Genomic DNA, 72,089 nt, shown 5'->3' with positions numbered 1-72,089 from the left:
TTTCTCAAGATGCCCAATTACGAAAGCAACTCGCGATTCCTCATCAGGGAACTCATCAAACTGCACATTAATGGCATATTGCATCTCTGTCCTAAAGGCATGGTAATCCTTGGGGTCCCCCCCAAACTTCTGCACCAATCCTGGTACCTTTCTGGGGAATTGAGTGGCTCTCCCCTTCTTGTCTGCATCCTGAGCCCTTCTCTCCTCAAGCCTCGCCGTCTGCAGCGCAAGTTGGACTTCCAACGCTCGGTATCTTTCTTCCAAGCTTGGACCAGCTCCAACCCCTGCTCCTCCGGTTCCGGCTGGGTCGCTCATGATGCTTTCTCCTGCACAGGCAGCGTACAGAGACTGTCAGACTGCTGTAATGGGATGATTAGCTGCTTGTGCGTAAAATCGTGCTCCCTCAGAGTTTGTGCGGCTCCACAAACCTCTGTGTGTGACAGAGCTCCTCAAACATGTCTGCTCTTAGTCACTCGTAGAGTCTGACAGTGGCTGTCTGCGGAAGCGCTTCCAGCAAAGAAGCTCCTTAACGGAAACGCGTCTCCTGGACTCACGGCGTGACAGTTTCCGGCGAGGTGTGGGTCTCCCTATGGGAGACTCAGATACCTCCCCACTGTTCTCGCTGGAAGCGTCTCTGAGCCCTCCCTCCTGCTCGCATTCCCTCAGAGATCCACTCCTCCCCCTGCTGGTTCCTGCTTCAGCTGTTGAGTCTCTTTCTTCCTCCCTGAGCCCCTTCACCACCTGATGCTCCGATGGCAGTTCCCTGACAGTTCCCTTCTGCAGATCCTCGTGGTTTCTCTCCAAGAATTTCCCTTTGTCTTGAATTGTTTTTATTTTCACCTTCTTTCCCTTGTAGTTAAAGGACAGTCCTTGTGGAAACTCCCACCTGAAGAGTATGTTGTTCTTTTTCAGCAGGTAGACCAGATCTTTATAGAAGGTTCTCACCTCCAAAATATATTTAGGGATGTCCTTAAAAATCTGTATATGAGAATTTCCAATTTCCAAGGCCTTTTGGTAATGTAGTTTCAGTATTTTGTCTCTTTCTTCCTTGGATCTGAAAGTAATCAGGCAATCCCTCAGAGTCTTTCTGTTTTGTCTCCTGCCCAGTCTAAATGCTGTTATTATCTTAAATTCTTCTTCCTCCAATTCTTCCTGCCAAAAGTCAGAAAACTCTTGTGTAAGGAACTCCACAAGGCTGTCTCCTTCACTTTCAGGAATTAGTCTTAATTTCAAATTTCTCTCCTTTCTCTGTAATTCCATCAAAGACAAGGCCGCATCATGTTCATACACTTTTTTAGAAAACGGTTCTAATTTTTCCTGTGTCTCCTCAGCAATCTTTCTGGCATCCTCTGCGATTTTACGTGTTGCTGAGTTTTCTTCAATCAGTTTATTTATAGATTCTGTGTTGGATATCACACTTTTCGTATTCAAATCCAGCCTTGCTGTTAATTCTGTTAGTTTTTGTGAATTTTCTGTACTCTGCGGTGTCAAAGCTTCCAGGGATTGATTTATCTTGAGTAACGCCTGTGTCATTGACTCCATGGAGACAGCCGTCACTTTTTCCTGCCCAGCTGCACCTGTCGGTGTTAAACTTGATATTGAGCCTCTTTTCTTCTGTTGCTGTTGCTGCTGTTTTGCTTTAGCTCTCGTAGTTATCTCCTCTGCTGGGCCACTCATGTCCCAAGGACGTTCTCACAGGAACAATTTCCAAATGGAAAATCCCACTGTCTTAATCTGTTATTCTGCAACTGTTACTTCTCAGCCCTCTAGAGGGGGCAAAACATAATGTCCAAGTGAAGGAAACAAAGAATATAGAACAAAGAAACCAGGAAACTTCAATATAAATGCTGCAACACTTTTTCTATGTAGTTTCTCTGTCAACACAGTCCAGTCTGGTATATTGTAGCAGCAAAACCCCAAAACTTTGTATCAGTTAAGTCCTCAACTATGTAGCCTTGTAACAAGTTTCTAAAATCTTTTCACTGTCCTGGTATCTTATTTTGACAGTCTGTCTCAGGGGATTGAGGCAGCGGAAAGTTTTTCTCTTTCAAAAATCATGCAGGTTAATGAGGTTACTTTCCCTCCCCTCTGCCCCTGCCTGCTAGAGAGGAGATTTATATCCAAATGCCAGACTTAAATAGTCCTATTGTTATTTCCCTTCAGATGCAGCTCTTTGTTTTTCGTTGCTTCATCTGTCATGCAGTCGGGGGAAGGCAGACTTCCTTGATTTTAACCTCCCCCGTTTCCGGCCAAATTTCCAATTTAAATTTAAAAGTTCCCGATAGTCATTCAATCCGAATTCAATTTGCAGGAAGGAATCGGCGCTCTCCGTCAATGGCGACGCGGCTTCACTCTGCGGGCTGGGTAGCGACTCTCAGCACCGCGCTCTCCCGATGCCGTTCCGGAGCCTTTAAAAAGGCAGTAAAGGGGGGCGCTTCTGGTGCCCACCGAGTCTCCTTGTTCACAGGCATCCGCGCCTGTGATTTTAGGGGTCCCCCACTTGCCGTAGCGGGTCAGACCCGAACTCGTGGAGCAGTCCTCCTCCGGAGCTCGGAAAGAGGACCGCCATTAACGCTGGCGCCGACCGGAAGTAAAGGCTTTCTGGGAAATGATCTATAATGAGTTAAAAAAAGGTATTTAAGTATACCTTCCTTAAGAAACCAGAGGCCTTCCTTTTGGGCATTGTCGGCCAAGGGGTGTTAAAGAAAGATAGAACCTTTTTTATGTATGCAACAACAGCAGCAAGAATACTCATTGCAAAGCACTGGAAGACCCAAGATTTACCCACACTGGAAGAATGGCAGACGCAACTGATAGACTACATGGAACTGGCTGAAATGACTGGCAGAATCCGGGACCTGGGAGAAGAGACGGTGGAAGAGGATTGGAAAAAATTTAAAGACTATTTACAAAAACACTACAAACTGTATGAATGTTAGGAGAATGCACGATTGAAAGTAACACGGCAGTAGAAACTTTGTTGTAAAATATATGAGAATAAGTGAGGTTTAAGGAAATGATGAAATTTGAAGCAATATTATGTTTAAATCAAGCAGTTTAATTTACGATAAAGTTATTTAAAAGTTGGGACATAATATCCGAGATTTACAAAATAAGAATTGAAATAAGGTAATAAATTGCTGTCTATAACTATGTGACTGAGAACGCAGGGAAGGGTGATGCGAGGAAGTCCAAAGATTATGAAAATATGACTTATGAACAACTGTGTTTTATATGTATTCTTCTTTTATTCTTTGTTTATTTCTTAACTTTGCTTTGACTTTTTCTGTCTGTATGGTGATGGTATTTTATATGTTTGGTGGTTTGTTCGTTATTTAAAAAATTGCAATAAATATTTTATTTTTTTTTTAAAAAGAATTCCTTAACGGACAACCTTCGCCTCGCCTCTCTGCGCGGAAGCCTTCTGCGCAGAGTGGGCGTGCCGAGTGGTGGTCCTCCACCCTCCACACTGACTTCACTGGAAGAGTCTCGGAGCCTCACGTCCGAGCTGCTCTCTGCCTCTCCCTTCTTCCTGGTGTCACCTGGACTTCCTTCCCCAGATGACGTTCTCTCTCTTCCCTTACTTGTCCCCTCTCCTGCAGAGTCCGGGAGCCTCGCCTCTCCCCTCTGCTCCGATGTCAGTTCCCTGACAGTATGTCCACATTGTTTTTTGTTGGAGAACCATGTGGCAAAATTCCAAGAAGTGCAAATTTCAAAAGAAAGCTGCGTTTCAGTGTGCCTCTTGTTTAAGGAAGGGTGAATTGGGTCAGTTTCATGTTAAGGGAACTGAATTTCCTCTCCATCCCTCTGTTCATATTGAGAAACATTCTCTTTTGCTTTGAGGTTCATTTTTTTATGCTTTCTGGACTTTTTGTTTCATTTTAACTGGGATGTGGTCATTGTTGCCCAGGCAGCCTGTGCAAACACCCCTCTCTGAGCTCCTGGGAATGGGGGAAGGTTAGAATACAAATGCTGCAAATAAAACGAAAAAATGGAACCAAAAAAATCAATGAATACTATATCATATGAAGGCAAAGGAATGGGGAACATGGTCTTAGCATGGGCATAGCGAGGACTTTTGTTAGCGGGGCAGAAATGACATGATTGGTCAGTTAAGTATTTCTATTGTTTTATTTGATAGGGAGCAGCTGCCCTCTGTCCCCGCCCCCCTTAGCTATGCCCATGGGTCTTATGAAACAAAATGTGGTATTTTGGGCTTGTGGCTCTCCCCCCCCCCCCCCGGGCTGGTAACTTGCAAGGAAGGAGGACTTGTATTAGCAGCACACAAAGAGAGAGAGAGAGGGAGAGAGGGGGAGGGAGAGAGAGGGAGGGAGGGAGGGAGAGGGAGAGTATTCTGCCAGAACCATGGTAATATGGAAATAAACAAGTCTGGTTCCACACTTGCATCAGCATCGCCTGGGCAACCTGGGAGCGAATTGCGACATGAGACATTGTTTATGTTCCAAAAAGGAGGGGGTAGAGGAGGAATTGGAAAGCTGAGTAACATCCCCACTCCTTATTGAAATCTACATCCAGATTTCCATTCCATCCAGAGAAGCAGCATCAGCGGTATGGGTGACTGACACAACCAATTGCTACTTTGATTGGTAACTGAAATCCTAAGACCTTTGTTTGCTGTGTATTAGCATGATTAGGGTTAGGGAGCATAGCAATGCAAAGGCCAGTTGCCACCTCTCTTAGAAACTCCAGAGAATTAGAAAGACACAGAAGAAATTGTTTGTATTCTCCAAATGCTGCCCCACAGACCATGCCACTACAAGGAGATGACAAAAGGCATTGTTTTTGTGCCCTGTATTTAAGTTTTATTCCCCACCCCCTCCAAAGTGCTCAGGGTGAGGGATCAGGCCTGGTCTCATGCTCTGGAGGTGGTGCTCCCTTCATTCTGCTCCTCTGTCCTGAAGGGCTCTGGGATTAGGGTGGACACAGTTGTGGTTTTCCGGGGGGAAGGGTCAGACTTATGCTTGGAATGTCTGGAATCAGTATTTTGGAACCTGGAAAAGGGCAGGCGACAGCTTACTCATGCCAAATATAAGCAGGATATAAATGTAAGAAAACAACTAGCTAAATAAATACTCCCCCTTCAATGCCATCTAGGTCTTCAGCTGGTGGGTCAGGACTTCCACCAATACTTCCACCATGCAAATATATGGTCAATGATGAAGAAATGGGTCCCCAAATGCATGTTACTGAAAAGGATGGAGATCCCTATCTAGCCTTTCGTCCATCATTGAATCACAGAACCGTAGAGTTGGGAAGGCCCATGAGTGTCATCTAGTCCAACCCCCTGCCATGCAAGAATCTTTTACCCAACATGGTGCTCGAACCCATGACCCTGAGATTAAGAGTCCCATGCTGCACCAACTGAGTTATCCTAGGTTCAACAAGTCTTGTGGCAGCAAATTCCACACATCAATGGTGAGTGTGCTTTGCTGCGAACAAATAAGAACGTAAGAACATAAGAATCTGTTGGATCTGGCCAAAGGGCATCTAGTTCAGCATTCTGTTCTCACAGTGACCAACCAGATGCCTGTGGGAAACCTGCAAGCAGGATCCAAGCACTCTCCTCCCATGTTTCCAGCAGCTGGTATTCAGAAGCAGGACATAGTCATAGAATCATAGAATCATAGAGTTGGAAGAGACCACAAGGGCCATCGAGTCCAACCCCCTGCCAAGCAGGAAACACCATCAGAGCACTCCTGACATATGGTTGTCAAGCCTCTGCTTAAAGACCTCCAAAGAAGGAGACTCCACCACACTCCTTGGCAGCAAATTCCACTGTTGTCCTGACTAGTTGTCATTGATAGCTTTATCCTCCTCTGTGAATTTATCCAGTCCTCTTTAAAAGCCATCCATGTTGGTGGTCAGCACTGCCTCCTGTGGGAGGGAGTTCCATAGTTAAACTAAGCACTGTTTATTGGGGCTTTGCTTAATGCTATCAACACACATGAAACTATTTCCCCAACTCCTGCCTGCTGGTTCCCTTGCATGTTTCTTTTGGTGTGTTTTCTACATGGCTATTTTGCTATTAATCATTTCTATTGTTTTCCTTCTGCTGTTTGGGATCGTGGTACTGTTGCTTGAGCTGCTTGCAATTATATTTTATGGTTGCAATTTCATTCCATGTTGTTCATTTTAAATTGTTCTGAGCTGCCTTGGGGACCTTGTTGTTGAAAGGCAGGCTGGAGGGGGGGGCAGTAAAATCAGGGGTCGATAAGCTTTTTTTTTTAGTGCAAGGGCCATATTTGATAACCATCTGAGGGCCATGTACCAGTGTTGAATGGGGTTAGATACAAAAACTGGGTGGAGCAACAGGAGGGACTCTTTGTGCATTAGGCTATAATCCAGCTCCACATACCCTCCAAGTTTCTATACCTACCCCTGCCCCCATCTTCATTCAGGAAAGCAAGAGGCTTTGATCTCACATTCCAGCCAGGCAAAAGCACTTGAAGAGGGCACAAAGCAGGGGCAGGGAGGCTTGTGACCTGGAGAGAGTGCTAATGGTCAGAGAGAGAGAGGTCTGGTTGGTGGCATGTGGCTCCTGGGCTGAGCCTCCCATTCCTGGTTTAAATAAACAAAGGCACACAGACCTCTGGATTCACCCTCATTCCCTTAGCCCTTACAGTGCAGGGGCTGCAAAGGGGCTCTTCTCTGTCTGTTGTTGGACTAAAACTCCCATCATCCCATGGTGACTGGGGCTGATGGGAGTTGGAGTCCAACAAGCTCTTGGGATGTTGGCTACCCTGGCCTAGGTACATGCCGTTAAATCACATAAACAAGCAGCAATCTCCATTCTTTTAGCACTTATGGTCCTTATGTGGCCAAAACAGCACCATCTGTGCAAGACGGAGGGCTCAGCAAGCCTGGAGAAAACGGCAAGGTTTGAAGATAGGATAGGAGGGCAGGGCATCAGTTGAAGAAGGAGCAAAAAGGGTTTTCTTGTGTCTGTGTGTTTCTTTGTGGCTGATTAGCTGTTTTCCCTGTGTAAAGGTCAGAGGGGGCAGGGTTTCTGTTGAGGCAGGGGATTAGCTGTGGGAGGAGCTTATCAGAGTTTGCAGGGCATCAGTTGAAGAAGGAGCAAAAAGGGTTTTCTTGTGTCTGTGTGTTTCTTTGTGGCTGATTAGCTGTTTTCCCTGTGTAAAGGTCAGAGGGGGCAGGGTTTCTGTTGAGGCAGGGGATTAGCTGTGGGAGGAGCTTATCAGAGTTTGCAGGGCATCAGTTGAAGAAGGAGCAAAAAGGGTTTTCTTGTGTCTGTGTGTTTCTTTGTGGCTGATTAGCTGTTTTCCCTGTGTAAAGGTCAGAGGGGGCAGGGTTTCTGTTGAGGCAGGGGATTAGCTGTGGGAGGAGCTTATCAGAGTTTGCAGGGCATCAGTTGAAGAAGGAGCAAAAAGGGTTTTCTTGTGTCTGTGTGTTTCTTTGTGGCTGATTAGCTGTTTTCCCTGTGTAAAGGTCAGAGGGGGCAGGGTTTCTGTTGAGGCAGGGGATTAGCTGTGGGAGGAGCTTATCAGAGTTTGCAGGGCATCAGTTGAAGAAGGAGCAAAAAGGGTTTTCTTGTGTCTGTGTGTTTCTTTGTGGCTGATTAGCTGTTTTCCCTGTGTAAAGGTCAGTGGGGGCAGGGTTTCTGTTGAGGCAGGGGATTAGCTGTGGGAGGAGCTTATCAGAGTTTGCAGGGCATCAGTTGAAGAAGGAGCAAAAAGGGTTTTCTTGTGTCTGTGTGTTTCTTTGTGGCTGATTAGCTGTTTTCCCTGTGTAACGGCGCGCGCAGTTAGATCCATCTTTTAGATTTAGGGGAGCTAGTCTCAAACGTTTGTTGGGGGAGATCTAGGGTTTTTTTGTGTGGGGGAAGTTATTTGTCCTGTCTTCAAGCTTTTTATGATGGAGGACTTCTGTAGCCAACCCCAACGACACGATCTCAAGATGGAAGGGGAGGGAACAGCTGCAGTCGCCTGCGATTCCTGCGCAATGTTTGCCATCTTGCCAAAGGTTGCAGGCAGCTTTACCTGCAGCAATTGTATGTTGATTGCCCTCTTAAAAGACAAAGTCCAGCAACTGGAGGAACGTGTAGCTACGCTCCAAAGAATTAGAGAGCTGGAGCTCTTCTTGGAAGCAACAGAGCACACCGTCTCCACCAAGGAGGAGACAGGGGACTCCCCTGAGAAGGAGTCTAGTTCACCAACACAGGAGCCAGACATATGGAGAAACGTGACTCAAAGAAGTAGGAGGCCCAGGCTTCACTCTGATTGCTTAGAAATACACAATCGCTTTGAGGTCCTCTCCCCTAGTATGGAAGACGAAGAGCAGACTCCATTTGAGGATCTCTCCCTCATTACAGTCGATCAGGTATATGAAGACGAGCAGCAAAGTCAGTCCTCAGGGAATGTGCATGCGACCTTGGAACGGACAGCTCACGGAAGAACCCCGACCAAACCCAAGAGGCGGCGTGTAGTGGTGATAGGGGATTCCCTACTGAGGGGAACAGAAGCAGTGATCTGTGGGCCTGACAAGATGTCTCGGGAAGTGTGCTGTCTCCCCGGGGCTAAGATCCAAGATGTAACTGAACGACTGCAAGGAATCATAAAACCCACTGACAAATACCCCTTCCTCTTGGTTCATGTGGGAACCAATGACACTGCAAGCAATAGCCTCCAGAAGATCAAAAGAGACTACGAGGCTCTCGGCAGGAAATTGAAGCAACTAAATGCACAAATTGTCATCTCATCTGTCCTCCCAGTTGAACGACGTGGCCCAGGGAGAGAGGGGAAAATAGTGGAAGTGAACAGCTGGCTTCGCAAATGGTGTAAACAGGAACGGTTTGGATTCTTAGATCACGGACTGCAGTTTCTTGAAGATGGACTTCTGGCAAGTGATGGGCTGCACCTCACAACGGTTGGGAGAAATGTTTTTGCCAAAAATCTCAGAAACCTCATCAGGAGGGCTTTAAACTGACTAATATGGGGGAGGGAGACAGTGCTCCTGAAGGTAGGAGTCTATCAATTAATGAAGATGATCATCCAAATGTCATAGACCAAATGGAGCAAACAGCACGCGGACCTAGTGGTGGGAGGAAAAAATCCTTAAATAGGAGACACGGGGGAATGATTAATGGACTTCAATGTCTGTACACTAATGCGCAAAGCATGGGAAATAAACAAGATGAGCTTGAGCTCTTGGTACAGCAAACTAAATATGACATAATAGGCATCACTGAAACCTGGTGGGATAAGTCCCACGATTGGAATGTAATAATGGGGGGATACAATCTATTTCGGAGAAACAGACCAGACAAGAAAGGAGGAGGAGTGGCGTTATATGTCAGGGATGTGTATACCTGTGAAGAGATCCAAGATTTAGATCCTCAAAGCCAAAGTGAGAGCATTTGGGTCAAAATTAAGGGAGAGAAGAATAACAGAGACCTCATTGTGGGAGTTTACTATAGATCCCCAAGCCAAACGGAGGACATAGATGATGCCTTCCTGGAACAGATGGCCAAGCATGCAAAAGGAAGGGAGATAGTAGTAATGGGGGACTTCAATTACCCGGATATTTGTTGGACGTCAAACTCAGCCAAGAGCATAAGGTCAAACAGATTCCTCACTGGCCTTGCAGACAACTTCATTGTCCAGAAAGTGGGAGAAGCAACAAGAGGAACAGCCATTTTAGATCTGGTCCTAACCAATGTTGATGACCTGGTTAGTGGGGTAGAAGTGGAAGGATCATTAGGCGCGAGTGATCATGCTCTTCTGAAGTTTACTATACAGCGGAAAGGAGCAGCCAAGCATACTAGGACTCAATTTCTTGACTTTAAGAAAGCCGACTTCATAAAACTTAGGGAAGTGCTGGGTGAGATCCCATGGACAACAATACTAAAAGGAAAGGGAGTTCATGATGGCTGGGAGTTTGTTAAGAGGGAGATACTAAAAGCACAACGTCAGGCAATACCAATGAGACGGAAACATGGAAGGTGCCTAAAGAAGCCAGGGTGGCTATCTAAAGAACTTTTAACTGAATTAAGATTAAAAAAGGATGTGTACAAAAAATGGAAAAGGGGGGAAAGCACCAAAGAGGAATTCAAACAAATAGCCAGCACATGTAGACACAAAGTCAGAAAAGCTAAAGCACAGAATGAACTCAGGCTTGCTAGAGAGGTTAAAAGCAACAAAAAAGGCTTTTATGGGTATGTTCGTAGCAAACAGGCGAAGTCCCGGCAGACTGGAGGAGGGCAAATGTTGTCCCTATTTTCAAAAAGGGGAAAAGAGAGGACCCAAATAATTACCGCCCAGTCAGTCTGACATCAATACCAGGGAAGATTCTGGAGCAGATCATTAAGCAAACAGTCTGTGAGCACCTAGAAAGGAATGCTGTGATCACCAATAGTCAGCATGGATTTCTGAAAAATAAGTCATGTCAGACTAACCTGATCTCGTTTTTTGACAGAATTACAAGCCTGGTAGATGAAGGGAACGCAGTGGATGTAGCCTAACTTGATTTCAGCAAGGCATTTGACAAGGTGCCCCATGATATTCTTGTAAAGAAGCTGGTAAAATGCGGTCTTGACTATGCTACCACTCAGTGGATTTGTAACTGGCTGACTGACCGAACCCAAAGGGTGCTCATCAATGGTTCCTCTTCATCCTGGAGAAGAGTGACTAGTGGGGTGCCACAGGGTTCTGTCTTGGGCCCGGTCTTATTCAACATCTTTATCAACGACTTGGATGATGGACTCAAGGGCATCCTGATCAAATTTGCAGATGACACCAAACTGGGAGGGGTGGCTAACACCCCAGAGGACAGGATCACACTTCAAAACGACCTTGACAGATTAGAGAACTGGGCAAAAATAAACAAGATGAATTTTAACAGGGAGAAATGTAAAGTATTGCACTTGGGCAAAAAAAATGAGAGGCACAAATACAAGATGGGTGACACCTGGCTTGAGAGCAGTACATGTGAAAAGGATCTAGGAGTCTTGGTTGACCACAAACTTGACATGAGCCAACAGTGTGACGCGGCAGCTAAAAAAGCCAATGCAATTCTGGGCTGCATCAATAGGAGTATAGCATCTAGATCAAGGGAAGTAATAGTGCCACTGTATTCTGCTCTGGTCAGACCTCACCTGGAGTACTGTGTCCAGTTCTGGGCACCACAATTCAAGAAGGACACTGACAAACTGGAACGTGTCCAGAGGAGGGCAACCAAAATGGTCAAAGGCCTGGAAACGATGCCTTATGAGGAACGGCTAAGGGAGCTGGGCATGTTTAGCCTGGAGAAGAGGAGGTTAAGGGGTGATATGATAGCCATGTTCAAATATATAAAAGGATGTCACATAGAGGAGGGAGAAAGGTTGTTTTCTGCTGCTCCGGAGAAGCGGACACGGAGCAATGGATCCAAACTACAAGAAAGAAGATTCCACCTAAACATTAGGAAGAACTTCCTGACAGTAAGAGCTGTTTGACAGTGGAATTTGCTGCCAAGGAGTGTGGTGGAGTCTCCTTCTTTGGAGGTCTTTAAGCAGAGGCTTGACAACCATATGTCAGGAGTGCTCTGATAGTGTTTCCTGCTTGGCAGGGAGTTGGACTCGATGGCCCTTGTGGTCTCTTCCAACTCTATGATTCTATGATTCTATGATTCTATGATTCTAGGATAGGATAGGATAGGATAGGATAGGATAGGATAGGATAGGATAGGATCCCTCAGAGGAGAACACTCCCCCCTCCCCAAATAGCCCAATGTGAACTTAGCATACTTATTGGAAATTGAATACTGTTTGGGGTGGGGTAGAACGGAGTAGCTGGAACCCTGAGCTGCAACACTCCATGGTGCAACATTTTATTGCAGGTTGGACTTGCATTCATTCATTTACTTTCATTCCCCAGAGCACTGGTGACACATACGACTCCCCACTGCAGTGGGCACACTCCAATGCCGACTTCCAGAGCCAAAGGTGCAGCTCAGCCTGTTAGTTGTCTTTCTGGTATCTCTAAGCATCCAGCCAGAGTGCCGGCCATCAAGAAGCAGTATGCGTCCATCAGTGCCAAGTATAAAGGTGAGCTGTGGGAATAGATGGGGCAAGAGAGAGAAGGAGATCAGGAATATATCTTTGCCAGTCTGGATGTGTTCAACAGCATTGTTGAAAGACCCTCTGGCATCTGGTTAGCCCCTGTGAGAACAGGATGCTGGACTCGGTGGCTGGCTGGCTTGATCCATCAGGGTTCAAAGAAATTTCAAAGAAATTTTATTGCGGCCGTAGGCCCATACAGATAAAAACAAGACATAAATAACAGTTTTTGCACGTGGGAAAAAACAGCCACTAAAACACCACTATAACAATAAAATACTGTAGTATGGAATGGAAGGAAGGAATGACATGCTGCACCTTAATTAACTTGTAGTGCTCCTTGGCAGCGCTTTTGGGTAAGGACAGCGACCAGGAACCTAGCCACTTTCAGTGTCGTATGGATGTCCTTATCCTGCAAGATTTGGGCAAGGTGGAATTTTGGTGGGGTACCCTCTAGCTTCTGTATGATTAATCCCAACAAATTTGCCCGTGGCACATTGAACAAGGGGCAAGTGAACATAATGTGCTGAAGCGACTCCGGCGTCTCCTTATCACATTCGCACATGGCGGAGGCTTGGCCCTTTGAGAATCTATGTCTCAGGACATTAGAGGGGAAAACGTTAAACCTCGCCTTGGTGAAGGCCAGCCTATGGGCAACAGACGAAAGGGAGGAGAGGTATGATGGAACGCAGTAAGTTAAAGTGATACCAATGTTCTGGGGCGAACAAACACCTCCCCCCAGCGTATAATTTCGCTGTAAATCGATGTCGTCCAGTCTTTGGCGGATCAGTCTTTGAGCAGTGATTTGATCTAGTTTTAGGGAATCTAGGGGAGAGATTCCATAACTCAGGAGTTTGGCATGAATTCTACTAGTCCAAAGGCTGGAGAATTCATCTCGCCATAGGCATTGGACAAGGTAATGGTCTGGTAATCTGTGCCACAATGATAACCAATAATTGAAGACTTGCTTCCACAGGCAAGTTTCTAAGGATGCGATCTTCAATTCTAATCGGATGGCTGCATTGCTTACGCACAGGGGGAGCATTAGGAGCCGACGTAGGAATTGGTTTTGCAAAGTCTCAAGAGGAGCAAGATCTGTCATCACGGCCCAGAGCGGGGCAGCATAAGCAAGCACGGGAACCACTTTTGCCTTGAACACCTTTAGGGCCGAGGGAACATTGCAAAGCTCCATCCGAAAAGAAAAATCGGAGGAGCGCATATGACAGAGTTTTGGCCTTGTTGAGTAGGTGTTGAATTTGTGCTTTCCACCCCAAATTGTGTTGAAAAATAACTCCTAGGTATTGAAATTTTAGGACTTGCTCTATTTTTGCTCCACCAAGCTTCCATTTGTATAATCTCCGACTTCTGGCGAAAATCAGAATCTTAGATTTAGCATGGTTGATGGTTAATTGGTTGAGTTGACAGTACGTGGCAAAGATCTTCAGAGCTCTGGTTAGTCCAACACGTGTATAAGATAGAATTACCGCGTCGTCCGCGTATAAAAGGAGTGGACAGCGGTAATCCGCTAGTCTAGGCGCGTGTGTACTTGGAGATGAGTTGACTAGGGGTGCTCGCATGTCGCTGATGAATAGGTTGAATAGGCAGGGAGCTAATATACATCCTTGGCGCACTCCCTTGTTTATTGGAATCGAATTTGTGAGGTCGCCCGCAGGAGTAAGTCTCACTCTGGCAAGGGTACCTTCGTGGAGCTGGCTTATAAGCCATAAGAGTCTTCTATCGATGCCCTGTTTTGCAAGTTTCTCCCAAAGAATATTTCTAGGAACGCTGTCAAAGGCTGCCTTTAGATCTAAGAAGGCAGCACAAAGGTAGCCCCGGGGGGGGGGGACGAGTACTTCCGTGCCAGATGGTAAAGAACTATCGCATGATCAGTTGTTGAACGTTTAATTCTGAACCCTGCTTGTTCGTGACCAATCTGATTAGTCTCGTCTGCCCATCGCAATAGTTTAGTCAGCAAAAAGCTGGCATAAATTTTCCCTATGATCGAAAGGAGGCTGATGTTACGGTAGTTTTCCGGCTCCATTGGAGAACATTTTTTATGAATTGGTACTATAATGGCCTCCTTCCATATTTTGGGGATGAGACCAGAAGCGTTGATTGCGTCGAAGGTTTTGGCCAAGATGTCAGCCCACCATTTTGGGTGTAGTTTGATGGCTTCAGCAGGGATCAGGTCGGGCCCTGGGGCTTTGCCCGGTTTCAGCTGGGCTATTAGCTTGGCTATTTCGTCCGGATCGGTGGGAGGCCAAATAGGTAGGTGGGAAAACAGATGCATCAGATGGTCGGAGGGAGCATCTGCCTGTGAGAAACATTTCTTCAGGAACAATTCCCATGTCGGTGCTGGGATGACTGCCCTTGGGAATTTCCTCGCCCTTCTGTTAATCAAAGACCAGAATTCCCTGGATCTATGTGGTTTTGAAGCAGTAATCAAGGCCTGCCAGTGATTGTGTTGCCACTCGCGTTTGGCAGTTTTCTGCGTGCGTTTGTAAACTTGCTTGGCTTGTGCATAACTAGCTGGCAGAGTAGATGCATCGGAGGTCTTGTACACATTATATATAGCACGGAGGCGCTGTCTTGCTTGTTTACACTGAGAATTATACCAGGGGGCACCGTAAGTATACTCGTTTCGATTTAATATTTTGGGTGGTAGCCTGAAGAAGGACGTAAGATCAGTCGTATGGTGGTGGAAGCGTTTCAACACTATGCTATACTCGTCTGAGGCAGAGTCTATGTTGGAATGGGGCCCGAGGATTTCTTTTTGAAAGAATTCCTGATACCTTTGAGCCTGGGTCTCCGACCATTTGATTCCTCTTACTTGGAGAGATTCGTTGGTTACCATCTGGGTCGCATGTCTATGGGCCTCTGACTGCCAGTTCAGGGAGAGCTTGGCTACAAGGGGAAGATGGTCACTAGATTGTACATTCTCGATCTTAAAGGTGGAGATACACTTAAGTATATCACTGGAAACCAGCAGGTAATCGAGAACGCTGTTTGATTTAACGCTCAGATGAGTGAAATCCCCTGGAATATCAGGGAGGCATGTTCCATTTAGGGGGACCAGATTTAAACGGATGGCCATTTGATAGAGGAGTACTCCAGCCTCGTTAACTCGTTGGTCTTTAGAAGTTCTCCTCATGATATGTTCCAGCTCATAATTATCAAGGTTTGGGGTAACCCACCATTTGGCTTTGGTTAGCGAGTCCCAATTTGCTGCTGTGCGGGCATTAAAATCGCCACCTATTATGGCCGGGGTGTTAGGAAACTTAACATAGCATGAGAGCAAATGCTCTTCTAGCGAGCCCCATTTAGAGCCCAGTTCGGAGGAAGAGCCCCCAGGTGGCAAGTAAGCATTTGTAACTAGAAGTGAGATCTTTTCCCCCGCAATCAGTCCAGTAAGGGCGTAAGGAGGCAAGGCCTGTACTAGAGTAAGTTTAGAATGTAGGTTGAGGGAGATGCCTATTATTAGGCCCCCTTTAGGGCGGCCTCCTTTCAGGGAGGGGCAGGCAGGGAGTTCTAGAAGCTCAAAGCCATTTAGGGAAATTTTCTCTACTTCCCACGATTCTTGGAGCAAGATGATATGAAACAGGTTAATATACTCCAGAAATTCTGGGTCAAGTTTTTTCCCCCTCCAGCCCGCAATGTTCCAGCTGAGGACTGATAGGGGGGAGTTCCTGTTGTGCCCAATTCGCTGTCATTTCAGGGAGAGATGTGAGTCCTTTGGAGGCAGGGCAGACCCCGCAAAAAAGTCAGTTATTTTACTTTGCATGGCAGGCACCTGCTGAAGGTACCTAGTCTTGAAGTTGGTAGTGAAGTATTCTGACTGAGGCGACAAAACGGGTCTCCCGCTGGGTAACCCAAGGGTGGACACTTCAGTGGGAAACTCCACAGGATTTGCTGAGACTGCCCGACCGCGAGGGCTGAAGGTCGCCAATGAAACCATTTGATTTATATGTCCGGCCGGGTCTTCAATCAAATCCGGGCCATTTTTTGATGTAGGTGGAGCACTCCCATGACCTGATGCTGGTGAAGGTACAGGGGATGCTTGGCGTACTGGTACCGTTTGTATGTCGGGTCTATGCCGCTCAGGGGAATAAGAGGACTCCAGTTCCGGCATTGATGGATTAGATGGTAAGGAATTGTTTTGGTGGAAGGAACTCTGAGATACACTCCTCAGCGGGGGACTCTTGGAGGGCGAGTCAAAATTTATCAAGAGTTGAGGTGAGAGGCCAACTTGTGGGGCAAGACCTGGGTCTGCCAGGCGTCGGTGGGTTTTGCCCACAAATGGGGGAGACATGGGTTTAGGAGCAGGACTAAGGTGAGGAAGACTTCCTGCTTCCTTAAAACACGACTCCGAAAAGCTGGCAGGGTAGTCCTGAAAAGTGGGCAGAACTTTTCCGTTCTTCTGGACATGTATGAGCTGATGATTAAGTACTTCTAGTCTATCAATTATTTCTTGTTATTCTCTCGTTGGAAGGTCGCCAAAGGTGGCTAAAAGCTCTCTTTCCTCCGGCGGGGTCAGAGAATTACTTGCGCCAGTGGGTTTCTTTAGAGCTCGTGGGGGCGTAGGGTAAATCCAGTTTCGGTGCGGGTGGATATCCTCCGGGAGAGGAGGCTCAATGTCCTGAGGTACTCCCGACCTCTCCGACAGAGTCCGCTCCGTGCCGTGACCGGCAAGTAGAAGGGGGTGGATCATGCTATCCATAAAAACTCTTGTTGGGATGATATCATACCTAGCCAAGAGTGATTTCTGCCTGATGATAGCTGAAGGGATCCTTGGAGAGTAAAACGCAAGCATCACTTTCTGTTGCCTGAGGTGCTGGTTCAAGGGTAATACTGCAATGAGATCACATTGTGAGATTTCTATGTTTAGGAGATTGCTTAGATGCTTTTTAACCCCACTCAGAGTAAGCCACCTTGGTGACCCTGCCCCGATGTTTAGGCAGATTTTCTTAGGTTGTAGGGACAACGCTTGGTGTTTCAGTGCAGGATTTGGTTTATATTTAGGGATCACACTTCTTTTTTTGGTTGAAGGTATGGACCTCTGGCACTTCAATTCCCCTGTGTCTACAGTTGGTTTAAACTTTGACCAGGAGTTATCAATTTTCTGTTCGAGGTTACATAGCTGGGAGGATAGCACATCAATCTTCTTGAATATGCAATTAAGGGTTCTGACCACAAGATGGAGATGTTCATGTTGTTCTTGTCTTGCGCAGTCCTCAGCTCCGGCGTCCTGCACCACCCTCAGTGGGACACACCCTCTTCCTCCAAGCTTGCCGTCCGCAGATTTAATCTGAGGTAAAAATAATTCCTCTGGTGTTGACATTGTTTCTGGAGACGTTAGAGGGTAGAAACGGTTCTGAGTTTTCACCCTATAGCAGAATTCAATGGGGTCACTCCGTTTGCCAGGCACGGGGGGGTCGGTTTTTAATTGTTTGGCTCTTGGGGAGGGCAGAGCCTCGTCACAATCCCTTAGGCGTTTGCCTTGGCCCATCGTTATAAGTCTTTTAAAATAGCGGTGCTTAAAAGGTAGTAAAAAGTGGTAGAAAGGTAGTAAAAAGTGGTAGAAATAAAAACAACAACTGAATGTGAGCTGGCGGAGAGCCAGTAAGTCGAAGGCTGCTTCCAAGGCTGCCGGAGAATACAATTATCTGCTCATTAAAGCTGATTTACGATGCAGGCTTTACAGTTATCAACAATGTGAACTCCTGGCATGGGCTCCAACACCCTGATACAATCTTCAGCAAAAACTTGCAAGGCTGGGAGCCACAACACAGATTTTAAAGAGGATTCGAGATGAACTCCGGCAAATGCGTCTTACCTCATCGCCATCTTGACGCCGCCTCCCATCAGGGTTCCTTTTTTGTTCTTGTGGAAACCAAAGAAGGAAACTGATCTACATTTCTCAGTCACCATCAGAACTTTCTTCCAAGAGTACTGCTAGCATGCGAGACAGTGTATATTTCCTTGTTAATAAATAATAATAAATAACACCTGGAGATCAAACACATCCATTCTTAAGGAAATTAGCCCTGAGTGCTCACTGGAAGGACAGATTGTGAAGCTGAGGCTCCAATACTTTGGCCACCTCATGAGAAGACTCCCTGGAAAAGACCCTGATGTTGGGAAAGATGGAGGGCACAAGGAGAAGGGGACGACGGAGGATGAGATGGTTGGACAGTGTTCTCGAAGCTACAAACATGAGTCTGATCAAACTGCGGGAGGCAGTGGAAGACAGGAGTGCCCAGCATGCTCTGGTCCATGGGGTCACGAAGAGTCGGACACGACTAAACTACTAAACAACAACAACAACACCTAGAGAGCTGTAGCTCCAAAACCCAATATATTATTCAATATATTATTCAACACAATATATTATTCCATTTTGCCCTTTTACCCAGTGTGGCAGCTCATAATCTGCAAATGCTAATGGTTCCGGGTTGTCTTCCCATTATTTTATTCCTCCCCCCCTTGTGGTTCTCTTGCAGGGCCAGGACCTGGGAAGTATGGTAGGTAGCCTCTCACTGGCATTAAGGACCATGACTTCACCAAGTATGCTGAGCCAGCCTACACAATGCGTGTGAAATCCAGTGAAAGATGTAAGATGCTGACAAGTTAGGTTCTGTGTTATTTGGGTTTTCCCAACAGCATTAACTGACCCACAGGGTGAAGCTGGCTAAACAACTGTTAAATTTGCTGGCAAAACATTTGAACAGAGATTGACAACCTGTGTTTTTGGGACTCTCTAATTATCGGGGCCACAGTTGATGGGACCTGGGTGATCCATGATCAAGAGCTGGTTGGCTTTCCAAAGTTTCCATTCCAACTGGATCAATGGCACTGCATGTAGGGGGCTAATGTAGTTGTTTCTTGACTACAACTCCCATCAGCCCCAGTCAGCATGGTCAAGAATGATAGGAGTTGTAGTCCAGCAAGGGCTGGAGGGTCTTATACTGCTGATTATTATGGTTGCACAAAAATCAGGGTTCTCAGTTGTACAGCTGTGGACCTTAGTGGGAAGAGGATGATCTACACTTAAGCCATGTTGAAGGATAACAGGAATGGAGGTGCAGGGGGGCGGAGCTTAACATATTCACTGCTATCTAGCTAGTGGGTGCCTTTAATTGATATCGGATAGGAAGTCAGTCATTGCAACCAAGCTAAATAGCTCAGAATCCACACCATGCCTCATGCAGACAATTCTTCTTTCCTTTGCAAGTGATCTCGATCACGGAGAGTCCTGGGCCCTGCTACTATGTGGACCCAAGCATTTCCCGTCTAGGGATATGGAGACCAGTTTCATTCCGCATGGTGCAAGAGAGAAAGCGGGCATGTAAGTTGAAAGATGAGAGATACTATGATGGTCAAGATGGGGCTGGAGTGGCATCTGTGCAATTTTGTGATGAAAATGTTTCTTTCTCACCTTGTGCAAAGAAGGCTTGTTGGTCAATCCCTGAACATGAAAGAGAGGGAATGAAAAAGAATGAGTGTGAGTGAATGAGCAGGTGTGTTATGCATGAAAATGGATGTGTGGGAGCATTATGTGTGGAGCTGTGGTCTTAAACCACTGAGTCTCTTGGGCTTGCTGAGCAGAAGGTTGGTGGTTCGAATCCCTGAGACAGGGTGAGCTCCTGTTGCTCTGTTCCAGCTTCTGCCAATCTCGCAGCTTGAAAGCATACCTGTGCAAGTGGATAAATAGGTACTGCTCCAGGGGGAAGGTAAACGGCGTTTCCATGCACTCTGGCTTCTATCACAGTGTCCCGGTGCACCAGAATGCTGGCCACATGACCCAGAAAGCTGTCTACTCCTTCAGCCTGAAGTGAGATGAGCGCCACACCGCATAGACGCCTTTGACTATGTATGTAAGGTCCTTTACCTTACATTTACCTTTTACCTGCATGCTTGTGGATTTGTGTATGAATGACAGAGAGCAGGGGTAGACTTTGGTAATACGGTTTTCTAAGTGAGGACAAAATTTGGCACTTCCCCCAATATATTTTATTTCCACAGTAATTCCTTTTGGTACAGTTGCTTTTTAATGGGGTTTCTCAGTAGGTACCCACATGAATATAAGTATTAATTATTACTATTATTATTACTATTATTATTGCTACTACCAATATTATTATTACTATTATTATTATTTTATGCCCCCTTGGCTCAGCACCCTGAGCAGGGGAACAGCCTGCACTGCCCTAGATCTGGCACTACAGAGAGAAGCATATGAAAAAGAGACAGGTGGCCTCACCCTCTTTTTTTATCAGCCACACTCACTGTTTGTCCCAGCCCCACTGGTTTGCAGGCCCTGGAAGGTTGACTGCATGGGAGTGTTGTCCATAGGCTGTAAAAGTTTATTCACTCTTTGATTAAAAAAATATTTCTGAGTAGGGGGTTTTCAAGAACCAGACAGGAAAACCAGCTATGTACAGAGACCTTACCTAAGTGGGCTGTTTGATGTGGGAGATTGTCTGGGGTGATATCAAAGTGTAGTTTAAAAGTGTCTGTGACGCCCATCCATCCCTCCATTCATTCCATGTGTGTGTGTGATCCCTATTGCTTTCCAGCTATTGGCCTTGACCGAGTGGGGCTGCTCTGGATAAAGGGGCATTCAAGGAACTGGGGGAAATATAGTTTTCCTGATTGGTGTTCCACCAAGTCAACTGGGTTGAAAAACACTTTTTACCATTAGGGTGTCTAAGTGTCCTACTTTACAGAGGGCAGTCCTCTAGGCAAAGGGTTCTTCCATGTGCTATATATATCAATAGTAACACCTTGAACCTGGCCTGGTAGCAAATCAGCAGCCAGTGCAGATCTTTGAGCACAGGTGTTATATGCTGACAAGGTCTCACTCCTGCCAGCAATCATGTTGCAGCATTCTGGTCAATCACGCTGGAAGTCTCATCTTCCTGATGCCAAGGGACCATAAGATGTTGAGCATGTGGCTGATGAACGGACAGAAAGGAGAGCCACCAAAAACAGCATAAGGGAAAACAAGAGGGTCATGTTGCTTTAGAGTCATAATCTAGGAAGTAGTCTGGAGGGTACCTATGGAATTAACAGTAAATGACAGTGAATTGCAAGGGAAGATGTCATGGAAGAGATTAATAGCAGTGCACTCTTAACTCCACAGGTGATGAACTTAGTTGGAAAGGCTGCTAGAAGAGGAGATTGGAGGACAATGCCATGATTTTTAAAAGTGGGGGGGATTTTCAGTCAAGGCAAGGAGGATAGTGCCTCTTCCTCCAACATCCTCAAAATCACAACAGTTTACAAATGATTCAGCTTAAGAACAAATAGAATTCTCAAATTTAGAGAGAGAAAGAGAGAGAGAATATGCAAGGCTTGTCATCTACAAGGAGGAGCAGAGTATTGTAGCAAATACATGGGGAATGCTTTTCCCTTTCGTTTGAGAAACATCAATGGAAGCTTGGGATCTACTAATAGATCAATAAGTGGGTTTTTTTTACTCCTAACATTAGCAAGTAAAACAGCAACTTAAAAAACAAACAAACCCTGCATGGCAGATTGCTCCTTCTCTTTAAGCCTCAATGTTTCTCACCTGTCAGATTTTACATCCATCATTCCTGCCTCCTCCTGTGCTCCTGTAGGATATGATGTATCTGTTACAATATAGAAGCAATGCGGCCGCGAGCTGGTAGCTTGAAAGCAAAACATAATGGGAATGTTGGGACTGTTCCGTGGGAAACAGAGGGACAGTCAATTAACAGTGCAGAGAGCACCGGAATTAGCTGAGAGCGTAATATGAGCTGTACAGGAAGTACAGGTGGAGTTTGTCTCTCGGCTGTTGGAGTTTGAAGAGAGCAGTCGTGTTTTTCTGTAACGCTGCAAAGACAGAAATAAAGGCATGTAAATACGTTTCTGTCTATCTCTTTCCCCTGCCTGGGGGGGGCAGGAAAGAGGGGGGGTGTTCTTCTCACGCTGAGAAGGATCGCCTATCACGACCTAGCCTGTATCCTGCTGGGGAATGCAGACAGGGAGGTCATCAGGAGATCAAGCCGGGTGCCTAGAGAGTTGCCAGTTTCTCCTAATAAAGGCTTGATTCCCAACATCTGGTAGCAGAGGATGGTTTTGATCCATGAAAGCAACAAGAGAGGTTGATGGAGCGTACTTCATCCTCTGCAAGGAGATAAGGAAGATATGGTAGCGTGCGGATGGAAGCACCGGAGGAGGTGTTTTTGCTGAGCAACGGAACCCCTAAGGTATGCTAATTTTATGGCTGTGAGAGTGAACGCGAATTGAGACATTCTTCGGTTCACTGAGTGTCTGCTTTTGGATGAAACCAGCACTGAAAGAGAGCCACATATTTCGCATACCTGAGTCTTGATAAGCCTGGAATGTCCAGTTGCTAAGCAACGAAACGTCAGTAAAGTGGAAAGTTACCGGCCAACAACGGAAGAGGGGCTGGGACTGTGAGAGGCTGGTAAACAGCGTTTGTTTTGTCTAATATCTCACTGCTCTTGAAAGGACTTTCAAAACAGCCTGTGTTTAACTGCCAAGTGAGGCAGTAAACAGCCAATAGACTCTTGGAATTTTACAGGCTCGAGAGTGAGAGCTGAGGCTTGGATTCAAAATGGATGCCAAGAAGGGAGGAGGCTTACCTTACCCACCTCCACTGACTAATGACAATTATTCCTCATGGTCTGTAAAGATGAAAGCCCTGCTTCAGAATCAGAGGATTTTTGGGGTGATTGAAAACCCCATCCCTGCTGCACCAACGCCAGGTTGGAATTCACAGAATGTGAGAGCCAGGACGGCCATAATTCTGTGTATCTCAGATGATCAACTCGTGCATATTCAGAATTTGCAATGCGCGCGTGAGATTTGGCAAACACTGCTGTCAGGGGTTCAGGAGCAGAGGCACAGGAAAGGGAGGAAACAGAGAGCGAGGGGGAGGAATCCGGAGGTAATATGAGCGATGACAGCGGCCCGAGATCTCTGAGTCTTTCCAGTGAATCGGAAGATTCACAGAAAGGGGCGCCAGTGGTCAGAGCAAGGGGGGCGCCTAGGGGGACACCCCAGGTAGAAGGGACCAGAGGGGACTCAGAGAGCAGCAGTTGGAAATCGGGACCAGCTTCCCCACCAGAGCGCAGTAGGGGGGAGGGGTCCCAGGTATCGGGATCTGGCGGCTCGCCGCAAGCGGGAGGGCAGGAGTTAGGATTGGCCACACCTCCATCGGGGAGCAAGGAAACGGTCAAGAGGAAGGTTGAAGGCTGCGCGCGCGCGCCAAGTTCAAATGCACAGGAAGCCCGCCGCAAGGAGGGAGAAGAGTCGGGGGGGTCAGCGTCAGAAGAGTCCAGGAAGGAAGAGACCACGGGGGGTAGAGGGACCCAGAGGAGAAAGGAAAGACGGAAGAGGTGGAGTAAGGCTAGAGTATTAAGTTGGTGTACAGGAGGCGGAGACTCAGACGGAGCTTCGCCGGTCTAGCTTCTAAGACGTAGAGCTGCGCGCTGCGGCTTGAAAATGGAAACTGTAGCTCAATAAAGAAGTTTGTACAATACTGCCGGCTAGCGTGGTCCTCTGTGAGCTGGGACCTGGAAGCGGCTCTGACAGCTGCGTAGAATACATCAAAGAGATGCTGGTTCTTCAGCGTTGCTGCATTTTGAAAAGCTGACCAATCTAAGGCTAGTGCCAGATGGAGATGTACAAGCGCATCTGACAGAGATGAAATTCTTACGCCAGCAGATGGCGGAATGCAATTTCCCTCTACAGGAAGAGATATTCTGCTTCATGATTATTAACAGCCTTAATCGGACTTACGCTGCTGCATCGTGAGTGTCGGAGAAGGCCTCTCCCTCCTCAGGCTCACTCCATCCGGCCTAGGGGGCGGGGCCCAGGCTCACCTTCGCCACAGCTTTAAGAGGCCTCATTGGGGTCTGGGACATCGCTGCTGCTGCATCGGAGTGTTGGAGAAGGCCTCTCCCTCCTCAGGCTCACTCCATCCGGCCTAGGGGGCAGGGCCCAGGCTCACCTTCGCCACAGCTTTAAGAGGCCTCATTGAGGCCTGGGACATCGCTGCTGCTGCATTGTGAGTGTCGGAGAAGGCCTCTCCCTCCTCAGGCTCACTCCATCCGGCCTAGGGGGCGGGGCCCAGGCTCACCTTCGCCACAGCTTTAAGAGGCCTCATTGGGGTCTGGGACATCGCTGCTGCTGCATCGGAGTGTCGGAGAAGGCCTCTCCCTCCTCAGGCTCACTCCATCCGGCCTAGGGGGCGGGGCCCAGGCTCACCTTCGCCACAGCTTTAAGAGGCCTCATTGAGGCCTGGGACATCGCTGCTGCTGCATCGGAGTGTCGGAGAAGGCCTCTCCCTCCTCAGGCTCACTCCATCCGGCCTAGGGGGCGGGGCCCAGGCTCACCTTCGCCACAGCCTTAAGAGGCCTCATTGGGGTCTGGGACATCGCTGCTGCTGCATCGGAGTGTCGGAGAAGGCCTCTCCCTCCTCAGGCTCACTCCATCCAGCCTAGGGGGCGGGGCCCAGGCTCACCTTCGCCACAGCCTTAAGAGGCCTCATTGGGGTCTGGGACATCGCTGCTGCTGCATCGGAGTGTCGGAGAAGGCCTCTCCCTCCTCAGGCTCACTCCATCCGGCCTAGGGGGCGGGGCCCAGGCTCACCTTCGCCACAGCCTTAAGAGGCCTCATTGGGGTCTGGGACATCGCTGCTGCTGCATCGGAGTGTCGGAGAAGGCCTCTCCCTCCTCAGGCTCACTCCATCCGGCCTAGGGGGCGGGGCCCAGGCTCACCTTCGCCACAGCTTTAAGAGGCCTCATTGGGGTCTGGGACATCGCTGCTGCTGCATCGGAGTGTCGGAGAAGGCCTCTCCTGAGGTATCTAATCATAGCCTGCATTTTTATCAAGGCTTATAGTTTGAGTAGGGTCTGTATTTTAAAATGAGCTTAAAGATTTTCAAATGTTTTATGCCAGGCAGAAGTACTTTGACAAGATGTTTATCCTCCTGGACAAGGGGCCCCCCTGATTTATAGCAGAAAACAATTCTCAAAGTCGTAAAAAGGGAATTACAGGCTGAGACCAAGGCTACACTGACCCTACATAATTAATAGTAGGTAAACAGTAAAATAAAACCATGTGCCTTAAACTTGAGCCATATCTTCTTAAGGTTAAAGGCCAAGAGTAAATGGAAAAGAAAACAACTGGCTGAGAAGGGAAGTGTAAATAGAAGAAGAGGCTTTTATTTTGAGGCTGTAAACTGGTCCATCCTTTCCTTTGAGAAGGTTTATTCTTCTAAAAAGCTATCTATGGTAATGTATGAAATATACTGGCTTAAATATAATTATGCAAAGGATCTAGAAAGAAAGAAATGTTAAATTCTTATTTCATAGAGTCATATTGCTGTAGGAGACCAGAGGGGCAGATGAACCCAGCCCCCTGCCAGACAGGAGACGTCATCAAGCACTCCTGATATATGGTTGTCAGGCCTTTGTTTAAAGACCTCCAAAAAGGAGATATTTCATTGATGATGCATGAGAATGTGAACCCAAGATCCCTGACATCTGTCTAAGATAAAAATTTAAAACTATTAACCATCTGTTTTGGAGGGCCATAGGGCAAGGAGGGCAAGAGGTGAGCTGGTAATTAAGGTTTCTTGTTGAGACAAATGTAAGATATATGACTACTTATTTGTCATTTATAGATAGAAGAATATATAGCTTTTTGTATCCCATAAAAGGCAATAGGAAATGGGTGTATCTTTTAGGATTGGTTATAGCAATCAGCCAATAGGAAATTCAACCAGGCTGATTGGACAGAGGCAGCCAAAGGAGGAGCAAGGGGGCTGGACTGAGGGAATATAAGTGCTGGCCATAATGACAGGAGACCAGGCCAGAGCTTGGTAACCATATACCACTGTGCCTCTCATTTATTTGTCTGACAAATAAATTATTATTTTAATTTCTCTATTGCTGCGTTGAATATTTTATTCCAGCTAAGCGTTAACCACAAGCAGGGTGCTACACTCCCTCCTCAGGCTCATTCCCATCCGGCCTAGGGGGCGGGGCCCAGGCTCACCTTCGCCACAGCGTTAAGAGGCCTCATTGGGGTCTGGGACATCCCTGCTGCTGCATCGTGAGTGTTGGAGAAGGCCTCTCCCTCCTCAGGCTCACTCCATCCGGCCTAGGGGGCGGGGCCCAGGCTCACCCCCGTAATAGCTTTAAGGACACTGGTGCTGCTGCAGCAAATGTTGAAGATGTTTATATATATTTTAAGGTGTTTTAAAGGTGTTTTTATTGTTTACTTTGTTGTACCACCGTGAATGGTGGTTTTTATCTATGTATTTTTGTTTGTTCCGTCTTGTTTTGTTTTTGGGGTTGGACATCGAGTGGGGTGGGGATTGGTTTTGTTTGGGCATAATTGTTTTGGTTGTTTTGTTTTCTAATTTGTAAATGGAGGTTAGTATGAGGCTTGGGATTGCTACCGTGGAGGGGCGAGGGAGGTATGGAGGTGGGGGCAGATGTTATAGGCGAAGGGGATTGAGATACGGATATGCTCGTACCCCTTCCAATCTGCGCCCCATCTCGAGGGACGAGGGTAGGGTGAGCAAGGATTACTCACCTCCTTCACTGGTGTTGTGCAATGCCAGGTCTATAGGCAACAAAACCGCTACCCTGCGAGATTTCTTTACCTCGCAGGGGGTTGACCTGGCTTGTGTGATGGAGACCTGGGTGCACGAAGGGGTAACTGTTACCTTACGAGAGATGGCGCCCCCGGGTTTCTCCGTCCTCCACCAGTCACGGACTGTGGGCCGGGGGGGAGGGGTGGCAGTATTAATCCGGGAAGATTGTTCTTTCAGGGCTCTACCATCACCATTGATCCCCGGCATTGAATGTGTTGGCCTAGTGTGGGGCTCCGAGGAAAGCTTGGCTGTCTGGCTGGTGTACCGGCCACCTAGCGTACCAGCAGCCACCCTGTCAGGCCTGTTGGAGGCGGTGGCCAGCTGGGCCTTGGAGTTCCCTAACCTATTGGTATTGGGAGACTTCAACTTCCACGCTGATGCCACTCCCTCCTCACAGGCTCTGGACCTGGTGTCTTCCATGGCGACACTAGGGCTCTCCCAGTTTGTTTCGGGCCCCACACATCAAGCAGGCCACACGCTGGATTTGATCTTTGGCGCCGGTATAGATGTGATCATGTCTCCTTCGATGAAGGTGCCATGGTCTGATCACTATGCTCTGAAAGCCAGGATTGATGTTCCACCCCCACCCTGCTTAGGTGGCGAGCCGATTTGGGCTCGCCCGCAGAGGCTGATGGACCCTGATAGATTCCGTCAAGCCTTGCGGGACCTTTCTCCCCCTGGCGACTCATTGACTGAGCTTGTTGAGGGCTGGAATACCCAGCTCCTGGCAGCCATCGATGAGATTGCACCTAAGCGCCCTCTACGACCCCGCAGAAACCGGGCTCCCTGGTTTACCGAGGAGCTTCGGAAAATGAAGCGGGACCTCAGACGGCTAGAGCGAGTATGGCGGGGTGCCCGTGACGGAGCCTCAAGAACATCTTATAGGGTTTTTATGAAAACCTATGAGATGGCAGTGAAGGCCGCTAAGAAGTCTTACTTCTCGGCTTGCATTGCATCCGCTAGCTCTCGCCCGGCGCAATTATTTAGTATAATTCGGTCTTTAACATCCCTTGAAGGACAGCCAAATTTAAATAACAATCTGACACACAGCTGTGAGGCATTTGCGAGCTTTTTTGCGGAGAAGGTCCTGTTGCTCCGCCATGACCTCCCTGCCAATTTGGATACAATAAAGGAACTGGAGGCCCCTCGACTGTCCTCGGGTCCAGTATTGGACCACTTTGACCGGATATCTCCAGCCGATGTGGACAGATTCCTCCAAGCTGGAAAGCCCACCACCTGTCCTCTTGACCCGTGCCCGTCATGGCTGATTAGAGCGTGTCCAGACGAGGTGCGGGCCCCCCTGGGGGATATCATCAATTTGTCCCTTGGCACCGGGATATTCCCAGGGGAACTGAAGGAGGCGGTGGTGCGTCCGCTCTTAAAGAAAACATCATTAGATCCCTCAAATCTATCCAATTACCGCCCGGTCTCGAATCTTCCATTCCTGGGTAAGGTGATTGAGAGAGCGGTTGCTGAACAGCTTGGTAGGTTTCTGGATGAAACATCTGCTTTGGATCCATTCCAGTCCGGCTTCCGCACTGGTCATGGGACCAAGACGGCTCTGGTCGCCCTAACAGATGATCTCCGCAGGCAGCTGGATCGAGGCGGGTCGGGGCTGCTGATTCTTCTAGATCTGTCAGCAGCCTTTGACATGGTCGATCACGAACTCCTGGACCACCGCCTTGCCGACGTGGGGATCCAGGGCACAGTCCTTCAATGGCTGCGCTCGTTTCTCTCCGGTCGGGGACAGAGGGTGGCGCTTGGGGGGGAATTGTCATCGCGCCACTCCTTGGTGTGTGGAGTGCCTCAGGGTGCAATTCTCTCCCCGATGCTTTTTAACATCTTTATGCGCCCCCTCGCCCAGCTTGTCCGGAGTTTTGGGTTGGGTTGCCATCAGTATGCTGATGACACCCAACTCTATCTGTTGATGGATGGCCATCCTGACTCGGCCCCAGACACACTGACCAGATGTCTGGAAGCTGTGGCTGGATGGTTACGTGGGAGCCGGTTGAAGTTAAATACTTCGAAGACAGAGGTCCTCTGGCTGGGGCGGGACGATATGGGATTGAGGGGGCAACTCCCATCTCTTGCGGGGGTGCAATTAGTGCCAGCACCGTCCGTTAAGAGTTTGGGTGTAATCTTCGATACCTCCCTCTCCATGGAGGCGCAGATTACAGCTATAACAAAGGCGGCATTTTTTCATCTCCGCCAAGCTAAGCAGTTGGCCCCTTATCTCTCTCGCCCTGACCTAGCCACTGTGATCCATGCGACGGTCACCTCCAGACTGGATTATTGTAACTCGCTCTACGTGGGGCTGCCCTTGAGACTGACCCAGAAACTCCAGCGGGTGCAGAATGCCGTGGCGAGACTCCTTATGGGGTCTTCGCTGCGAGATCACATTCACCCGGTACTATACCAGCTGCACTGGCTCCCGGTGGAGTACAGGAGAAAGATACAGTGTTTATAGAGTGCTGGTTTTAACCTTTAAAGCCCTATACGGCCTAGGACCCTCGTACCTACGGGACCGCCTCTCCTGGTATGCCCCACAGAGAAACCTACAGTCTGCCAATAATAACATCCTCAAGGTCCCAGGCCTCAGAGAGGTTAGGCTGGCCTCAACTAGAGCCAGGGCCTTCTCGGCTATGGACCCAATCTGGTGGAATGCTCTGTCACAAGAGACTAGGGCCCTGCGGGACCTGACATCTTTCCGCAGGGCCTGCAAGACAGAGTTGTTCCACCAGGCCTTTGGTCAGGGTGCAGCCTGACTCCCTCCTCTGCCAACCTGCACATAATTTTGCTTAATTGGTTGCCTTCAATTTGATTTAATTAATTTTTATAATGAAATATTTTTAGATTGTGTAACTATTTTACTGTTTGATTATTTGATTGTTGTTAGCCGCCCTGAGCCCGGCTTCGGCTGGGGAGGGCGGGATATAAATAAAATTTATTATTATTATTATTATTATTATTATTATTATTATTATTATTATTATTATTATTATTTATTATTAAACGGTTGCAAGTCAGCTTGGTTCTCTACTTGCCGCAGAACTCACGACGGAGAGAATCTGCGCCGTGATTCTCAATGAGAAAGATCGCCTTGCTGCAATAGATGTCAAAGACAGGGGGAGAGAAGCTCGGAGTTCTGACACCCCCACTGCTATTGCTAGTGAAGAACAGGCTGTTGCTTTGAACGTTGTCCATTGTTTCAATTGTGGACAGACTAGGCATCTTCAGCGGAATTGTAAGAAGCCATGTCAACACAAAGGAGCTAAGGGGAGCTCTGCAAAGCCTGAAGCGTCAGGCAAAAGTCGTACCAAGTCCCAGGTGAAACCTGCAAAAGACTTCCGGTCAGCACCAGCGACAAATGGCGGATTCCCTCTGAGCTCCGGAGGGAATCGGCTCCACGGGGACAGGGTCTGACCGCTGCGGCGAAGCGGGACCCGAAGAAATCTCAGGCGGGGAAGCCTGAGAACTTGGAGACTCAGCGGGCTCCGTTTGCGCCCCCCTTTTTAAAGGCTCCGGAACGGAAAGGGGGTGTGTGGCGCGGAGAGCGCTGATTTCTTTCTGGACAATTGGAAGCTAAAGCAACTACCCGTGAGTAGGAGTAAGCAAGTAATTGGAAGAAAAATTTAGTTAATTTGGCACCGAAACGGGAAAGGCACAAACAGGAAGTCTGCCTCTTCCGACTTGTAAATAGATTAAAGTAAAGAGACTGTAAAGCTGTAACCCTGAAAGACGACTTTTAAAGGTCAAATCCAGCACCAAAAAAGACGACTCCCCTCCGGTTTGCAGGAGTGGAGGGGGGAGAACCGAGCATTATTTTACCTGCAAGAAAAGAGGGTGTAAATATATTTCTGCTGTCTCGGAAATCTGGGAACGGACTGCCTATGACAGGGAAGGTCGACCAGTGGGAAGAATTGTCTGCATGTTAAGGGTAAAGAATATTGACACTTTGAGAAAGATACAGTGTTTATAGATCTGCCTTTGACTATAAAGTAACTTTTTAGAGACACTGAAACTTTTCTAAAAGCATTGAAACTCTGGCTTTTGAGGGATATTGGAACTTTTAAGAACTATACTTGTTTTTAACAGTTGCATAGTGAAGTTGGAAGGGTGTCCCCCTAGAGGAGACTACGTTGTAACAACTATTTTGTCATCAAGTTACCAAGCTCTGGAAAATTACTTTGCAAAACAAACTCACCAAGCGTGTGACTGACCTTGGGCTTGTTATGGCAGATGGGAAAGGGAAGATAGAGCTGGTGAGTGGCATACAGGATAAAACTACCAGATCCGGCAGACAATACAAGACTGATATTACTTTTCAGAGAAGGGCCTCAACATCCGGAGCGGCAGGCACAGTAGGAGCTGCTGCTTCGCAAGTAAAATCAAAAGCTATGTCATCTGAAGAGCTATTGGCTCAGGCACTTGGCAAAATTGATGCATCTTTGGAAAAATTAGCCAAACAGGTTGCAGAGACAAATAAACAAGTAGCTGGGGCCTCAGCAAAAATAGATTTGAACACTCCAAGTATTAATGAACTGGGGAACAAGGTGAACTCCAATACACAGTCCATTGAAAAACTATTAGAGGAATCGGCCTCGACTCGACAGATTGCAGAGGAAGCTAAGGATATTGCAACTGCTGTTCAAGAGAAGATACCACCGGTATATAAGAAATTAGAGGATCACGACCTGACACTCTCTATGATTGAATTACAAAGAAAGGAGAGAAACCTAAGAATTAGAGCAGTACCTGAAAGTGAGAAAGACAACTTGATAGACTTCCTTACAAAGGAATTCACAGACTTTTGGCTACAAGACCTGGGGAAAGATGAATTCAAGATAGTGAGTGCATTTAGACTCAGCAAAAGACAAGGAAAGAACAGAGCAAGAGATTGTTTGATCACCTTAAGAACAAAAGAAGAAAGAGATAAAATCTTGAATCTGCACTACCAAAGAACCTTGGAAATTGAAGACTCATTTGTTGAGTCCTTCAAGGATATACCTAAACACATTTTGGATATAAGGGCTTATTATAAAGATCTTGTCGGCCTACTTAGAAGAAATAAAATACTCTTCAGGTGGGAATTTCCCCAAGGTTTATCTTTTAAATACAAAGGAAGGAAAATAAGAATAAGGACAGTGAATGATAAAGACAAGTTTCTGAAAGATCACGAGGAGGACTTACAGAAGGAAGTGGAATCAGGAGAGGAGCTGACTGCATCAGGAAAAGGAATTCTAGACATAGCAAACTTGTCATTTGGATTCCCTGGCCCAGGGAAAGACACACCACCGACAGAAGAACAACAACAACTCGGTGCAGTTGGAGGGAAAGCTAAGTAACTTACCATGGCTCTGCAACTTTTAACCTGGAATTGTAATGGACTGAATTCCCCTTGGAAGAGGAAATCTGTTTTTCATGTATTAAGGAAAGAACAATTGGACTTGATTTGTTTAAAAGAAACACATGTAATGAGGCTACACAGGAAAATGCTTATTAATAAGAGATTGGGACAAGAATTTATTTCGTATAACAAAGTTAAAAAGAGAGGCTTGGTGATATATGCAAAGGAGAAATTGCTACCAAAATTTCATAGAATCATAGAATCATAGAGTTGGAAGAGACCACAAGGGCCATTGAGTCCAACCCCCTGCCAAGCAGGAAACACCATCAGAGCACTCCTGACATATGGTTGTCAAGCCTCTGCTTAAAGACCTCCAAAGAAGGAGACTCCACCACACTCCTTGGCAGCAAATTCCACTGTCGAACAGCTCTTACTGTCAGGAAGTTCTTCCTAATGTTTAGGTGGAATCTTCTTTCTTGTAGTTTGGATCCATTGCCCCGTGTCCGCTTCTCTGGAGCAGCAGAAAACAACCTTTCTCCCTCCTCTATGTGACATCCTTTTATATATTTGAACATGGCTATCATATCACCCCTTAACCTCCTCTTCGCCAGGCTAAACATGCCCAGCTCCCTTAGCCGTTCCTCATAAGGCATCGTTTCCAGGCCTTTGACCATTTTGGTTGCCCTCCTCTGGACACGTTCCAGTTTGTCAGTGTCCTTCTTGAATTGTGGTGCCCAGAACTGGACACAGTACTCCAGGTGTGGTCTGACCAGAGCAGAATACAGTGGCACTATTACTTCCCTTGATCTAGATGCCATACTCCTATTGATGCAGCCCAGAATTGCATTGGCTTTTTTAGCTGTCGCGTCACACTGTTGGCTCATGTCAAGTTTGTGGTCAACCAAGACTCCTAGATCCTTTTCACATGTACTGCTCTCAAGCCAGGTGTCACCCATCTTGTATTTGTGCCTCTCATTTTTTTTTTGCCCAAGTGCAATACTTTACATTTCTCCCTGTTAAAGTTCATCTTGTTTGTTTTGGCCCAGTTCTCTAATCTGTCAAGGTCATTTTGAAGTGTGATCCTGTCCTCTGGGGTGTTAGCCACCCCTCCCAGTTTGGTGTCATCTGCAAATTTGATCAGGATGCCCTTGAGTCCATCATCCAAGTCGTTGATAAAGATGTTGAATAAGACCGGGCCCAAGACAGAACCCTGTGGCACCCCACTAGTCACTCTTCTCCAGGATGAAGAGGAACCACTTATACCGAAAACAGAGACTGAAAAGACTCAACTTAAGAACTACCGTCCCATATCCTTATTAAATGTGGATTACAAAATTTTTGCTGATATTTTGGCTAAGAGGCTGAAAAAAGTACTGATTGAAGAGATTTAGATAAATTTATTGTCATTGTCCGTATATACACAGTATACACAACAACGAAAATCAAACACCCACCCAAAGACCGGGTTCACATATACATTTGCACGTATCTCCGACACTCTCATCCTATTCAAACATAATCTATAAAAACATAAAATCCAGAATATAACATGACCTATTAAGGCATAACATAACCTAAAACATAACCTAAAACCTATCTCATTCCTTCCTACTCTCTGCTTGCTAAACCTTGCAGCTGGCCCTGAGATCATTATTTAGTGCAGTCAGAGCTCTTGGATAGAAACTATTCAGAAGGCGTGTGGTTCGTGTTTTCATTGTCCTATATCTTCTGCCCGAAGGCAATAGTTCAAAGAAGTTGTGAGCAGGGTGGGTGGGATCTCTCAGGATATTATGTGACTTCTTCAAAATGCGAGACGTGAAGATCTCATCCAGGGTTGGTAGTCGGAGCCCAATAACATTCTGGGCAATTTTAATTGTTCTCTGTAAAGCTTTTTTATCCGTTTCAGAGCTGCTCCCATACCACGATAATATACTATAGGTTAAGACACTCTCAATGGTACTATGATAATAGGACAGAAGTAGGTGCTGGGATAGATTCAGTCCCCTGAGCATTCTCAGGAAATACAACCTCCCCTGCACCTTCCTCACAACCATATTAATATTTGCAGTCCATGAGAGGTCCTCCGAGATATAAATGCCCAGGTATTTAAAACTACCAACCCTCTCCACTTCCTCGCCATTTATGTGCAATGGTAAAAATACACTTTTCTTTCTCCTAAAGTCAATTATGAGTTCTTTGGTTTTTTTGGTGTTAAGCATGAGATTATTTTCTTTACACCATTTCATAAGGACCAAGCGGGTTTTCTGCCGGGAAGACATTTATCTGATAATCTGAGGAACGTAATTGACATTTTGGAAAAGTTAGAAGTGAATATAAACACTAAAGCAGTTTTGATATTCGTGGATGCAGAGAAAGCCTTTGATAATATATCTTGGAGTTTTATGAAAAAGAACTTGCAGGGTATGGGGGTAGGCCAAGGTTTTGAAAATGGTATAGGTGCAATATATTCTGAACAAAAGGCTAAATTAATTGTAAATAATGTGGTTACGGAACAATTTAAGATAGAAAAAGGAACACGACAGGGGTGCCCAATTTCCCCATTGCTTTTTATATCGGTCCTGGAGGTTCTGCTCAATATGATCAGAAGAGACCGGCAGGTTAAAGGTATACAGGTCGGAGCTAAACAATATAAATTGAGAGCATTTGCAGGTAACCTAGTTTTGACGTTACAGGAGCCAGAGTCTAGTACCAAAAGAGTATTAGAATTAATTCAAGAGTTTGGTCAGGTGGCAGGATTTAAATTGAACAAATTAAAAACTAAGGTTTTGGAGAAAAACTTAACATCATTGGAAAGAGAGAAGTTCCAGAATGAAACAGGTTTGACTGTGGTTAAGAAAGTGAAATACTTGGGGATTAATATGACAGCTAAAAATGGAAATTTGTTTAAAGATAACTATGAAAAATGCTGGACGGAAGTTAAAAAAGATTTAGAAATTTGGTCAAACTTGAAGCTTTCCTTGTTAGGTCGAATTGCTGTTATAAAGATGAATGTATTGCCAAGAATGTTATTTTTGTTTCAATCATTGCAAATTTTGGACAAAATGGACTGTTTCAAGAAGTGGCAGAGAGACATTTCTAGATTTGTCTGGCAGGGCAAGAAGCCCAGAATAAAATTTAAAATATTAACTGATGCAAAGGATAGAGGTGGATTTGCCCTGCCAGACTTTAAACTCTACTATGAATCAGCGGCATTTTGCTGGCTGAAAGAATGGCTGCTTCTTGAGAACACAGACATTTTGGATTTAGAAGGTTTTAATAACGTTTTTGGGTGGCATGCATACTTGTGGTATGACAAGGTTAAAGCACATAAAGCATTTAAAAATCATATTGTCAGAAGAGCATTGTTTAATGTCTGGATAAGATATAAAGATTTACTTGAAAATAAAACCCCAAGGTGGTTGTCACCGATGGAAGCAAAGGCCCAGAAAAAGCTCAATATGGAGGCCAAATGGCCGAAATATTGGGAAATTTCGGAACAAGAAGGAGATAAACTGAAATTACAGAGTTTCGAGAAATTAAAAAGTAAAGTGAGAGATTGGCTCCATTATTATCAGATAATGGAGGCCTACAATTTGGATAAAAAAGTTGGCTTCCAGGTGGAAAATACTAAACTGGAAACAGAACTGTTAGAACCCAAAACCAAGATTTTGTCAAAAATGTATAACTTGCTGTTGAAATGGAATACTCAGGATGAAACGGTTAAATCTGTCATGATTAAATGGGCACAAGATGTTGGACATAATATTAATTTTGCTGACTGGGAACAGTTGTGGACCACCAGAATGAAATTTACGGCATGTAATGTCTTAAGAGAAAATATTATGAAAATGATTTACAGGTGGTACATGACCCCAGTCAAGCTCGCAAAAATCTATCTATCATTTGCCCGATAACAAATGTTGGAAATGTAAAGAAATGGAAGGTACATTCTTTCACCTTTGGTGGACGTGCCCAAAGATTAAGGCTTTCTGGGAGATGATATATAATGAACTGAAAAAGGTATTTAAGTATACCTTCCTGAAAAAAACAGAGGCCTTTCTCCTGGCCAATTGGTGCCAAAGAAGGACAGAACTTTTTTTATGTATGCAACGACAGCAGCAAGAATACTTATTGCAAAGTATTAGAAGACGCAAGATTTGCCCACTTTGGGAGAATGGCAGATGAAGCTGATTGACTGTATGGGACTGGCAGAAATGGCTGGCAGAATCCGTGACCAGGGAGAAGAGTCGGCAGAGGAAGATTGGGAAAAATTTAAGGACTATTTACAAAAATATTGCAAAATTAAGGAATGTTGAATGATGTTGGATTGAAATTAAGCGGTTTTCAGCTGTAATGGTAAAAGGAATTTGATAAAATGGTTTTCTATTATTCAAAGTTATAATAATCTAAGAAAATAAGGTTTTTTTTCTTCTTTTTCTTTTTAAGCTGTAATGCTTTGAGATAAGGATTTGCTGTATGAATAATCTGAATTGGATATACAAGAAGGGGAGGTATGAGGAGGTCGGGGAAAGATGTTATGAGAAAATAAGCTGTGAAATTTATGTGTTTTGGGTTTTTTTGTTCTTTTTTCTTTTTGTTTGTAAAAATTGGAAACTCTAATAATTTTTTTTTTAAAAAAAGAAAGAAACCTGCAAAAGCATTGCTGTCAACAAAAGCCGCATTTTCAACGGAGAACGCTTTTGTTCTTGACACGGGATGCACACAGCACATGACATCGCACAGAGATCTGTTTTCAACATTTAAGAAGCAAAGCTTCACTGTGAAACAGGCCAATGGCCAGGAGCTGAAAGCGACCGGGTTTGGAACTGTGCATCTTGAAAGTCTGAACTTGACTATAAACAATGTGTATTTGGTTCCTGATGTAAAGTTCAATCTGCTGAGTGTTTCGCAGATCACAAAGAAAGGACTGACTTTGTCCTATGATAGAGAAAGCTGCAAAATCTTCAAAGATGGAGAGCTGTATCTTTCTGCCAGAGAGAAAGATGGGCTGTATTTGTTGACTTTTAATCAAAATGATTGCATAAATTGTAATGCATCTGAATCTAACATGATTTCTTTCGCAGGTGTGTAGAATCATAGAATCATAGAATCATAGAATCATAGAGTTGGAAGAGACCACAAGGGCCATCGAGTCCAACCCCCTGCCAAGCAGGAAACACCATCAGAGCACTCCTGACATATGGTTGTCAAGCCTCTGCTTAAAGACCTCCAAAGAAGGAGACTCCACCACACTCCTTGGCAGCAAATTCCACTGTCAAAAAGCTCTTACTGTCAGGAAGTTCTTCCTAATGTTTAGGTGGAATCTTCTTTCTTGTAGTTTGGATCCATTGCTCCGTGTCCGCTTCTCTGGAGCAGCAGAAAACAACCTTTCTCCCTCCTCTATGTGACATCCTTTTATATATTTGAACATGGCTATCATATCACCCCTTAACCTCCTCTTCTCCAGGCTAAACATGCCCAGCTCCCTTAGCCGTTCCTCATAAGGCATCGTTTCCAGGCCTTTGACCATTTTGGTTGCCCTCCTCTGGACACGTTCCAGTTTGTCAGTGTCCTTCTTGAATTGTGGTGCCCAGAACTGGACACAGTACTCCAGGTGTGGTCTGACCAGAGCAGAATACAGTGGCACTATTACTTCCCTTGATCTAGATGCTATACTCCTATTGATGCAGCCCAGAATTGCATTGGCTTTTTTAGCTGCCGCGTCACACTGTTGGCTCATGTCAAGTTTGTGGTCAACCAAGACTCCTAGATCCTTTTCACATGTACTGCTCTCAAGCCAGGTGTCACCCATCTTGTATTTGTGCCTCTCATTTTTTTTGCCCAAGTGCAATACTTTACATTTCTCCCTGTTAAAATTCATCTTGTTTGTTTTTGCCCAGTTCTCTAATCTGTCGAGGTCGTTTTGAAGTGTGATCCTGTCCTCTGGGGTGTTAGCCACCCCTCCCAGTTTGGTGTCATCTGCAAATTTGATCAGGATGCCCTTGAGTCCATCATCCAAGTCGTTGATAAAGATGTTGAATAAGACCGGGCCCAAGACAGAACCCTGTGGCACCCCACTAGTCACTCTTCTCCAGGATGAAGAGGAACCATTGATGAGCACCCTTTGGGTTCGGTCAGTCAGCCAGTTACATATCCACTGAGTGGTAGCATAGTCAAGACCGCATTTTACCAGCTTCTTTACAAGAATATCATGGGGCACCTTGTCAAATGCCTTGCTGAAATCAAGGTAGGCTACATCCACTGCGTTCCCTTCATCTACCAGGCTTGTAATTCTGTCAAAAAACGAGATCAGGTTAGTCTGACATGACTTATTTTTCAGAAATCCATGCTGACTATTGGTGATCACAGCATTCCTTTCTAGGTGCTCACAGACTGTTTGCTTAATGATCTGCTCCAGAATCTTCCCTGCTATTGATGTCAGACTGACTGGGCGGTAATTATTTGGGTCCTCTCTTTCCCCCTTTTTGAAAATAGGGACAACATTTGCCCTCCTCCAGTCTGCCGGGACTTCGCCTGTTCTCCAGGAATTCTCAAAGATGACTGCCAGTGGTTCTGAGATCACATCTGCTAGTTCTTTTAATACTCTTGGATGCAGTTCATCTGGCCCTGGAGACTTGAATACATCTAAACTAGCCAAGTATTCTTGTACTATCTCCTTAGTTATTCTGGGCTGTGTTTCCTTTGCTGAATCATTTGCTCCAAATTCTTCAGGTCGGGCATTGTTTTCTTTATCGGAGAAGACTGAGGCAAAGAAGGCATTGAGGAGTTCAGCCCTTTCTGTGTCCCCTGTTTGCATTTCACCATCTTCTCCTCTGAGTGACCCCACTGTTTCTTTGTTCTTCCTTTTGCTACGAACATACCCATAAAAGCCTTTTTTGTTGTTTTTAACCTCTCTAGCAAGCCTGAGTTCATTCTGTGCTTTAGCTTTTCTGACTTTGTGTCTACACGTGCTGGCTATTTGTTTGAATTCCTCTTTGGTGGTTTCCCCCCTTTTCCATTTTTTGTACACATGCTTTTTTAATCTTAATTCAGTTAAAAGTTCTTTTGATAGCCACCCTGGCTTCTTTAGGCACCTTCCATGTTTCCGTCTCATTGGTATTGCCTGACGTTGTGCTTTTACTATCTCCCTCTTAACAAACTCCCAGCCATCATGAACTCCCTTTCCTTTTAGTATTGCTGTCCATGAGATCTCACCCAGCACTTCCCTAAGTTTTATGAAGTCGGCTTTCTTAAAGTCAAGAAATTGAGTCCTAGTATGCTTGGCTGCTCCTTTCCGCTGTATAGTAAACTTCAGAAGAGCATGATCACTCGCGCCTAATGATCCATCCACATCTACCCCACTAACCAGGTCATCAACATTGGTTAGGACCAGATCTAAAATGGCTGTTCCTCTTGTTGCTTCTCCCACTTTCTGGACAATGAAGTTGTCTGCAAGGCCAGTGAGGAATCTGTTTGACCTTATGCTCTTGGCTGAGTTTGACGTCCAACAAATATCCGGGTAATTGAAGTCCCCCATTACTACTATCTCCCTTCCTTTTGCATGCTTGGCCATCTGTTCCAGGAAGGCATCATCTATGTCCTCCGTTTGGCTTGGGGATCTATAGTAAACTCCCACAATGAGGTCTCTGTTATTCTTCTCTCCCTTAATTTTGACCCAAATGCTCTCACTTTGGCTTTGAGGATCTAAATCTTGGATCTCTTCACAGGTATACACATCCCTGACATATAACGCCACTCCTCCTCCTTTCTTGTCTGGTCTGTTTCTCTGAAATAGATTGTATCCCCCCATTATTACATTCCAATCGTGGGACTTATCCCACCAGGTTTCAGTGATGCCTATTATGTCATATTTAGTTTGCTGTACCAAGAGCTCAAGCTCATCTTGTTTATTTCCCATGCTTTGCGCATTAGTGTACAGACATTGAAGTCCATTAATCATTCCCCCGTGTCTCTTATTTAAGGATTTTTTCCTCCCACCACTAGGTCCACGTGCTGTTTGCTCCATTTGGTCTATGACATTTGGATGATCATCTTCATTCATTGATAGTCTCCTACCTTCAGGAGCACTGTCTCCCTCCCCCACATTAGTCAGTTTAAAGCCCCCCTGATGAGGTTTCTGAGATTTTTGGCAAAAACATTTCTCCCAACCGTTGTGAGGTGCAGCCCATCACTTGCCAGAAGTCCATCTTCAAGAAACTGCAGTCCGTGATCTAAGAATCCAAACCGTTCCTGTTTACACCATTTGCGAAGCCAGCTGTTCACTTCCACTATTTTCCCCTCTCTCCCTGGGCCACGTCGTTCAACTGGGAGGACAGACGAGATGACAATTTGTGCATTTAGTTGCTTCAATTTCCTGCCGAGAGCCTCGTAGTCTCTTTTGATCTTCTGGAGGCTATTGCTTGCAGTGTCATTGGTTCCCACATGAACCAAGAAGAAGGGGTATTTGTCAGTGGGTTTTATGATTCCTTGCAGTCGTTCAGTTACATCTTGGATCTTAGCCCCGGGGAGACAGCACACTTCCCGAGACATCTTGTCAGGCCCACAGATCACTGCTTCTGTTCCCCTCAGTAGGGAATCCCCTATCACCACTACACGCCTCCTCTTGGGTTTGGTCGGGGTTCTTCCGTGAGCTGTCCGTTCCAAGGTCGCCTGTGTTGGGAAACTGCCAGGGAGATAACGTCCATCACGGCCCCCAAGCCGGAGTTCGGAGATTCCATCGGCCTCCCGTAGTCACGCAGATCCAACAGTTAGGGGCACAAAGCCTTTGGAATTCCTAGCCACATTCCAGGGCTTGGTGCACCCTCTTTCAGCAGAAAGCACAGTCAAAAGCTTGCACCGCAGAAGAGCAGAAGAGCATTTTTACAGACTTTATTTAGAACATGAACAGAACAAAAGAAAACACGTCCATTCTCAGTCAGCGTCTCTGACCATCTGACAAAAACGAAAGGAATATCTGAACAAAAACATCCTGTGATCAGGACATGCGCAGACTCTGTGACTCCCCAAAGCCTGCTCCCTTTAAGGTGGAACGGAAATATCCTAACATCCTCCCCCTTTCCGTGTAACCTGTTGTACCTGTGGTTCACCCAATTGCAACCTTTGTACATAAACCTTAAGTTGTTCTTTGTTAACAACCTTAGACAACAGATCAGCAGGAATTTCATTTCCTGCCATGTAGGACACCCGAATCAGTCCTTTCTGAATACACTCTCTTGCACGATGTAGCTTAATCTGCAAGTACTTGGTTCTCTGCTTGCAACTCTCCGAGTTCAGCAAAGCCAAACAAGATCTATTGTCTTGATACACTTGTACAGGACATTTCACAGACACTCTGATGTCCTTAAACAGTTGCATCAACCATTCACAATCCATGAGTGAAAATGACAGAGCATTGAGTTCTGCTTCACAGGAACTTAGGCTCACTGTTGTCTGCTTCCTGCACAACCAGTCAAACAGGCAGTGGTTGTACATGTAGCATACTCCAGAAGTGCTTGTACCATCCGTGGTGTCACTTCCAAAACTTGCATCTGCAAAGATTTCAAGACCTCCAGTCTTCTGACTGGTGAACCTCAGCCTGTAGTGCATAGTCCCTTTCAAATAGCGGGCTATGCGCTTCAGAGCTTTCCAATCCTGAACCGTAGGATTGTTGGCATGTCTGCTAAGCAGATTACAGCTATGTCAGGTCTTGAACATCTGGCAATGAAATTTAGCTTGCCTAGAATGCATCTGTATAGCGTTGTGTCAGAAAACGCTTCAGCAGTACTGTCTACCTGGTAACCTGTCACCATCGGTGTGTCTGCTGGGTTTGCATCAACCAAATTCAACCTGGTTAAGACATCAGCAATTTTCTGTGTTTGGTGTACCAGAAAATTACCTGCTTGGTCCTTCTCCACCTGCAGAGAAAGATAGTTGGATACCTCACCAAGATCCTTCATGTCAAAGTGCTCCTTCAGTTGAGCTAGGGTGCTTTGGTAAAATGCCTGATTCTTCCAAAACATCAGAAGATCATCAACAAAACATAAACAATACAGTTTGTTTTGCCCCTCCTCCTTGACAAACACACATGGATCAGCTTTGCCCTGGTGAAAACCTAGAGAAAGCAATGTCTCAGTGAGTTTTGTGTTCCAACACCTGGCACTCTGCTTGAGACCATATAAGGATTTCCGCAGTTTACAGACCATTCCCTTCTGTATCTCCATCCCATCAGGTGGAAGCATGAGACCATATAAGGATTTCCGCAGTTTACAGACCATTCCCTTCTGTATCTCCATCCCATCAGGTGGAAGCATGTACAGCTCCTCCCCCAAAACCCCGTACAAAAAAGCTGTATTAATGTCATGATGGGTAACATGCAGTTTCTCCTCCGCAGCGATCTTGAGCATTAGCCGAATGCTCTCATATTTGACTGTGGGAGAGTAGGTCTCGTGGTAATCCTGTCCTGGTACCTGTGAAAAACCTCTGGCAACCAATCTGGCTTTGTGTCTGACTACCTTGCCATTCTGGTCTGTCTTGGCCTTGAAGACCCATTTGCTGCCAACCAGTCTCATTCCTGGGACTACCGGTACCAGTTCCCAAGTTTGGTTCCTGTTCAAGGAATCAACTTCAGCCTTCATGGCATTAAGCCAAGGCTCAGCATCTTTAGAGGTTAACTCCTGAACCTCTTTGAAGCTTGAAGGTTCCCATACCTTCTCTGAGCTACCAAGAACAGCAGTTGCTGTCTTAGCAAACTCATCAGCATACCTCTTTGGAGGTCTGCCCTTGGTCGCCCTTTCAGACCTACGTACTAGATGCAAGTCTTCTGGACTCATCTCCTCTTTCTTAGGAGAAAAGTGACCAATGGTGAACAGTGGTTCTTCCAGTTCATTGTCAGACGCATCAGATGGTCTGACTGAGGCCTTTGCGCTCTGGTAGTCTGCTGTGTCATCACTTTCACTGACATCAGCAGCAGCGCCGCCCACTGAACTGGAATCCGAACTCTGATCATCATCATCATCTTCATCCTCATCCTCATCAGCAGCAGCTTTCTCATCTTTAGCTGCTTGCTTGACATCACCTTCATCCTCCTCTGGGTAACTCTGGAAAATTCCCACATTTTCCCCCCACTTAGGATTGTACTCAACACTCCTTGTGAACTTAATGGACTTAGAGTCAGTCATCCATACCCTGTATGCACCTTTTTCGTACCCCATGAACAAACCATGTGCCCCACGCTTCCCAAGCTTGTTGGTTTGTTGTGTGCGTACCCACATGTCCGAACCAAAGATTTTCATGTGTTTGGTGTTGGGTTTCTTGCCAAACATCTTCTCATAGGGGGTACAACCAATGGGTGATGACAATCTGCGATTAAACGCGTAAACAAAATTCCCCAGAGCCTCCCCCAAAACTTATCAGGGAGATTGGCATCATGCAACAAGGTTTTTATCCCTTGCAGCAATGTTTGATTTGCTCTCTCCGCAAGACCATTCATCCATGGCGATCTGGGCGTTGACATGTCATGCTGGATTCCCTTCTCAGTCAGGAAAGCTTCAAACTGCTGAGAAGTGAACTCCCCGCCCCGATCAGTAAACAAAGAAGAAATACGTTTACCGTGCACATTCTCCAACCAAGCACAGAATGCCTTAAACTTCGGAAACGCTTGCGATTTCTGTTTGAGCAAATACACATGAATGTACCTGGAAAAAGAATCAATCAGAATCATGAAGTACCTTGCTCCTCCTAAAGAGGGCGCAAGTGGACCAACCAGGTCCGCATGTACTAGCTGGTAGGGTTTGGAAGCCTGCCTGCTAGACTCCTTGCCTTTTGGAGCAACCTTCACCTTGTTCTCTGCACAAGATACACACTTCATGTGAAATTTACAGGGTTTGATGTTCAAACCCTCAACCACCTCTGGCATCTTGGCCAGTGCCTTCCAAGAGAGGTGACCAAATCTTCGATGCGCATCGTGAATGCAACCTGCATGAAGAACTTTGTTAGTTTGTGCAACACAACAAGAATCAGCCTTAGATACAACAGCAGTGTCATCATAAGATATATGGAACAAACCATCCATAAACTTTGCATGCAAATAGTCCTCTTTTCCTTTACTGATGACACAGACGCTCCTCTTGAAGGAAATCTGAAAACCACGCCCAGTAAGCTGTGGGACGCTCAGCAAGTTGCTTGCAGCTCCTGGAACAAAAAGTACATTACTGATGGTAGTGTGCAGACTTGCAAGTTTCACAGTCCCTTCTCCTGCAATTTGCAACGTCCTTCCATCAGCCAGGTGGATCTCACCTTCCTGAGGCTTGAAGGAGATAAAGAGATGGCGATCCTTCGAAATGTGGCGCGTACAGCCTGAATCAACAACAAAGCTGCCTTTGGCTGTTGGAGCAGTCCTTACAGCAAGCAAACCCTTGTTTTCTACTGGTGTGAGCTTTTGCAGCTTGCCCCCCTGCTTCTGGTCAGCAGACGTGCCTTTAGCCTTTGGTGAAGCTGAGCCAGCAAACAACGCTTTGTTTTTCCCTTGCGCGGGCTCTTCACCCTCCCTCTGCTCCTGGCCATCTGCAGGCGGCTGCCTGTGTTTACCTTTGCCTTTCCGGCCTCTGCAAAGGCGATGGCCTTGGTTCTCACGAGAACCAGAGCTCTCATCTGCCGACTCCTTGGCTCCCCCTGGAGGCTGGAATGCTGCCTGGGATGACGTGACGGTCAGCTCCCCCTGCAGCTTGCAACCGGTGCCCTCAGCATCCCTACATTCATTCGCATTCTGGGAAACAGCTAGGACCTCCGATGCAGTCAAACTCTGGGCTGGGATTATTGGCTTGTGAGCTTTCATCAAAGCAGTCCACATCCCACGTGCAGTGGTGTTGCCAGCCAGCGTCTTAATTTCCTCAAGAGATACGGATAGGACTATTACGTCTATCGCTTTCGAATCATGCGATTTCCATCTCTCTGTCAGAGGAACCGGAGGGGGCTCAGAAACGACATGCCACACCCCAAACTGACGCAGCAAACTCTCACACCATTTTGCCCAGGTTTCATAATTCTGCCCATCCAACTTAGGGCATTCAGCATTTGCCTTTGGGCACTGAGTGGCCTCTGAAGCTTCAAAAGCGTGGAAAAACTCCATTCCAGCTTTTACAATTAGCCGTGAGTCTATTTTAACTCGAGAGACTCCTTATCTTGGCAGCCATTAATCACGAAGCCTTTTTGGCTCAGCTCGCAGGCCAATTAGGCCTTGCCGGAGATCAAAGGCTCCTTGCGAGGTAAAACAGAAAAGCGTCCCTTTCCTTTCGCTTTTCCCCCAACATACCTCAAACGCAGTCTGTTGCAGCTTTACTCTCCTGTAGGTGCTATGAATCTGGGCCCGAAACCTTGTTGTTGGGAAACTGCCAGGGAGATAACGTCCATCACGGCCCCCAAGCCGGAGTTCGGAGATTCCATCGGCCTCCCGTAGTCACGCAGATCCAACAGTTAGGGGCACAAAGCCTTTGGAATTCCTAGCCACATTCCAGGGCTTGGTGCACCCTCTTTCAGCAGAAAGCACAGTCAAAAGCTTGCACCGCAGAAGAGCAGAAGAGCATTTTTACAGACTTTATGCTTTTCTGCTCTTCTGCGGTGCAAGCTTTTGACTGTGCTTTCTGCTGAAAGAGGGTGCACCAGCCTAGGAATGCAGCCTGAATTTCCAAAGGCTTTGTGCCCCTAACTGTTGGATCTGCGTGACTACGGGAGGCCGATGGACGTCCAGAACTCCGGCTTGGGGGCTCATGATGGACACTAATGGATCCAACAGTTAGGGGCACAAAGCCTTTGGAATTCCTAGCCACATTCCAGGGCTTGGTGCACCCTCTTTCAGCAGAAAGCACAGTCAAAAGCTTGCACCGCAGAAGAGCAGAAGAGCATTTTTACAGACTTTATTTAGAACATGAACAGAACAAAAGAAAACACGTCCATTCTCAGTCAGCGTCTCTGACCATCTGACAAAAACGAAAGGAATATCTGAACAAAAACATCCTGTGATCAGGACATGCGCAGACTCTGTGACTCCCCAAAGCCTGCTCCCTTTAAGGTGGAACGGAAATATCCTAACATCCTGCACATTCTCTGAGGACTGACTTTGCTCCTCGTCTTCATATACCTGATCGACTGTAATGAGGGAGAGATCCTCAAATGGAGTCTGCTCTTCGTCTTCCATGCTAGGGGAGAGGACCTCAAAGTGATTGTGTATTTCTAAACAATCAGAGTGAACCCTGGGCCTCCTACTTCTTTGAGTCACGTTTCTCCATATATCTGGCTCCTGTGTTGGTGAACTAGCCTCCTTCTCAGGGGAGTCCCCTGTCTCCTCCTTGGTGGAGACGGTGTGCTCTGTTGCTTCCAAGAAGAGCTCCAGCTCTCTAATTCTTTGGAGCGTAGCTACATGTTCCTCCAGTTGCTGGACTTTGTCTTTTAAAAGGGCAATCAACATGCAATTACTGCAGGTAAAGCTGCCTGCAACCTTTGGCAAGATGGCAAACATTGTGCAGGAATTGCAGGCGACTGCAGCTGTTCCCTCCCCTTCCATCTTGAGATCGTGTCGTTGGGGGTGGCTACAGAGGTCCTCCATCATAAAAAGCTTGAAGACAGGACAAATAACTCCCCCCCCCAAAAAAAAAACGTCCAGAAGACGACGCAAGTAATCAAAGCTTTTCAGCGAGTGTATGCTGATGTGATTGGTCCTCTAGCACCATCTAGAGCAGTGTTTCCCAACCGGTGTTCCCCGGCACACGAGTGTGCCGTGAGACACCGGCTGGTGTGCCGCGAGATGCCTGGAGGGAGGCGGGCGAGTCGGGCGGCGAGAGGCGGGGCGGCGGCGGCGAGGAGAGGCCGCGCCTCCTGCTGCTGCCTGGCGCTCCTCCTCGCAGCCGGCAGCGCTGCCTGGGCGCCTCCGCGCGACTCTGTCTCGCTGGGTTTGGTCTCCCAGCAGAGACGGGTCACACGCGCCCCTCCCTCCCTCCCTCAGCCTGCGCGGAGGGAGAGCCAGAGAGAGGCATCGCTCCTGCGCTCCGAGGCGGATTGAGCGCAGCTGAGAGGAGCTGCCGAGGGAAAAAACGTTCACTTTTGTGCGTCCCTCCCGGCGTGACGCTGCGCGCTGACGTCACAGGGCGGGGCTTTAATGGTGGTGTGCCGCGAGATTTTTTTTTAGTACACAGGTGTGCCGTTGCCCAAAAACGTTTGGGAAACACTGATCTAGAGGCAATGCAAGATATTATCTTGTGTGTGTGGATTATTTCTCTCATTATGTGTGGGTATATATATTGCAGAAACCACAAGAAGCCTTAGAAAGGTTTAAAGAATTTTGTGACAAGGTTAAGAATGTTCATAATGCTAACATTGATTGTCTTTTCACAGATGAAAAGCCAGTTTTTCTTTTACAGGATTTTCAGGATTTCCTGGATAAGAAAGGGATAAGGCACAAGACACAAGACTGCTGTTTCTGCAGAAGCATGGAACAGAAGTGTCTGTGTGCAAGTGAACAAAGAATTGTAAAATGGCATGAAGGCACAATTGCTGAGTTCACATTTGCCACATGAGTATTGGGCGGAGTCGATATTGTGTTATTGTTAGTCTTGATTGAGAAAGGTTTCAAAAGATTTGGGAAGTTCTCCTTTTGAGAAGCTGTTCCGTAGAAAACCTTGTGTTGCCCATTTTAAGGTTTTTGGGTCTCATGTGAAGACAGAAGCTCCAGGTGGATTAAAGAATGCTAGAGGCATTTTTGTGGGTTATGAAAAGGGTCTCTACAGAGTAATTTTGTCTGAATCTGGTCAGGTGATTCTCAGAAAATTTCTAGAGAGTGCTCCTGAACAGGAGAGAGTAATTGTTCACACATTTCCCACTGAGGACAATTCAGATGTTGATGATGATTTTACTGATTACAGTGGTACTCAGAGTGACAGTGATAGCTCAAAGAGCTCAGTTGACACAGTCATTGAGAGGAAATCTCACACAATGGCTAGACCTTCACAAATGAAGGATGAACCACTGTTTACTATTGGAACTGGTTCTCCAAAGAGTCCTGAGACTGAACCAGTGAGCAAAGAGGATCAGCACCTCATACGTAGGTCTGAGAGAGTTACAAAGGGTGTACCACCCAAGAGGTATTCAAAAGAGTTTGCTAACTTAGCTGTTGCATGTGTTACTATTGTTGACAAGTCAAGACAGGTTGAAGCTGTGTCTAAGTCAGAGACAAAGACACAACAGGGAGTTGCTAAGTGTAACACTACATTCCCTAGCCAAGGTAATGCAGATGCACTCATTCCTTGGAAGTCAGACTACCAGAGAGGTACACTGGGGAAACCAGTGGCGGGTAGTTCCAAGGGTGGAACTGAAACAACAGGGGAGTGTTATATGTATAACAACTGTTTGTTTTCTTCTCTGGATCACGCTTTGCTCGCAGCGCACATTGATTCATATGGGGGAGTATGTTACGATATAGAAGCAATGCGGCCGCGAGCTGGTAGCTTGAAAGCAAAACATAATGGGAATGTTGGGACTGTTCCATGGGAAACAGAGGGACAGTCAATTCACAGTGCAGAGGGCGCCGGAATTAGCTGAGAGTGTAATATGAGCTGTACAGGAAGTACAGGTGGAGTTTGTCTCTCGGCTGTTGGAGTTTGAAGAGAGCAGTCGTGTTTTTCTGTAACGCTGCAAAGACAGAAATAAAGGCATGTAAATACGTTTCTGTCTATCTCTTTCCCCTGCCGGGGGGGGGCAGGAAAGAGGGGTGTGTTCTTCTCACGCTGAGAAGGATCGCCTATCGCGACCTAGCAATGCAGACAGGGAGGTCATCAGGAGATCAAGCCAGGTGCCTGGAGAGTTGCCAGTTTCTCCTGATAAAGGCTTGATTCCCAACAGTATCCACAGGTTTATCCACATGCTCGACAGTGGGGAGCACCAAGTGAGGGGTGTCACCTCCTATCTGCTCTTGGCTTGCAGTTATATCTTGTACGCCTGCCCCAAATGAGTACTACGTGGAGAAGATACACCCACTTGAAGAGTCGAATGCACCAGCGTACACTATGGGCCTTTGAACGCACTACTGGGTGAGCAGCCCAAACCCAGCACCCAACCAATACACCCTTCCACAGACACTGGGTCCAAAGCTGCCTGTCAAACCTGCAGCTCCCTGCCTCTCAATGGCATCCAGTGCCTCTGTGTGGGGCTATGCTAAAGACCTGGTGAGAGGGCCTGGCCCGGCAATGAATACCATACCTGAACCAGATGTTTACCTGTGCCACCAGCCATCCTACAGCATCTCCCAAAGGTTTGCTTCCTCCAGCAAGAACTATACACCAGGACCCCCTGACTACAATGCGGAGCTGGTCACCACCGACAAACCCAGAGCCCCACAGTTCAGTCTTGGGATTCGTCACTCTGAGTATTCTCATGGCACACCTCCAGTTTGTTTACTCAAAGAGTGAGGGTGGACTCACAGGCCACAGAGGTGACTTGCCCCTTTGGGTAGACCCACCTCCAAATAATTCCATTGTGACACAGTGTCAGGAAGCAGGTGTAAATAGCTTGTTTCAGAGGGAGAGATTCTGATGAACTTTGAACACGTTTGGGCTATGCCAGGGTCAGGTAATTGGGGAGGGGGACTAGATAGCCCTCCTTTGTGAGACAGGGGGTCTGCCTTGGTTCTTGGCAAAATCCTTTCTCTATCCTTCCTCCTTCCAGTGTGCATTACTAGTGAAGTGTTTCTCACCCCACCACTTAATTCGCTTTCTGTTACAGAAGATTATTGGGAAGAAGGCTAAGATGCTCTTTTTGCTCATATAAGAAATAGTTTTATAATTTTATAAGTATTACCTTTTTTTTTTTTACAAAGCTCCATAAATATTTATTTTCCTTGCTACTATTCTATTTACACTGAGAATGAAATGCAAAATGAGAGAGCTGTTTTTAATATTGTGTTTTACCAGTGTATATTGAAGAGCCTTCCAAAGAGTGAATTTATAGGGCAGTCTATGTAACTTGTTTACATGTTACTTGCTTTGCGTAAGTAAGTAAATAAATAAATCCAATTTAGATCGCAGTTTTGGATTTTGTCAGCTTGGGATGACTAATGTACCTTCTAACATGCCATCAAACCACATTCATTATGCTCTCAATTGATAAATGTAGGCTACATTGATTATGTTTATGAGCTCTGTGCATCCCTTCCCCCTCCATACCCAGGTGATTCAATGTATGAAAGGGAGAGTGAGACTGGGCTGCTTAGGTATCGTTTTCTATCCTAACCTCTTATTTGTTGCATGCAGCACCATTTCTGTTCTGCTACAGTTTGTCTCCTGCCAGCAAATATGTTATTTGTCATCCAACAAATATGTGGGTAATTGAAGTCCCCCATTACTACTATCTCCCTTCCTTTTGCATGCTTGGCCATCTGTTCCAGGAAGGCATCATCTATGTCCTCCGTTTGGCTTGGGGATCTATAGTAAACTCCCACAATGAGGTCTCTGTTATTCTTCTCTCCCTTAATTTTGACCCAAATGCTCTCACTTTGGCTTTGAGGTTCTAAATCTTGGATCTCTTCACAGGTATACACATCCCTGACATATAACGCCACTCCTCCTCCTTTCTTGTCTGGTCTGTTTCTCTGAAATAGATTGTATCCCCCCATTATTACATTCCAATCGTGGGACTTATCCCACCAGGTTTCAGTGGTGCCTATTATGTCATATTTAGTTTGCTGTACCAAGAGCTCAAGCTCATCTTGTTTATTTCCCATGCTTTGCGCATTAGTGTACAGACATTGAAGTCCATTAATCATTCCCCCGTGTCTCTTATTTAAGGATTTTTTCCTCCCACCACTAGGTCTGCGTGCTGTTTGCTCCATTTGGTCTATGACATTTGGATGATCATCTTCATCAATTGATAGACTCCTACCTTCAGGAGCACTGTCTCCCTCCCCCACATTAGTCAGTTTAAAGCCCTCCTGATGAGGTTTCTGAGATTCTTGGCAAAAACATTTCTCCCAACCGTTGTGAGGTGCAGCCCATCACTTGCCAGAAGTCAATCTTCAAGAAACTGCAGTCCGTGATCTAAGAATCCAAACCGTTCCTGTTTACACAATTTGCGAAGCCAGCTGTTCACTTCCACTATTTTCCCCTCTCTCCCTGGGCCACGTCGTTCAACAGGGAGGACAGATGAGATGACAATTTGTGCATTTAGTTGCTTCAATTTCCTGCCGAGGGCCTCGTAGTCTCTTTTGATCTTCTGGAGGCTATTGCTTGCAGTGTCATTGGTTCCCACATGAACCAAGAGGAAGGGGTATTTGTCAGTGGGTTTTATGATTCCTTGCAGTCGTTCAGTTACATCTTGGATCTTAGCCCCGGGGAGTCAGCACACTTCCCGAGACATCTTGTCAGGCCTACAGATCACTGCTTCTGTTCCCCTCAGTAGGGAATCCCCTATCACCACTACACGCCTCCTCTTAGGTTTGGTCGGGGTTCTTCCGTGAGCTGTCCGTTCCAAGGTCGCCTGCACATTCCCTGAGGACTGACTTTGCTGCTCGTCTTCATATACCTGATCGACTGTAATGAGGGAGAGATCCTCAAATGGAGTCTGCTCTTCGTCTTCCATGCTAGGGGAGAGGACCTCAAAGCGATTGTGTATTTCTAAACAATCAGAGCGAACCCTGGGCCTCCTACTTCTTTGAGTCACGTTTCTCCATATATCTGGCTCCTGTGTTGGTGAACTAGCCTCCTTCTCAGGGGAGTCCCCTGTCTCCTCCTTGGTGGAGACGGTGTGCTCTGTTGCTTCCAAGAAGAGCTCCAGCTCTCTAATTCTTTGGAGCGTAGCTACACGTTCTTCCAGTTGCTGGACTTTGTCTTTTAAGAGGGCAATCAACATGCAATTGCTACAGGTAAAGCTGCCTGCAACCTTTGGCAAGATGGCAAACATTGCGCAGGAACCGCAGGCGACTGCAGCTGTTCCCTCCCCCTCCATCTTGAGAATGTGTCATTGGGGGTGGCTACAGCGGTCCTCCATCATAAAAAGCGTGAAGACAGGACAAATAACTCCTCCCACAAAAAAAACCCTAGGTCTCCCCCAACGAACGTTTGAGACTAGCTCCCCTAAATCTACACGATGGATCAAACTGCGCGCGCTGCTGCCCTGCAAGCTCTGATAAGCTCTTCCCACAGCTAATCACCTGCCTCAACAGAAACCCTGCCCCCTCTGACCTTTGCACAGGGAGAACAGCTAATCAGCCACAAAGAAACACACACACACAAGAAAACCCTTTTTGCTCTTTCTTCAACTGCTGCCCTGCGAACGGCGATCTGGCACTTCTCCCTCTTTACCTTGAGCGCGGCCTCCTGGAACCTGGTCAGTACGGTGTGGAGGCGCTCGAACAGCTGCTGGTGTGAGTCTGCGGACACCAAGACATCATCAAAATATGGTACCATGCCCGGAAGCCCTTGCAGGAGACGCTCCATAAGGCTTTGGAAGATCCCAGGAGCCACATTTACTCCGAACTACAAACGGCGGCAACAGAATGCCCCTCGGTGGGTGACGATTGTCGGGGCTTCAGCGGTGGCATCATCGACGGGCAGTTGTTGATGGGCTTGGGCAAGGTTCAGCTTAGCAAAGACCTTACCCTCATCCAAGGAACGCAGCAGGTGTTGAACAATAGGAACCGGGTAAGCGTGCTGCTGAAGTGCCTTGTTGATTGTGCACTTGTAGTCGGCACAGATTCTCACCAACCCATCCGGCTTGACAGGCGTGATGATGGGGGTTTCCCACTTGGCGTGGTCAACTGGCTCCAAAACTCCTTGGGCGATCAGCTTGTCCAATTGTTCATCCACCTTAGCCTTGAGAGCAAAGGGAACCCGGCGTGGCTTTAGCTTGATGGGGGCAACTTGTGGATCAAGGCTAAAGGAGATGGGCGTACCTGTATATTGCCCCAAGTGCTGTCAAAAACCTCAGCAAAGTCTTTGACCAGATCCTCAGTCTCTGCGTTAGAGATGCGGTTGATGCTGGTGACTTCCATCAAACCAGTCTAGCCCTAGGAGGCTTGGCCGCTGACCTTCGACCACCACCAGTCAGAGCAGGCCTGAAAAATCCTTGAAGGTGATCTGGAACCGGCCAACGCCTACCACGGGAATGTTGTTTCCCTGGTAGTCTCTCAGGTGTACACGGTGAGAGTCGAGTTGCCTTTTAGACACTCTGGGTACCAGTCTTTTGATGGTGCTCCAAGACACGATGGACAGGGCAGACCCAGTGTCAATCTCCATGTCACATGGAGCTCCTTCAATGAGCACCGTGACGTTTAGCTTGCGTCGCGTAGGCGAGTCGGTTTGGCTAATAGTGGTTCCAGACGGGCAGTGGCAGTTGGTGAGAGCGAAACAGCTTTCCTTGGCGGACTGGAGTGAAGACTTGGACTTGTGAGGCAGTGAAGGGGGGGTGCCGGACGGAGCCAATCGGCAGACCTTAGCAATGTGGCCCCTTCTGGAACACTTCCGACAGATGGCATCTCTGAATCGACACTTGGCATGGGAATGGTTGCCTGCGCAGCCGGCATATTCCGATTGACCTTTGGACTTCTGTTGGAACTTCCTGCGCTCCCGCTTTATCTGGTGCATGTCATCGTCTTCACTGGAGGATGCCTCATCACTGCTGGCCTCTTCATGATGCACTGGAACTGGCTTCCTAGCAAGACGTGGGCTGCTGGCTTGAGGATCAGCAGCTTCCGAGGCCACGGCCTCCTCAATGGCTTTCTGCAGCGTGAGGTCTGGTTTGGTGAGGAGACACCGTTGCAGACAGATGTCCCGGACCCCGCAGGCGAATCGATCCATCAGGGCATCGTCTAAGTCTCAGAACTTGCAGTGCATTGCAGCCTGTCGCAGGGTGGTGGTGTAGTTGTTGATTGACTCCCCCGCTGCCTGGTTCCGGTGGTAAAACGCATGGCGGGCAGCAATCTTGGATGGCTTTGGCGCGTAGTGGTTGCGGAGCTTCTCTTGAATCGTGTCCCACGGAGCTGCCTGGACTGCTTCAGGTGCAAGCTGCTTCAGGTGCAAGCAATGCTCAGGCCATCTCAAACACCTCAGGCCCACAGAGGATTCTTCTTTCTATGTAGATGGAACCCAAAACAACCTGTTTTGCTTTGTTTAGCCTTATTACACTTCGCTTTGCTATTTGTGGGTGAATGAACAATTTGTTCAGGACCTGAGACAGTGGTGGGCAACCCAAATTCCCTTCTAAATTCCCTTCCTGGCAGGAACTACATGGTACAGCGCTGCAGATCTATGCTATGCATTCTTCAGTCTCCCTCTAGCCCCTGAGAGTCAATTCCTCTTCGCCTTCACCTGGGGACCTAGTTAACTAACCTGGACCAGACTACCCCAGGGTTATGCGGAATCACCCGCTATATTTTCTGCAATATTACACCAGGATTTACAGGATGTACATCTGTCTGGTCTACCTATCTGCTCTATGTAGATAACATTTTAATATGTTCTACCAGCGAGGAGGCGTGTAAATTAGACACAAAACACCTCCTTCTCGAGCTAGCATATAAAGGACACAAGGTGTCCCCTAAGAAGCTCCTTCAATGAGCACCGTGACTGTGTATCTGAAGAAGTGTGCATGCACACGAAAGCTCATACCAAGAACTAACTTAGTTGGTCTTTAAGGTGCTACTGGAAGGAATTTTTTTATTTTGCCTAAGAAGCTGCAATACTGCAAGCAGGAAGTAAAATACCTCGGACATATCCTGGGGATAGGCACCCAAAGCCTAGCAACTGACAGAATAGAGGCAGTCACCAAAATCCCCCTCCCCAAAACAAAGAGACAATTGCCAGGCTTCCTTGGTATGGCAGGCTTCTGCCAAGCTTGGATTGCCGGCTACAGCGAAATAACTAAACCCCAGTCCACTATGACCCGCCAAGATCATCCTGATGAACTGATTTGGGGAGAGGAAGCCTATAACACCTTTGAAAGCCTTAAGAGGGAATTACGATCTGCCCCCGCCTTGGGCCTCCTGGACTATCGCATCCCTTTCAACCTATTCATTCATGAACAAATGGGGGTAGCCTCAGGAGTTCTTACCCAGCCCTTCCGAGATCAAGAAAGGCCAGTGGCATATTACAGTCTATAACTCAATACTGCAAAGGGAGCAGTGAGTTGCTTGAGAGCCATTGCTGCCACTGCACTCCTCCTTCAAAAGGCTCAAGAGACAGTGTTGGGACATAAGATCACAATACACGTTCCCCACGCAGTCTCAACCCTTCTAGCTCTAAGGGGCTGCCACCACTTCTCAAACCCACGTCTAAACCGTTATGAAGCCCTCCTGTTAACTCCATACAATGTCACTATTAAACGGGTCAACTCCCTAAACCCAGCAACCCTACTACCCCTCCTGTTGCGTTCGCAAAGTAAAGGAAGGATTGAACTCTGATTAATAAGAATACACACAGAGGCTTGAACCAGCAAGACTCTGGGAAGGGTGCATATAAATCGTCTCTCTCTCTCTCTGTGCCTGTCCATGTGCAGCCCCTGGCCCAGGCCGTTTTATTCACAAAAGAACTTTTTACAGAGTGTTCGTAAGAACCAATCAGATTTCTTCTGAGCATTTCCACAAACCCACGTGGGGACAAGTTAAACTACTAAAACTAATTAAGCACAAATATTTCTGGGGTAAACAAAGAACAGAACTACAAAGAGCATATGGCAACCCCGGAGGTAATAAACAATCAGTACATATGATAAGAAGGATGACCAGGAGGACAGCGGATCATTATCACCTTCATGTGAGATCTGTTTCCTGGCCCTAAGATTAACATCCTAAGATTAATATATAAGAAACTGCTTCAAAGAAACTTGCCCACTATCTTTATGGCCCATGATGCCTGCCTGGTGAAGCAACTGCTGTGTACGTGACATGTGAGGAAGAGAGGAATGGAACAGGGATGCAGGGGTGTAGATTGATCAAGAATCATATCAAAATATGATATGTCAGGAAAAAAGCAGCAATGTGAGAGCGAGCTGCAGGTGGCTGCAAAGCAAAACAGGATGTTGATGTTTGGGACTGTACCATGGGAACGAAGGGGCAGTCTATTCACTGTTCTGAGCACCGGATGTTAGCTCAGAGTGTCATCTGACCTGGACTGGAAGTACAGGGGTGGAGTTTTTTCTCTCTACTGTTGGAGTCTGATGAGTGCAGACGCGTTTCTCTGTACTGCTGCAAAGACAGAAATAAAGCGATGTAAATAGAATTCTGTCTGTCTCTTTCCCCCTCCCTGAGGGAGGCAGGGAGGAGGGAGGAGTGGTGTGTCCCTCTCACGCTGAGTGGGATCGCCGATAGTGACCTAGCCTGTATCCTGCCGGGAGACGCAGACGGGGAGGTCAACAAGGATCTTAAGCCGAGTGCCTGGAGAGTGGCCAGTTTTCCCTCTGATAAGGCTTAAGAATCCAACATAAACCCAGTCAACGCAATGCTTTCATTGCTGACACAGATGGCTTACCCTATATCTGTTATAATTCCTCATAGCAATCCCACCTGATCACTACATCTCTGGATATTTGCACTCCTACACCCTCCCAGATGATGGCACCCTGCACCATGATTGTACAAAGATAGTCCAACAAGCTGAGAAACCCCGAGAAGATTTAGACCACCTCCCTCTAGAAAACCCTGATCTAATACTCTACACAGACGGCAGTTCCAAAGTCATAAACGGGGAAAGGAAGACTGGATATGCCGTAGTCTCTGACTTCAAAGTCTTAGAAGACAACCCTATATATATATTTTTTTTATAATAATTTTTATTACATTTTTTTACAACAGAAAAAAGAAAGAACATAGAAAATAGAAAGAAAAAAGAACAGAAAGGTCAAACCATTTCAACAACTTATTTCAAATTTCCATCGGACTTCCCCACATCTCCCGCCCAGTGCATTCTTAACAATAAAAATTATCAGCAAGTTATACCCTTGTTTCTTGTGTTTCTTTGTACTTTCAATTGCAATTTTAAGTTTAAATCCCTTATTTTCCATTTACTCTAAAAATATAGCATATTATCGTTTTTACCCATTTAAACTTTGATTCTTTCATGAATATTATCCAATTTCTTATATAATCCACTCTCATTGCTGGGGCTGACCTTCCAAATCATACGGCATCTCACAGTTCATATAACTTATAATACTTTTGCAAATAGTCCTTAAATTTTTTCCAGTCCTCTTCCATTGCTTCTTCTCCCAAATCTCGGATCCTGGCAGTCATCTCAGCTAGTTCCATGTAGTTCATCAATTGCGTCTGCCAATCCTCCAGTGTGGGCAAATCTTGAGTCTTCCAATATTTGGCGATAAGGATCCTTGCTGCTGTGGTGGCATACATGAAAAAAGTTCTGTCCTTCTTTAACACCTTCTGGCCGACAATGCCCAGGAGGAATGCCTCTGGTTTCTTAGGAAAGGTGTATTTAAACACCTTTTTTAACTCGTTGTAAATCATTTCCCAGAAGGCCTTCACTCTTGGGCAAGTCCACCAGAGATGAAAGAATGTCCCTTCAGCCTCCTTACATTTCCAACATTTATTATCGGACAAATGGTAAATCTTAGCAAGCTTGACTGGGGTCATGTACCACCTGTATACCATTTTCATAATGTTTTCTTTCAAGGCATTACATGCCGTAAACTTCATACCGGTGGTCCATAACCTTTCCCAGTCCTCAGACATGATGTTGTAACCAATGTCCTGAGCCCATTTTATCATGGCTGATTTAACTGTCTCATCCTGAGTGTTCCATTTAAGTAGCAAGTTATACATTCTCGATAATAACTTGGTCTTTGGTTCTAACAATTCTGTCTCAAGTTTCGATTTTTCCACCTGGAATCCTGTTTTTTTATCTAGCTTAAAAACCTCATTAATTTGGGCATAATGAAGCCAGTCTTGCACTTTACCCTTTAATTTTTCAAAGCTCTGCAACCTCCAGTTGTCTCCAATGTTTTCTATTATTTCCCAATATTTCGGCCAACCGGCCTCCATATTAGGTTTTTTCCGAGCCTTGGCCTCTATTGGTGATACCCACCTCGGAGTTTTGCTTTCTAACAAGTCTTTGTATTTTTTCCAGACCATAAATATTGCTTTTCTGACAATATGGTTTTTAAACATTCCATATGTTTTTGCCTTGTCATACCACAAATACGCATGCCAACCTAGCGAATTATTGAAGCCTTCCAGATCTAGGACATCAGTGTTTTCTAACAAAATCCAATCTTTCAACCAGCAGAAGGCCGCAGCTTCATAATATAACCTTAAGTCTGGCAGGGCAAACCCCCCTCTCTCCTTTGCATCAGTTAATATTTTAAACTTTATTCGGGGCTTTTTGCCCTGCCAAACAAATTTAGAAATATCCCTCTGCCACTTTCCAAAACATTCCACTCTGTCCACAATCTGCAAGGCTTGAAACAAAAACAACATTTTTTGGCAAAACGTTCATTTTTATAGCTGCAATTCGGCCTAACAAGGATAATTTCAGTCTTGACCAAATTTCTAGATCTTTTTTAACTTCTGACCAACATTTCTCATAATTATCTTTGAATAAATTCAAGTTCTTGGAAGAGAGATTGACCCCCAGGTATTTCACTTTTTTAACAATATTTAGTTCTGTTTCCTTCTGAAACCCCTCTGTTTCAATAGTTGTCAAGTTTTTCCCTAACACCTTAGTTTTTTGTTTGTTCAACTTAAAGCCCGCCACCCGACCAAATTTCTGGATCAATTCCAGAACTCTTTTTGTACTAGATTCTGGCTCCTGTAATGTTAAAACCAAATCATCTGCAAATGCTTTCAGTTTATATTGTTTCACTCCGACCCGTATTCCTTGTACCTGCCGATCCTTCCTTATCATATTCAGCAAAACCTCCAGGACTGAAATAAACAATAAAGGGGAGAGGGGGCACCCCTGGCGTGTTCCTTTTTCAATCTGAAGTTCTTCTGTCACCACATTGTTCACTATCAACTTAGCTTTTTGTTCAGAATAGATTGCTTCTATTCCGTTCTCAAACCCCCTTCCCACTCCCATCCCTTCCAAGTTTTTCTTCATAAATTTCCAAGAAATATTGTCAAAGGCCTTCTCCGCATCAATAAAAATTAACACTGCTTTAGTGTTGATATTTGTTTGTAAAAGTTCCAGAATATCGATAATATTCCTAGTGTTATCAAACAAATGTCTACCTGGGAGAAAACCTGCTTGGTCCTTATGAATTACTTCATTTAATACTTTTTTAAATCTGTTTGCCAAAATATCTGCAAATATTTTGTAATCCACGTTTAGGAGTGAGATGGGACGGTAGTTCTTAAGTTGAGTCTTTTCAGTTTCCACTTTGGGTATCAATGTGATGAATGCTTCTTTCCACGTTTCTGGTGCCCTCCCTCCCCCCATAATCTGGTTACAAACCTCCAGTAATGGTTGTATCAAGTAGTCCTTTAACATCCTGTAGTACTTGGAGGTAAGTCCATCAGGGCCTGGAGATTTGCCTAGCTGCATATTCTGGATGGCAACCTCAATTTCCTGTTGTGTTATTTTACAATTCAAGATTGATCTCTTCTCTTGGGATAGTTCTGGTAGGCCATTGTCTTTCAAGAATTGTTCTATCTCAGTCAGTTCCTCGGGCCCTTGGGTGTACAGTTTTTTAAAATATTTCTGGAAGCACTTTCTAATTTCTCCCGGTTTCTGAATACTTTTTCCTTCAACTTCTAAGTTGGTAACATAATTTAGTTTTTGTCTCTTTTTCAACTGCCAAGCTAGCAGTTTCCCACATTTATTCGCAGATTCAAAAGATCTTTGTTTCATTTGTTTGATTTTCCATTCCACTTCTTGGTTGATCAATTTCATATATTGTGACTGATGGAATTTAATTTCTCTTAGAGTCTCTTTTGATTTTGGATTCAATCTTAATTTTTTCTCTCCATCTCTTATCTTCTCTAATATCTTGTCCTTTTTCCCATTCCAAAATTTTTTCTTGATCGTGTTTTGTTGTATCAGAAACCCTCTCATAACAGCTTTACTTGCGTCCCAGATTATTCTTTTTTCCACCGAGGTGTTGAGGTTAATTTCAAAGTAGTCCTTTAAAGCTTTTTGGGCCTTCTTTACAATCTCTTGATCTCTTAGCAGGTTGTCATTCATTTTCCATCTGAAGGAGTCGGCAGTAGTAAATCTCATTTCCATTTTCAGAGCGTTGTGGTCGGAGCAGGTCTTTGGGCAGATTTCTACTCTTGTGGTCTTAGGTGCCAGCCCTCTAGTTGTCCAAATTTGGTCAATTCTTGTCCATGACAGGTGAGCCTCAGAGAAGAAAGTTCCTTCTTTACCTAGGGGGTTTCTCGTCCTCCATAGATCAATCAAATCCATATTGTCAGTTAGTTCGAAAAAAGTTTTTGGTAGTCTTCCATCTTTGGTCAGGTTCTGGTTCTGTGACTTGTCCATATAGGTAGAGACCACCCCATTCATGTCTCCCATCATGATGATGTTAGAATAGTCCAGATAGTCCAGTAATGTCTCATGAAGCTTCTTGTAGAATTCTGATTTCCCCTCATTTGGTGCGTAAATTCCTAAGATCAAAACTTTTTCTCCTTGGATTTGTATTTCAATTGCCAGGATTCTTCCTTGTTCATCTTTAAACAGAAATTTTGGTGATAAATTCTCTTTTGCATAAATCACCACTCCTCTCTTTTTAACTCTGTCTGATGAGATAAATTCTTGGCCTAGTCTTTTGTTTATTAACACTTTCCTGTGAAGCCTAGTCACATGAGTTTCTTGCAGACAGATTATATCCAAATGTTCCTTCTTCAAAATATGAAAAATCCTTTTGCGTTTTTCCGGGGAATTTGCGCCATTAATATTCCAATTATACAGCTGCAGAGACATCCTGTAACAATCTGTTGTTGCTCTTTATGGGGCGTCTTCTTTCTTGTCCAAATCCGAGGGTGCTGGCTCTTTTCCAGACTCAGGTGGAGGCCAAGGAGCAGCTACTCCTTTCTGCAGGTCTTCTCCGTGGTCGTGTAGAAACTTCTGGCTGTCCTCTTTCGTCCTGATTTTAATCTTCTTTCCTGTGTAGTTGAATGATAGGCCTTGTGGAAACTCCCACCTGTAAGGTATTCCGTTGCTTCTCAGAAGTCCAGCTAGATCAGTATAGTTAGATCTGAGATCTAGTAGTTGTTTAGGAATATCCTTGTAGATTTGTGCTCTTCTGTCCTGGATCTCAAGTGCTTTATTAAAATGTAGGTCAAGTAGTTTGTCTCTCTCCTGCTTGGTCCTTAAGATGATCAAGCAATCTCTAGGCCTGTCTTTCTTGACAACTCTTCCCAATCTGAATGCAGTTGTTATTTTAAAGTCTGTATCTTCCTCTATACCCCAGAATTTAGAGAATTCTGCTGTCAAAAAGCCGGTCAAATCCTCTTTCTCAATCTCTGGGATAGAGCGTAATCTTAAATTATTTTCCCTGTTTCTCAGTTCCACCATAGACAGGTAGGCCTGCTGGTCGCTGATGTGTTTGTGTAGCGGCCTTACCTCTCCTTTCAATTCATCCACTTTCTGAATTGCTTGACTTGCTTTTTCGTTTGCAGCCTCGGCCAATTTCCGGTTCTCAGATGTTGCGTCTTTTAAATTCCCAATTTCTTGTGAATGCTTAGCCACTTGTTCAGATAGTTTAGTAATTGAGGATGTGGCTAAGTCGATTTTTGCTGTTTGGTCATCAACCTTCTTATTCAAAATTGCAAATTGTTGTAGCATTTGATCTAGAAGAGTGCCAGATCCCCCTGCTGCCATATCCTCAGTCGTTGGCTGGTCAGCTGCCTTAGATGGGGCTGTTGTTGGAGGTGCAGCTCCCTGTAGAACAGCAGGGACCGAAGATCTGCGAGACTGGGAAATCAAAGTTGTTTGTACAAATTGGCCTTTCCCTGCTTTCGACGCAGCTCTTGTTTTTGGAGGGCCGCTCATTCCCCACCTGTCTTTGGATTCAAGGTCAAACTGTCAAATGTTCCATGGGAAAGACAGGCCTCAAAGTAAATAACCAAACCACAGAGAGTCAAAACAAAGTTAGTTCTCAGGAATTTGTAAGTCCCAAAATCCACTAGAGGGAGTATTGTTGCAGTTCAGGAAAGAAGGAATAAAGTTTTAGCCGCCATTAAAGTTCCTGCAGCTGAATAAGTTAACAATAGTCTTTAAAAAAACTTTTTTCCCTGGCAGAGCCCTTTCAATGTTACCACAATATTGTATCCAAAAGTGCAAGATACAGTTGTTTAATTGTATCTTTCCAATGGTGCCTTTATGTGTCCATTTCAACTTTATAAAAGTATCCGCAAAGCGACCCTTTTCCCCCTGCCAGCCCGGGACTGGGTTTTTTTTTTTTTTCTTAAAGTTTTTAGAATCCACAAAAGGAGAGGATCTCCAAGTTAAATCAAAAAGAAAAAAGAGAGCTTGCCTTTCCCTTCAGTTGCTAATTCCACCAGACGCATGAAACATCCCGTTTTAAAGTCTCTTTCTATTGCTTCCAGCTTGTCTGATCCTTTGCCTTTGATCATAAGCACTACCGGGAGACGGACTTCCTTTTTCTCGTCTCCCGCTTTCAGCCAAATTTCTAATTTACAGTTCCAAATTAATACTCTTCTTACTCACGAGTAGATGATTTAGGATCCAATGCTTAAGGAAGAAAGGTCGGCGCTCATCGACAACAGCCGCGCGGCTTCGCTCCCGCAGAAAGAGCGATGTACTCTCAGCACCGCTTCCCCTCCGCACTTCCGGAGCCCCTTACGGGGTCCCTTCTTCGTTTTGGGGGTCGCTCCAGGTGCCCGCCGAGTCCCACGGCCACGAGCTCACTCTGCTCGTGGTTTATCTTGATGGATCGTCGCTGTGCCGTAGCGAACGATCCTTTCCTGCGGAGCCCCTCTTCAGAGACTGAAGAGGACCGCCATTGCTCGTTTCGCGCCGCCTCCGGAAGTCCATTCCAGAAGCCAACCCTATAAACCCTCAATATAGTGCCCAGGCGGCAGAGTTAATTGCCCTCATAAGGGCTTGTGAGATTAGCGAAGGAAGAAGGACAACACTGACAGCAAATATTGCTTCGGGCTAGTACACACAACTGGCCAGATATGGCTCCAAAGAGGCTTCCTGACCGCAGCTGGTTCTCAGCTCTCCCACGCCGCCCTAGTGGAAAGGTTACTAACAGCCATCCACATGCCCAAAGCAATAGCCATCGTCCATTGCAAAGCACATACAAAGGGGAGGGACTCAGTCTCCAAAGGTAACAGGCAAGCCGACAGGGCAGCCCAAATGGCCTCACTACATCCCCCAGAGGACGAGACTAAGTTCCAAGGTATACAACTCCTTGCCAACATTGACTTCAAACAAATGTACCAATCGGCCACTGAAGAGGAATAAACAATGTGGGAATCCATGGGCGCCAACAAAACGGGTGGCGTCTGGCTCCTCCCAGACGGCAGAACCGTCATGCCAAAAGCCTGGACTCCAAAATTTGTGAGGGTCCTCCACCAACAGACACATTGGGGAAAGGGAAGACTAATAGACCATGTCCAAAGGTGCTGGTATGCTCCAGGGATAGCGGCTGCAGCCACAGCAGCCTCAAAGAATTGCATAACATGCATAACATGAGAGTTTACAGCTGGATTTCATCGACTTACCCCAGTGTCAGGGGTTCAAACATGCCCTAATCATAGTGGACAAATTCTCCTCCTGTGTGGAGGAATTCCCTTGCAAGAAGGCAACCGCTTCAGTACTCGCCAGGGCCCTTTTACAAGATATCATTCCCCGGTATGGAGTACCCCGTCGACTGGACAGTGACTGCAGAGGCAGTCCAACAGGAGGCCCAAGCTCTTCGAATAAAGTGGGAATTCCATACACCCTAAGACCCAGCCTCATCAGGACAAGTAGAGAGCATGAATCAAGAGGTAAAGGTACAGCTAGGGAAACTTTGTAGTACCACCGGACTAAAATGGGTAAATGCACTCCCACTAGTTCTCCATAATATTCGGAGTGCCCCCACTGGACCGTTAAAACTGTCCCCCTTTGAACTTCTGTTTGGGAGACCCCCTCCCTCTGTTTATAACACTTTATTTCCCCTCTTGGAACTTGAGGTGGGGGAAGCAGAACTTACTAATTATGTCATTCAGCTCCAAAAACAGCTACAACATCTCCACAAGTATGCTGCCATAGAGGGACAGAATCTACCAATCAACGTCCCAGCACACTCCTTCCACCTGGGGGACTGGATCCTGGTTAAAGTGTACCAGAAGCTGCCCCTTCAACCTGCCTGGGAGGGCCCGTACCAAGTACTTCTAACCTCGCCTACTGCTGTGAAGGTGGGAGAAAAGAACGCCTGACTACATCACACTAGGTGCAAGGCAGCACCACTGCCCCAGGAGGCGCAGGAGAGCCAGGGAGAGGACTACACCTTTGATGCCCCGCCTCCTGCCGCAACCTCCTACATCAACGAGGACGAGGCCCAACAGACCGGACCAGATCGGGGTCAGGATCGGGCCCAACAGACCGGACCAGATCAGAGTCAGGATTGGGCCCAACAGACTGGACCAGATACTACCTCTGAGCCCATCTGGACCTCCGAAGTTGTCCTGGACACAACCGCCATCAAACTACACCTCAAACATGTTTGACAGCTCAACTGACAGCTCCACTGACAGCTCATTGCTTCGTCGCTTTCCTTCAGCGCTCCGTTTGACAGCTCAACCGACAGCTCCACTGACAGCTCACCACTTCATAGCCCAACTCCTCTTTTCCGAGCGCCAACCCAGCCCTCCGTTCATCCTGTTTACCACCCCGCTGCTGAACATGGAATATTGCCCACCCTTTTTATCCTCTCCTCCCTGACCAGGATCTCCGCTTTCGCGTCGAGCCACTGCACTGGATTACAAACAAACTACCATTTCTTGGACTTTCACAGTATCGAATCTGGGGGGAAATCCAACCCTGACTGAATGGGGGACTTGGACTTCTGTCTCTCTGTGTCACTGACTCTGTTGCACCATTCATTAGTACCCAGACTTACCAATAACCAGTACTGGGAACTCTTTATACGAGACCAAAATCTCCAACGTATAGGGTCAGCCATCCTCACTCTCAACCATCAGTATTGGTACTGATATGTATCATGGGGACATATTCACCCAGTGCTTTTCAAGCTGCACTGGCTCCCGGTGGAATACAGGGTCAGATTTAAGGTGCTGCTTTTGACCTTTAAAGCCCTTCACGGCCTAGGACCCTCGTACCTATGGGACCGCCTCTCCCGGTATGCCCCACGGTCCATAAATAGTAACACTCTAGTGGTCCTGGGCCCTAAGGAAGTTAGATTGGCTTCAACCAGTGCCAGGGCCTTTTCAACTCTGGCTGGTGGAACGCTCTGCCTCATGAGACCAGGGCCCTGCAGGATCTGATTTCTTTCCGCAGGGCCTGTAAGACAGAGTTGTTCCACCTGGCCATTGGCTTGGAGCCAATTTGATTCCCTCCCTCTCTTTCTTTTTTCTTTTCCTTCTCCTCCTGCGAGGAGACTACATTTTAATATTTTAATGTTTCAATATTTTATTGTTGTATTTTTAATTTTGTTTTTAAGTTGTAATAATTCAACTTGTTTTTATTATTGCTTGTAAGCCGCCCTGAGCCTGGCCTTGGCTGGGGAGGGTGGGGTATAAATAAAAATTATTATTATTATTATTATTATTATTATTATTATTATTATTATTATTATTATTAAAAAAAATTTATTAGTTTTACAGAATTTTTAAAAACAAACAAACACTAAAAGACATACAAACACGTATAATTTAATAACATTTTTTCATACTCCTCTTTTCTGGGACTCCCCCATACCCCCCCTTTCTGCATCCCAATGTCCATAATTTGGTAGCAACTCCCAATTGTTACTTTCCAACCTCTGTCATCTTAGATATCTCTATGATCTGACCTTCTATCACTGCATCCCCTTGTTCCTAAAAACCACAACACTCTAACATTCATCAAGTTTATAATAGTCCTTAAGGTAGCTTTTAAATTTTCTCCATTCTTCTTCCACTGTCGCTTTTCCTTGGTCACGGATTCTGCCTGTCATCTCGGCCAATGTCATGTAGTCCATCACCTTCATCTGCCATTCTTCCAGAGTGGGTAGATCTTGTGTCTTCCAATACTTTGCGATAAGTATTCTTGCTGCTGTTGTAGCATACATAAAGAAAGTTCTATCTATCCCTCTTTGACACCAACTGGCCAACAATGCCCAAGAGAAAGGCCTCTGGTTTTTTAGAGAAAGTACATTTAAGTACCTTTTTCATTTCATTATAGATCATTTCCCAGAAAGCCTTGATCTTCGGGCATGTCCACCAAAGGTGGTAGAAGGTACCTTCAGTCTCTTTACATTTCCAACATTTGTTATCGGGCAAATGGTAAATTTTTGCCAGCTTGACTGGGGTCATGTACCACCTATAGACCATTTTCATAATGTTTTCCTTTACGGCATTACATGCCGTAAATTTGATACCGGTGTTCCATAACCATTCCCAGTCAGCTGACATAATGTTATGACCAACATCCTGTGCCCACTTAATCATAACCGATTTGACTGTTTCATCCTGTGTATTCCATTTCAGCAGCAAGTTATACATTCTTGATAAATTCTTAGTGTTGGGTTCTAACAGTTCAGTCTCTAGTTTTGATTTTTCCACCTGGAAGCCAATTTTCCTGTCCTGTTTGAAAAACTCCATTATTTGGTGATATTGAAACCAATTTTGTACTTTATGTTTCAATTTCTCATGACTTTGTAATTTTAACTTATCTCCATCCTGTTCTAAAATTTCCCAATACTTCGGCCATCCGACCTCCATATTGAGTTTCTTCACTGCCTTAGCCTCCACTGGTGACAACCATCTAGGGGTTTTGTTTTCCAACAGATCTTTGTATCTTATCCAAACATTGAACAATGCTTTTCTAACAATGTGATTTTTAAAGGCACTATGCAGCCTGATTTTATCATACCATAGATATGCATGCCAACCGAAAGCATTATTGAAACCTTCCAGATCCAAAATGTCTGTGTTCTCGAGGAGCATCCATTCTTTCAGCCAGCAAAAAGCTGCTGCCTCATAGTACAATTTTAAGTCGGGCAGGGCGAAACCCCCTCTTTCTTTAGCGTCTGTCAATATTTTAAATTTAATTCTGGGCTTTTTGCCCTGCCAGACAAATTTCGAAATATCTTTCTGCCACCTCTTAAAACATTCCATCTTGTCAATAATCTGCAATGTCTGAAACAAAAATAACATTCTAGGCAATACATTCATTTTGATCACTGCAATTCGGCCTAACATTGACAATTTCAAATTTGACCATATTTCTAGATCTTTTTTGATCTCTGACCAACATTTTTCATAATTATCCTTATACAAATTCACATTTTTAGATGTCAAATAAACCCCTAAGTATTTCACCTTCTTGACCACTGTCAACCCTGTCTCCTCTTGGAATTTCTCCTTTTCGGTATCTGTTAAATTTTTTCCTAAAACTTTGGTTTTTTGTTTATTCAACTTAAATCCAGCTACCTGGCCAAACTGTTGGATTATTTCTAGAACCTTTTTCGTACTAGTGTTTGGCTCTTGCAAAGTCAAAACTAGGTCATCTGCAAAAGCTCTTAACTTATAATGTTTAGCTCCGACCTGCACTCCCTTAACCTGCTGGTCATTCCTAATCATATTCAGCAACACCTCCAGAACTGAAATGAAGAGTAATGGGGAGATTGGGCATCCCTGTCGTGTTCCTTTTTCTATCTTAAGTTCCTCAGTTATTACATTGTTTACAATCAATTTGGCCTTTTGTTCAGAATATATTGCAGCCATACCATTCTCAAAACCTTGGCCTACCCCCATCCCATGAAGATTCTTTGTCATAAAACTCCAAGAAATATTGTCAAAGGCTTTCTCCGCGTCCACAAAAATCAGTACTGCTTTAGTGTTTATATTCACCTCTAACTTTTCCAAAATATCTATTATATTCCTTACATTGTCTGCTAGGTGTCTTTTTGGGAGAAAGCCTGCTTGATTCTTGTGAATCTTTTCCATCAGCACTTTTTTAAATCTTTTTCCCAAAATGTCTGCAAAAATTTTGTAATCCACATTGAGTAGTGATATTGGGCGGTAGTTCTTCAGTTGAGTCTTTTCAGTCTCTGTCTTTGGTATGAGTGAAATATATGCTTCTTTCCACGATTCAGGTGCCTTTTCTCCCTCAAGGATCTCATTGCAGACTTCTTTTAATGGTTGAATCAGCCATTCCTTCAACGATTTGTAGTATCTGGAAGTCAGTCCATCTGGTCCTGGAGATTTGCCCAATTGCGTATTCTGAATGGCAGCCTCTATCTCTTGTTCTGTTATTCTCTGGTTCAGATCCGTCTTATTTTGATGAGAGATTTTTTGTAATCCATATTTATCAAGGAATTTGTCTATATCTTCTTCATTTTGCGGGCCTTGAGTATAAAGTTTTTTAAAATAACTCAAAAAGCAATTTCTGATTTCATTAGGTTTAGATATATTCTTTCCGTCCACTTCTAGACTTGTAACTGTATTTAATTTCTGCCTTTTCTTCAATTGCCATGCCAGAAGTTTGCCACATTTATTTGCTGATTCGAATGTCTTTTGTTTCATTTGCTTTATCTTCCATTCAATCTCTTGATTCATCAATTCCATGTATTGTGTTTGATATAACTTAATCTCTCTTAAAATCTCCTGGGACTTTGGTTTTACTCTTAATTTTTTCTCTCCTTCTTTTATCTTTTCCAAAATCTTTTCTTTTTTCTCATTTTGTTTTTTCCTCTTTATTGAGTTTTGTTGAATCAGAAAGCCTCGCATCACCGCTTTGCTTGCGTCCCAGATCACTCTTTTTTTCACATCAGTCCTCAAATTTATTTCAAAATAGTCTTTTAAGGTTTTTTGGGCCTTCATAAGGATCTCCTTATCTCGAAAGAGGGAGTCATTCATTCTCCATCTAAATTGACCAGTTGTTGTAAGTTTCATTTCCATCTTCACAGCGTTATGGTCGGAGCAAGTTTTTGGGCAGATTTCTACCTTCTTAATCTTTGGAGCCATGCCACTAGTAATCCAAATTTGATCAATTCTGGTCCAGGTCATCATTGCTTGGGAGAAAAAGGTTCCCTCTCTCTCCAGAGGGTTCCTTGTTCTCCATATATCTATCAAGTCCATATTTTCCGTCATTTCAAAAAAGGTCTTAGGAAGTCTCCCTTCCTTAGAAACTGTTAGCCTTTGTGCCTTGTCCATGTTAGTGGAGACCACGCCATTCATGTCTCCCATAATTATCATATTGTAGTCCAAATAGTCCGTCAGAGTTTCATGAAGTCTCTTGAAGAAGTCAGATTTGCCTTCGTTTGGTGCGTAGATTCCAACAATCAAAAGTTTTTCTCCTTGTACTTGTATCTCTACTGCCAGATATCTCCCCTGCTCGTCTTTAAACATCATTTTTGGGGCCCATTTCTCTTTTACATATATCACAACTCCTCTTTTTTTAACTTTGTCTGATGAGATGAATTCTTGTCCTAGTCTTTTGTTTGTAAGTAATCTCCTATGAGCTCTGGTTATATGAGTTTCTTGTAAACATATCAGATCCAATTGTTCTCTATTTAAAATGTGAAATACTTGTCTTCTCTTCAAAGGCCCATTGAGTCCATTACAATTCCAACTAAGGAATTGCAGAGCCATCTTGTTATTTTTCTGACACTCCTCCAACAGCTCCAAGTTGTTGCTCTTCCTCTGATGGTGGTGGTTTTTGTCCAAGCGAGAGATTCAGAATGTCTAATGCTCTCCTCTGTTCTGCAATCGGGTCCACAGTCCCCTTCTGCAAGTCCTCTTGATTTCTTCCCAAAAATTTGTCTTTATCTTGAATTGTCTTTATTTTCACCTTCTTTCCCTTGTAATCAAAAGACAGTCCCTGTGGGAATTCCCACCTGAAGCGGATGGAGTTTTTCTTTAACAGAAGAGCTAAATCCTTGTAGAAGTTTCTTAAATCCAAGATATATTTTGGGATGTCTTTAAAAATCTGTACAGCTGAGTTTCCAATTTGCAAGGCCTTTTCAAAGTGTAATCCTAGTATTTTGTCTCTTTCTTCCTTAGATCTGAATGTAATCAGACAGTCTCTCGGGGTCTTTCTGTCCTGCTTTTTGCCCAGTCTAAAAGCTGTTGTAATTTTGAATTCGTCTTCCTCCAGATCCCAGCAGTCAACAAACTCCTGTGTTAAGTACTCCGCAAGATTGTCTCTTTCATTCTCTGGGATCAGTCTCAATTTCAAATTTCTCTCTTTTCTCTGTAATTCCCACAGAGCCAAAGTAGCGTCATGCTCATGGACCTTCTTGGCAATCGGTTCTAAATTCTCTTGTGTCTCTCCAGCAATAGCTTTCGCTTCTTCAGCAATTTTACGTGTAGTATCATTTTCCTCAACCAATTTGTTTATAGATTCTGTGTTCTGGTCTAATCTTGCTGATATTTCTGTTAACTTTTGTGTATTTTCTGAGGTCTGTTTTGTGAGAGACTCCAGGGATTGATTTATCTTAAGCAGGGCTTCTGTCACGGCTTCCATAGAGACAGCTGTCACTTTTTCTTGTCCTGTTGTTCCTGCAAGTCCAGCAGTTACGCCTGTAATTGATCCTCTTTTCTTTGGCTGTTGTTGCTGCAGCTGTTGCTGTTGTTGTTGCTTGGTCTTGGCTCTTGTGACTATCTCTTCTTGTGAGCCACTCATGTCAAGGTCGTTTCCCACGGGAGCTGTTTCCCACTGGAAAATTCCACTGTCTTAGGCCGTGCCAACCTTTACTTTACCCTCTAGGGGGAGCAAATCAAAATGGCCAAATATAAAATGTCCAAATACAAAGGCAAAGAGATTATCCAAATACGTAGGAAAGGGAGAAAGAGAAAAATTAAAGCAAGTGTGGCTGGAGGCTTGTAACTGCAGATTGCCACAATTTCCCAGTAGATACTATTTCAGCTTATTCTGATGTACTGTAGCCAGTCAATGCAGAAACTTTGTATCAAAGTGTAACTTTCACAGGAAAAAGTCAGTTCAGTGTCCTGTTGCCCTAAAAGGCAGACCGTTTCATGCACTTAAACAGCTGAGGCAGCAGAGGATTTTTCTTTTGATTAAGTCCTGCAGTTGCCAAAGTCTCTTTCGCCTCCCCTCTGCCCTGCTAGCTAGAGGGGAGATCTAAAGTCCAAATGTCAGGTTTGATTAAATAAAAACAAAGTCTTTAACGGATGCAGCTTTAAAGTTCCGTTGCTTTCACTTTCATGCAGTCGGGGGGAGGCAGACTTCCTTGATTTTAACCTCCCCGCTTTCAACCAAATCTCCAAATTTTAGATCCAAATAAAAGTTCCGTTTTACTCACGGGTTTTTTCTGTCCGTAATTTACAGGAAGGAATCGGCGCTCTCCACTAATAGCGACGCGGCTTCACCCTGCGGGCTGGGTAGCGATTCTCAGCACCGCGCTCCCCCGATGTCGTTCCAGAGCCTTTAAAAAGGCTCTTTCTGCGGTAAAGGGGGGGCGCTTTTGGTGCCCACCGAATCTCCTCGTTCACAGGCTTCCGCGCCTGTGATTTTAGGGGTCCCCCGCTTGCCGTAGCGGGGCAGACCCGAACTCGCAGGGCAGTCCTTCTCCGGAGCTCGGAAAAAGGACCGCCATTAGCGCTGGCGCCGACCGGAAGTCCTATTATTATTATTATTATTATTATTATTATTATTATTATTATTACTACTACTACTACTACTACTACTGCCTGAGATGCAACAATGGGACTTACCTACTTTATGGCCAGGGAGAGATCTCTAGAAATCTGAACTGGACCGAAATCGAAGCCGGAGGGGCTACACACGTGTACACAGACTCACACCACCCTTCCGAAAATTTGATCTTTGGTTTCCAATGCCTTTTTATGACCCCTGAGCCATGAAAACCCTAACTGCAAGGACTCCGCCTAA

The 72,089-nt window shown here is 45.6% G+C and overlaps 1 pseudogene across 1 annotated transcript; it reads left to right on the top strand.

The window, feature by feature from the left end:
- Positions 1 to 11,855: 11,855 nt before the first annotated feature.
- LOC308577921 (protein CIMAP1C-like) lies at positions 11,856 to 49,794 on the top strand (annotated as a pseudogene). Its single transcript has 4 exons — positions 11,856 to 12,061; positions 18,574 to 18,684; positions 19,305 to 19,418; positions 49,045 to 49,794. The product of its transcript is annotated as a protein CIMAP1C-like (transcript).
- The last annotated feature ends 22,295 nt before the right edge of the window (positions 49,795 to 72,089 follow it).

The sequence above is a fragment of the Podarcis bocagei genome (assembly GCF_964188305.1).
Source record: "Podarcis bocagei genome assembly, chromosome: W".
Lineage (NCBI taxonomy): Eukaryota > Metazoa > Chordata > Lepidosauria > Squamata > Lacertidae > Podarcis > Podarcis bocagei.
This window is presented reverse-complemented; position numbering and strand designations above follow the sequence as displayed.